Raw genomic sequence first — 72,089 nt, 5'->3', positions numbered from 1 at the left:
CGAATATGCATGAAACCGTAATGAATACATTGAGGGGGGAAATATTGAATAAACCTTTCTTTGATGGAGATACATTAATGATAATTTTAATCCTATAATGACTTGTTTACAAACATTATAATCCTATAATGACTTGTTGACAAACATTTTTCAGTTAAAGAAGTCGTATAACCAGTGTGTAAATCTCTAAATGGTAGAATGATTCGTATCTTATAAAATTAAATGGCTGATAAATCCAACTGCAGACAGAAGAATTTAAACAGTTATGGTCGACAAAACTCATTTGCATGAGTGAAATCTTCAAGTCTGTAATTTTCAAGCAAATAATAAAAAAAAAATACAAATAAAGAACATAAAATTACCTTCCCTGAAAACCTATTATGCAGCGTCATTGATTTTGTGCAGGTGATGTATATTGCAGGTCAAAGGCAGAGGCCATGTCATTAATACAACGCAGATTGCTTAAAGCAAGGAGAGCAATCGTTAACATGGTTTAATAATACAATTTAAGAACTGTATTTGTAATGAAATCAAGATACCAATCAGTTATAATATGCTCATAAACAATACAAAATCTGAGCAAAGCAAGCCTGATTATCTGGAAACAGGGGGTGGGATCAGCTGCCATGGAGGAGTTAGTCACCCCCACCGTATGTCCATTGTCATGGTCGCGTAAACAGAAAAACGTTTGGAGTGTTCAGGGTGATCCTACACTATTCAGTCAATTATATAGTAATGTAAGGTCATCAGTCACTTCTCAGTAGACTTTCAGTTAACTGAGTAGAGGAGTTTCATCCAGGGGATTTAAAGTTTCTGCACAACTGTTCTGTCGTAAGCTACATGTCTTTGACGAATATGCATGTAATTTATTTTTTTTTTTAGAACACTTTCATTTAAGAAGAAAATCTGTATAAGGATTTATCGCAAAGGATTGTACCTCGTATGCTCAGTAGTGGGATTGATAGACCAGTAATCAACATTAGGCAGTTAGTTATGTTTTTGTGTGGAATATCTGAATTTTGGGATAGAGCAGATAAAAACTGCAGAATTATAGTGTTTTAGTTTCATATAGTACTTTGGTTTCATATAGTACTCTGGTTTCATATAGTACTCTTTGAACTGTAGCTTTGGGGTACTTTACATGTTAATTATTTTGGTCAAAGACTAATATATAAAAATTAAGACTACAGTTTTGCAGCTTTCTAAGTAAAGGATGGCTGTCGATTAACTAAATATTCGCAGTCAATACATGTACATCCTTTATAAATTACCGACGCTTTCAAAATTTTAATTACATGCTTAATGCCCATTTCTCCTACTCAGTTTAAAGCGTGTTTATTAAAATAATGAAAATATTTTTAACAAAAGAGAAAGAATCCACTCAGCTCTGTTGGTTTGTTATAACTACCACTTATTGCGTAAACTTGAAAGGAAACTAACAAAAGTCTATTGCCATTTACAACCTTAATCCCAAATAACAATGCTTTGAAATTAAATGTGACCTACTGCGTGTTTTTTTAATCTAAATCAATTTGAACATTTTTTCTCCTTTCTGATAATAAGAAAAATATTCTCACGACCAAACACGTAGCAATCAATATCGTCTCTCAAAGCAATAGAAATATTTATTAATCAAAAGTATATTCACACATATCCACGTATTCCCTGGACAGTCTTAACTGACTAAAAATAGAATCCACCCTAAATTAATTAAATATTTCTATTTTCAATATTTGTCTGCGTTCCAGATTTTGAAAATGTTGAAAAAATTCATTGTTCTTCAGTGTGGTCTGTAGGCTCTCGATAGGCCGTAGGTGGCGAAATACTGAGTGCCAGGGACAATATTGAGATTAGGGCTTAAAGAAAAAAACCTTTCAATATGGCTACATACCACCCAATGTTGACCTGAATAGTGGCATTAAAGGTCGTCCCAAAGGACACAACATCGAGTTCAGTGGGTCAGTATAAAGAATACTTACATGTGCTGCATCATTTTTCCTCAGATTTATATTTGTTATTTTAATCACACACACAAAATCTCTCAAACTGTAAAATGCCCTCGTTTAAACTTTCTTCAATTTACGTGAATTGTAGAAAGTTGGTTCAGTTAAGTGCTACCTGTACATATAATGTTACATATTTTGTCGAACAGATTCTGCATAAAGCGGATACTGACCTCTAGAAGTGCGAATGAATAATTAATTTTTAAACCAGATGCTATAATGTACCATATACACTCTCATGTCAAAGCGTAAGTAATAGTATACTTAGAGTGTACAATTATCTGATCAATGCAGGCAATCAACCGGTCTTAAACATGAATTATGAAACACTTAAAATGATACATAATTACAAATCACTTTTTACAATTAAGTTTTTGTCACTTCTACATATGCATATCACAGGCACTTGTTTCTTTAATATACGGTACACCCCTACTTATTTTTATCACAAGGTACCTAACTCAATTTCAGGCACCCTCGCTTCAAGCTCGTATTTAGTTAATTAATCAATATATAACATCGAATGTGCAATACCTTAAAATGATGTTGCATTTTATCTGTTATTCGAGATCCAGAAGGAAAAAAAATACTTCAATGTGTTCTTCCAACTATCCTCAACCTGGCGAGCGTCATGGCCCTGTTACTCTTGTTTGCTGAATAACTGTACAAGAAATGAATATTATATACCACGCAGTTCTTTTATCTGAAGTATCAAGGTGCAAAGATCAGTTTTAATTTATTCAGGGGAAAAAATATCGAATATGAAATTGACCTTTCGATTTCAGTCTGTTTGGGAATTAAATCGCACTTCTATGGAATATTTAACCTATTTATAGCAGTCATTGATAAATTTCCCTTATTTACGAGACAGAAGTTAGGACCGTGTATGCCTAGTCTTCTCTACTAAGCCCCATTATGATAATCTTAATGGAATACGTACATATCCATTGATAATCGACCTCTCAAAGAATTCTTATAAACGCCAAATAAAGCTTCTCAGATATGGGTATATTCAACATTTATAATTATACCTATCGATAAAATTCCTCGGGTATCAATACAAAGTGCCGTATAATTAGTCGGTAGTTTGGGATAAAGAATTCCAATTTCTCCAGGAGTCTACTCATACCAGCTATTGCTTAAAATACCAACCTTTTTTTTATTTTGTATTTTAATTTTTCACAGAGGTCGCCATATTAGATCTGTGGTCTAATAGGGGTCGCCACATTCTCTGTGGTCTAACAGGGGTCGCCACATTCTCTGTGGTCTCACAGGGGTCGCCACATTCTCTTTGGTCTCACAGGGGTCGCCACATTCTCTGTGGTCTCACAGGGGTCGCCACATTCTGTCCTTGATCTCACAAGGGTCACCACATTCTCTGTGATATCATAGGGGTCGCCACATTCTCTATGGTCTCTTCAAAATGTTTGCTTTAATCAAATCAATCACTCAAAGCAAAAGAGAACACCGAGATAGACTAGTTTTACATCGTCCTCAGGCATCTCCGTGTAGGAAAACTATGATGCATTGGCACTTTTGTACAAGAAAACAAAGAACAAAATTATTTGTAAATACTGTTGTCTCTACTTATAAATTCTTTGATAGTTTTAACCTAAAATGCTGTAAATAGAAATAAAAGGTAACGTATGCCAATAATATTGTTCTAGCACCATGTAGTGATTCAGAAGTTATATCCACGGTTAAAGTCTTTCAAAAGTAGGTAAAACTTAAAGGTTAATGCCATGAAGTCGACATCACAAACAGTTATGGTCAAAGTTAATTTTGGTAATATTTTGCAAAAGTGGTTCCAAGGATAATGTCAAATTTGTTGGGATCCCCAAAAAGTTAAGGAGAGGACGAAAGTTTTCGCGAACAAAAAACAAAACAGACAGACGTTATACCGACGAGAGTTACAGTCAGCCAGGTAGAATCTTATATTAATCTAAATCTTTGAATTAAAGGGGCTTGGTTGTGGCAATTTTTAGACTATTTTGGTCTCCTTTAAAAGAAAAGCTCCATATAAAAGTATACTAAAATGATCAAATTTTAAAACTAAAATTTATGAAATTTTTCTTTGCCAAATGATAGATTACATGCAGCTTAAGATATCATATTAAAAAAAATTAGTTATATCTGGTTGTTAATTTGCTGACCCCTAGCCTCCGTACAAATTATTTAACCTCATTTTTAAAATACAACAATGTATCTGATGTTCTGAAGTTACCGCTTTTTTTAACAAGTTAAAACTTTTTTCTCTTAAGATTGCTTCTTTTCACTGAATTGATTCCGTACATCTACCCCAAGAGTCCATCGTACCTGTCTTTAGTCCTGCTGTTCTTATTGGTCAAATAAATCTTGGTGCTTCTCTATCTACTTGGCGAAATCTGTTGATATTTTTTTAGTCTCTAAACAAGCAATGTGTATAGAAAATGTTTGTTTTCTATTGTAAACGTATCAACTACCTGATAAATTCTTAAGAAAAATCTATCAACCAAATAAAAATAGGCTGTTGACAAGAAAAACAAATTTTTAATTGAAACCGATCTCCGACTTATCATTTTATAAGGAACCGCGCGTCATTCACCGACCAAATCTGGTTTGATTCTTTTAGAACCTGCGTCAAAGGAATTTCGGACAAGCTCCCAATAGCTCTAATTAAATTGAAGAGGACAAATATTGACACCGGGCAACAGTTCCCAGTGTTTGATCAACGAACTTCATTTTTAAACTCCAGTACTTTGGTTCATGGTGGGCTCAGTGTTTGAGTTTTTAAAAATAGTATCCATTTGAAGAACTGTAGTAAATTCACGGAAAACCTTACACTCAGGTTTTAGTATAGCCAATCTTATCTGATCACATTTTTACTTTTTTTAATTGCACTTAAGTCGGTGGCTTGTCTACTGTTTTTCAAAACTTTAGTATAGATTGTAATTTGATTGAAAGAATGTTTCAGATTGTCAAAATTGCGGCGTGTTACCCGAACACTCACAGTAAAAACATGTAGAATTTCACAGCTTGTAAACAAGAGATTACCCCACAATAACGGTAATTAAAGCATTGTTACGCTGTCTTGTGGCAGACAAAACAAACCCTGGTTAAGGTCGCCTCTGTCCTACCCGTATTGTAACTCAGGTGAGTCCCGTGAAAAACGCTGACAGTGATAGGTGTGCCATTACAACATCAGTATTGTTTACACTGAAAATCTACAACGACCGAAAAAGCAATTCCTTTGGCCGGTTCTTTCAAAAAGTAACATAAACGTAAGTACGCTATCTCAATATTTATTCAATCTGAAACTTACTAGCAATTACGATTCTTTTTTGGCATCGGTTATTTAAAGATTGCTACCCAAAGCATTAAAATAATAACTAGAATATGCATTGGGATATTTTGTCTGTAGTTTTTCTTGTGGGACAAAATATCAGATCACAATTTTAATGGGAGACAACATCCTATAGAATTTATGATAAGAATTTTCCAGTAGGAATATGGTGGGATATCAATTAGGGAAATATCATATGTCTTGTTTTCAGGTGTAATAACTCCTACAATATATAGGCTACAGGTGTCCTAGGAATTTCATGAGAAATCCCTCCATGTATTAATAGCATTGTACGTTTTATTACATCTGGAAAAAACATGTTGGCAAAAGTCCGGACTAATGTCTTGTCCAGAGTTTATCGTTGCACCGTCACAAGTTCTTACTGTGAAGATAACGAACAAAATAACGAGGAATATAGAACATCCCTTTTCAGTAAATTATGCATTGATTCTAATGAGTGTCAAACGAATTAATTACAATTGTAACAAAAATGTAAGTTTTATGAGTTTATGTTTCACAGACACTTATCAGTTCAGAATGTACCAGACTCTAGTGAAAATAAGAGGAAACATACCGCGAGTCAGAACCTACGAAAATCTATAAAACGTCGATCATTTTTACTCGTTTTATCCCCTCGCAAGGGAGTTGAAGGGAATTTTGTAAAGCGCTTTATGCATGTGTTATTAATGCACCCCATGTACCCTATTTCGGTTTGGGTGAATAAAGTGAACTTGTAAGTAGTGTGTGTGTGTGTGTGTTAGTTCGTCAGTCCTTGTGCGAAACGGAATTAAGTTCAAGATCTAGTAAATAACTTGAGAGTAATTTTTTGGTGCTAGATCCATTATGACGTCATAATCAATTTCAACTTTCTTTTTCCCGTACCTTACGGCTTTTTCAGAATTATGTAGAAAATGGGGTACTTTCATGTCATTCAACTTGAAATCATATGAAAAGTAAACCGGATACCTATATTTAATTTGATATTGATTTAAAGAAAAGGCCATGAACATACTAATTACCGTTTTCTGAGAGACTGTAGGCAATCTGGATACATTTCCTTTGCCGAATACGAAAACAACTCCCATATTCAATCATGACTGATTTTCTTAATTTTTCATTGAAAATGACAGTTTAAAATAAAGTTTTTCATCTTATTTACCTACAAATTATGCCCCGAAACACCTTATTTCACCAAGCTAAAGTTATAAAGCATCAATAAAGGAATTTATTTCTCAAGTTTTATAAATCTGTAGGCACCTTTCATTTACTAGATCTTGACCTTAAGTGAGGTAATTAGCATCGTATTGATATCGAATATTGTCTTGATTTATGAAATCAGTATGCTCTTTGCGAGGAGATACTTCGCTTTAACATGCCCATCATCTTTGTTTGTCAGTTTCCTTTGTTATAAAAAGGTTTATTATTATTTTGAATATTCAATCCTATCAAATGAATATTGAAATATATGTTGCCGAAAGGTCAGAGTAATTCACGAGGTGTGTAAACTTATTTTAGATATGGTGATATCCCACGATGGTTAAAATAATACCCCAACAGTCTTACTCTTAGTGGTGACGTTTTTGCTGACATCGTAACAAAAGTAAAATAATAATGGTTAACTTATATTGTCTTTATAGGAAAGATTGAAAACTCAACCAGTCAGAAGATGTTACGGTTTTATTTTGTATTTTCTTTAATTTGATGTTCATTGACCAGAAAGAGCATTTGGATTACTTGAAATAACAGTCAAACCACGACAATCGTCTTACGCGCCACCCATTATATCGGCGATAAATTTCTAACCCTTTTTCATGTTATCCTAATACACTGAATGGAAATCAAGTCTAAATCACGCATCGAAAAATCGTAATATAATAGTTCCAATGAACCATTCAAGTATTTTATCGCTAGTCAACATAACACAGATTATTAAAACCGTTCCCATCTTGGTCATTTCTTATAAAGGTAGTTCTGTAATGTAAGGATAAAAAAAATCCTGCTTTGATGGAAAATATAAGAAGAAAAAAATGCGTCATCCCGCGAGTAAAAGACGTCATTTTAAAACAAATCACAGTCGTAAATTAATAAAAGTTTTAATAAAAATGTATACTTACTGGTACTTACCTTGTCCTTTTGGCGCATGGGTCGTCTGTCTGAGGGATGCATCTGAAGAGCATCCCCTCCGCCTCTCAGCTGACATATGCCCGCGCTTTACCGTGCCCCAGCTGGCCCATTCCCTGACTTTCATTCCTCTTTTGATAGCTAGATCGCAACCATATCTCATTTGGTGGCCCCCTATTCCGATTTTCCATTTTAAGTCTTGGCTATCAATACCCAGCATTTTTATTTTTTCTGTTCAGATATGGCAGCTGTTAATGTTCTGTTCATGCAACTCAATATTCTTTGAAAAAATAAGTTGAGCATTCCAAGGAGGCATCTTGTTTGGTAGTTGTCTAGTTTTGCGTGATTTTGATTATTCAAAATTATGATAGTTTTTTAAGGCGAATTCTGAAGTTTAATATGCATTTACCATCGTTTATGGTATTTTTAAAATGATATTTTAGTGTAAGAATTTCTTTGTCGAAATAAAATACAGCTTTCAATCCAGTTTATGTCGACCATAATTTACATTCATTCATGGGTTTTGGTTTTAGCTAGTAGATAAATTTGATTGAGAAGATATATTCATGAGGGTACTGGATTTTTGGCAAACCTACATTTACGTATCTCACCCAGGGAGGTGACAGAAAATCAATACCCAAGTGACCTAATTCAGGATAAAACCATCCCAATGCAAATCAATATTTTACAATATACTAATTAAATGAAATAATTTTATTTTTTTTTTTAAATTTCGATGTCTTTAAATTAATGTTTATATATTTGAAATATTGCGACAAAATATTGTCAAAGTTTTTTTTTATGTGATCGTGATCAGGTGATATAGGTGATTTCATTTTCATGTGATTATGAAATATTTTTTTCTAATTTGAAACCATGTAGTCAATAAAACTGAGGTATTTGAGTTTTTTCGCACAGACTGTTATCAAGTTCCTATTGTAGAAATGCATCTGATAGGAACCCGGCTCATTGTTGATCTAAGTGAAAGGAATGCGCATCGATTATTTGTGTGTTTTTCTCTTTCAGGGATTGTGTGCAGAAAATTTCACCTGAATTCCGCGTATTCGCTACCTGTGCAAGTGATCAGTAAGGAGCGACAGGTAGCCCCGCCCCCAACTCATCGGACTGGAAAAAGTTTATTCACAAGAAATGACTGATATAGTATTTGTAAAGACCGATTTACGAGTCTTGGAACAATATCAAATCGCGCAAGTGTATAGGTAACTTAATTGTAAAAACGTTTTGATCGAAGCGCCAGTTTACTATTCGACGAACACAGAGCAGGTGTGAAGCAAAACACGTGCGGATTTAAGTGACTTAATTTCTCGTGCAACTTTAAAAATTTCTTTCTCCATGCAAAAATATATCTGAAATAGCTTAAAATATTGGATTCCATAAGAGATTTTGTGATTAACTGTTTTCTATCAAATTATCAATCATGTCTCGATTCTTTGGAGGAAAGGGAAAGGAAAAGGACAAGAGCCAGAAGTTTTATGTGGAGTTCTTGGGATGGATTGAGAGCAGGGGACTGATGGGGGAGAAATATACACGGCCGGTAGTGGACGATCTCCGAAGGAAACACCAGAAGTGGAGGAACGCTCCAAAGCTCACCGTGCAGGTCAGTAAAAGCGAACTCAAAGTTTCCCAGGATGTTCCTGATAAGAACAAAAAGAAACCCAAAACAACTAAATTCCCCGTCATTCCCGTTGAAGATGTGACATACGTCTCACAAGCCAGACACCCGGTCACAGGCCAACCAGACGATACTGTCGCCTGCATCTATCTTGGCTATATTCCAAGAACTAAACGCAGCGTTCACGTGCACGTCTACAGATTTGATTCAGCACAAACGGCTTCCAAGTATGTCCGGATACTGCAAGGTGTTATTGGAATGAGTGAAGACCGCCTAAAGCAGATAGAATTTACCTTAATCGCCCGTGGAGAGCTCGAGGCACCTATCAATACTACATATGTTTATCGACCACGACCAAGTCCCAGGGATGCTGGAATCGGATCATCCGACGGAATGAGTGAACCAAGAACGGATTCCGCTCCAGATTCCGCTGCTGCTAGCACATGCAGCACAAACTCTTTTCCCTCAGACGAAATCGAGCCTGATTTGGTTAGTCTTCATGAACAGATGCCATTTGAATCTGTTACAGATGAACTCAAACTAAAACTAAATGTGTCAATAAAGGAAGGAAAACCTTTGTTGTTACCTCCAAAAGACTATGATACTATCCGACGAAAACAAGGAAACTTGGAAAATGTGGAAAACAGGAGATGCTTAAACGCTAGTATTGTCGGTAACATGCCTTGGTCGTCTCCTCGAAGTCGAAATGTCTCGGACGAGAGTGGAATTGGACTGGAATCTCCATCACCTTCAGAGGAGCAGAAGAAGTTCCCGGACTCTGATTTTGATGAGGATCGAGAAAACTCTCCTCCATCAAGTGCAAGAAGCTTCAGAGAGGAATTCGTTTATCCTCCGCAATCAGCCAGGAGCCCAAAAATTACGACTGATCGGCAAGCGTTACTTCGTCAGCCATCTTTCTCTTCCGCCTACAGCAGCCAGAGTTATAGAAGCGGATCTTCCTCCTCCTCTTTTATTGAAAAAGACAATAGCACAGTGTACACAGGCAAACGGGCGGAATTCGATATTCCGCCAGCGGACTATGATGCAGATGACGTTGCAGTTATGAGAGAAAAGATGACGCGGAGAGCCCCGGATATGACATCAAGCATGCCGGTAAGCATGTTCCCAAGAGACATGCCGGAATATGCCATCATTGACAAGAAAAGAACAACTTCTACGAACACACCGCCGCAGTTTTCTGAAATCTACTCACCTCGCGGAGTTGAACATCGGGTTCGGCGGGTGAATTCAATGTATAAGTGACAAAATTATACTTTGACTTATATTCTCATCATAATTGCTGGGATTTATCAGCTTTGACAAACTCTCTCATGAGTTCAAACAGGATGGCGTGATATCCGTGTCTGACCATGGACCGTGTCGTAGCCGGAGCCCAGACTCACTAAGCTGAGTCAGTAAGATGAGTCTACGATGAGTTTGTGAGGACGTTTTGTAATGTGGCAGGTTTGATGAGATTGTTTGATGTCTTGATGACTTGTTAGTTGTTACAAAGTGTAATTGTTCAATTTCCTAAGGCCAGTTTGTCACATAGCACATCTTTGCTATCAACTCTGTGAAATCGATAAGACACCCAAATTATAAAGTAAGATTATATAAATTGATTTGTTTTTTCCTTATCCTTTTTCAATATTGTGCTACGAAATGGCCCAGAGGACATTTTGAAAATACTTTTTTAAGCTGTTGAATGACGCGATGTTACGTGTCAGAAAGGTGCAATGTTTGTAAATAATTTGTTTATCTGATTCTGTTATACTATGTACATGTATGTAAGCAACGGTTTTCACTGCATATGAATACTCTTAACTTCTTTGGTCCTTTTTTAAAAGGTACTCTTTTTCTAATCTGTTATTATACTGTGGCATTCGGATCTCTAAGTAATCCTCTTAATTAGGCGATTTTGTGGCTCAACCAAATTCCGTAACTAATCTTTGTTATCAACACTCCAACTGTAATACCACTGACAAATGTTCCATTGAAGAAAAACTAAACTGGGCCTAGTTCTTAGTATTCTGTACCCCGTCCTTTTTACCTACCGATCCTTGCACTTGTCTGTCATTTAAACAAATAAGAACAAATATTATAGAATACAAAAGTAATAATTGACATATTTCAGTTTTATTCTTTAACTTGGCAAAGAGTTTGGGGAGATAATTAAAGTCGTATCGTTATAACCTGAAAACAATAGACAGGTGTTTGTGATAGGTAATCGACACGATAGCCAGCCATCCGTGACTGGTCAGGTAGTCGTGCTTAAAGAACTCTCAAAAGTGTTTAAAGCTCATGTTCTAGATTTAAAAAGATTGCATTTTTCTATCTGTTTAGAATTATGAAATATATCTGTTTGGTCTATATCCACTGGAATGCTTTAGGAGTAAAGGAAACATTGTCCTAAGCTGGAAACTCTCCAGGCCATTCCCATGGAAGCCTTCGATCGAGGATTACACTTACAACCAAACGTAACCACGGCTTTACAATTCCAGCCTAGAATAGAATATTAGTTTCAGAAATTTTTGATGCGATATTTTTACCATATGATATTAAGAACTGTTTTTTTTTGTTATACTTCTCTGTTAATTCTTATTCTAAAATTATGGTAATTTTGTGATTGACGTACGGATTGATTTGCTTCTGCCCTTTGAAAATAATCTCGAGGACCTTGGTTTTTAATTAAGATTATTTCATTTCTTTCCCAGCAGATCGTTCTTGTACACAAATAAACGACACAGGTGTAATTTATGACCTTTGATTGGTTTTGTTTATCGTTGTGATAAGTGGCCCGCTATTTTCTGCTGGTTCTTGACTGTCAGATTTTGCGCTCGGTCTGGCGCCGTAAAATGGACAGTTTTTGATAATTAAATCAATAAGCAAACAGGTGCTTGATCATTAATTGTTTCTGTTTATGTATTAATTGTGATCAGTATGTATTTTGTTATGTATATAACAGGGCACATTGTACAATATTCTGTAAAACCTGGGCCGAAATAGCCCTTTTATTTATAAATATACGCAGCTTGTAGATTTGACATCTTCATTTTAATACGGGTAAACCGAATTCCTTCTCCTCTCTGTGTATGCTGAAAAATGGCTCTGAGTATGCAATCAAAAATTGTCCATGTGTGCACTGTTGTTCTTGCCATATCTGTTGTTTTCTAACAATCCGGAAACGCTCCGTCAAGGAGTCGAATATTGTGCACTAGACTGGACATCCTGGGGAATCCCGGGTAACTTACATGTTACACAAAACTAACACGACTAATTGTTATTTGTTAATGGTAATTTAGAGAAACGACAGCGTACGAAGTACGACACCTCAATGTTCAATGTCAAAACTAACACATAAACTGCCATATGATTACTCGGCATTACTGACAGTTTTTGCGAAATGCATACTCATGTAAAATTAATCTGTAAGAAGTTTTCTGTAATTGAATGCAATATTTGCAAAATCTGAATCGTATGTACTGTTCTTACTGAAATGTATTTGTTCAATGTTAAAGATACTTGAGGAAAATGTAAACTATTCATATAATTACCTTGCTATTTGTTCAATTAAATGTTTTTATTTTGTGTACAAAATAAAATTTATTTATATTGTCATCATAATTTTCTTATTTTTAACATTATATGCAGACCTAAAGTCATCTTTAAACATGTTTAGATGCCTTTTTCCGACCGACTGTTTAAAAAGTCTCAAATGTGCTTCAAAAATAATTTGAAAACTAATGTTGGCAAAATCAAAAATGTAGGTCACTGTGACCTATTTTTTAAGGCTATAATCAGAAAGCTTTTAAACATACAGGAAACTTTTTAATGCATTCCAGAAAACTGATTTTGAAAATTGAATTGAAGCTAATTTTAGGAACCAGTAGAGAATATGCATTTAAGAAAAGTGGCTTTACGACAAATCCGATAGGAAGTGTTTTCCCTTCCAAGTAATAAGCTATACAATTCTGTATTCAGGTCATTCATGAAAATGTATATTGCATGAATTTGAATCAAAATATAGTTCAACGTTTTCGACGTTAATGAATTCTACCTTGTTTTTTTTTTCCTAAGCTCTCACGAATTCTTCAAATATTTGAAATATATAATGCAAGGATTGCAATTAAAAAAATACAGGAACAGAGAAGACCCAAGGGGCGCAAACAGATAAACAAATTAAAACAGAATAAGCACATACATGCATTGAAATAAATCCAAATTGGCATGCATCGTTCCTCTTAAGCTGAAAGGTACGTCAAGTGCCAAGAAAGACCAACTTTTATTATTGTAAAAGCATTTTAGAATTCTTGGACGTTAAACAGTTAAGAGATCATGTACTGCAATTTAAAGTATCAAACAACTGATTGCAGTTTAAATATAATGCATGCGGTTGAGCTTGTCGATTTTTGGGATTAGCAGGTTCATTACCATTCACAGACCTCTAGTGGTTTACCTATTTGCTCTCCTGCGGTTTTTTCCTTGGAAACTTGACAACCAGCCGTGAGAGCTCCATGTGCCCCCTTAACATGCAACATGTAAAGGTCTGGTTTCCATATCTCCATATATAAAAACGTAATCGTCATAAGGATTTTTTATTATTGAAATTATATGCATGCATCACAAAATATTCAACAGACAAGTGTGTTACTCACATGCGATTTACGACATAGCCTTTTTTTTTATTGTTTGTCATTTGTTTATTTATTTACAAGAACTAGATTCTAACTTTTAAAAGGTGGTTTCATTAAAAAATATATATACCCATACAATATTTTGATATACACATACAATGCAGCTGAATGTTACATGCCTTTTCAAGGAAATATCTCAGTCACTAATCCTAATGCAATTGTTTTTCTATGTTGCCCCCTTAAGCAATCGAAATAGAAATTTCGGTGTTATGCTATGTATATATTTTTGGCCCTGTCCGTACGTCCGTTTGTGTGTCTGTTAGTCTGTTTGTCCACAAAAACTTTGGCTTTATTTCACATGCGTACTCCTAAATGTGACAAGACCTTTCTTTTTGTATGAATAAATTATTTTGACTGATTTGACCCACTTGCAAAAAATTGTCAATTTTTCATCCTGGTCTTAACTTTTGTACAGCTGATGTTACGGCTTTCATACTTAATAAAAAGGTATATACCTTGTAAAAAGTCATTTCCCTGAGATTCATTGTTTTTGGCCCCTTGAACTTGGATTTTGATTGGTTTGAACATACATGTACATGTGTATTTCTTCTCAATTTCATACTATACAAAGAGATTGCTAACACATTTTAGGAAGGGTTGGGTCTTTTGTTTTCATATTCTACAGATAAAGTCATTAATACAAGTCCTTTTAAGAAACATTTTCGATCTCTTGACTTTGGTGTTAATCTTGCATTTTTAGAAACTTTACCGTTCGTTATAGGCTGTCATTTGGGGTATCAATTTTTCACTATATTTTTTGATATTTTATTTTAAGTGTATCCTTCAACTACTTAAAGACCTAAATTAACAGCTGGCATTGCATGCTTCATTTTGTTTATAGAGATCAATACAAGCACTATTTAATCTGTGATTGAGTGGTGACCTTTTTCAAATTATAGCCACGAGCAACTGAATCACGTTTATTTATTGTCCCCCGCTTTTGCGAAAGCGAGGGAACATTAAATCTCATTCGTCTGTCAGTCCGTCCGTCTGTCAATCCGTCACAAAAACTTTAACCTTGCCCATAACTTTTGATTTAGTGGATCCATGACTTTCAAATTTCATATGTGTATTCCTTGTGACAAGACTTTTCTTTGTGTACCACCAAATTTGACCTTTTGACGTTGACCTTGGAGTTTGACCCAATTTTACACAAAAATTCCAAATTTTTACTTTGGCCGTAACTTTTGAATGGTCGATACTAGGACTTTCATATTTTACATATGTGTATAACAAGTCCTTTCATTAGATACCAACAACTTTGACCTTTTTGCCTTGACCTTGGAGATTTCCATACTTATTAAAAAAAAACTTTAATTTTGAACATAACTTTCGAACAATAAGAGATAGGGCTTTCATACTTCAAACATTTAATTCTTGTGAGAAGATCTTTCATTGGATACCAAGAGCTTTGACCTTTTGACCTTGACCTTGAAGTTTTAATTACTTTTTAAAAATTATAACCTTGGTCACAACCTCTGAACGGTAGATACTAAGACTTTCATATTTCAAATATTTATTTTTTTGTGGCACGACCTTTCATTGGATACCAACAACTTTGACCTTTTGACCATGACCTTGGAGATTTACGTACTTATGGAAAAACTTTAACCTTGACCATAACTTTTGAACGGTAAGGGCTAGGGCTTTTGTACTTCACATATGTAATTCTTGTGAAAAGACCTTTCATTGAATACCAAGAACTTTGACCCGTTGACCTTGACCTTGGAGTTTTAACTACTTTTTAAAAAACTTTGACCTTGGTCACAACTTTTGAACAGTAGGTACTAGGACTTTCATATTTCACATATGTATTCTTTGTTGCAAGTCCTTTCTTTGGATACCAACAACTTTGACCTTTTTACCTTGACCTTGGAGATTTACGTACTTATAAAAAAAATTGTCTTTGACCATAACTTTTTAACGGTAAGGGCCAGGGCTTTCGTACTTAACATATGTAATCCTTGTGAGAAGACCTTTCTTAAGAAACCAACTACTTAGACCCTTTCACCTTGGAGTTTGTCATACCTTTCAAACATTTATCCTCAACTTTAACTTTTGAATAGGTGGTGCTACGGATTTTGTATTTCACAATTATTGTATTTCTTGTGAGAAAACCCCTTTTTTGGGTAATAATATATTTAATTTGCATTTTAAAAAAGTTTAATCTTCAATACGTTGCCATACGGGGTCATCAGTGTTTTGCATTAAGGGATCTTTGTTTTCACTGCACGTGCCGCGTTTCTGATTGTCTGACCATACAGGGCCACTAACTTGATAAGTTGTAAGATTCTATTAAAATTGAATTGCAATATCAAAATTCTAGCATACAAAACAGTTGCTGTACGAAAATTCTCTAAAAGAAGAAATAATGAAGTCCACATTACGTGTTCTATATTCTACTGTTCGTGTATTTGTTTGGGGATTACTATTTCCGAAAGATTCAAAGTTTGCAAAAGTGTTTGAGAATTGAGCTGCACTGTTTTGCCCATTGTTCATGCCTATGATATACTTAATGATATACCTTGTAGAAGGAGGGCTAAAATAGGCTTTGCTTGCTGCCCAATCCCATTGAGTTTCTTTTTTGAAATTAAAAATTTTGTATACATTAAATTAGTGATATAAAAAAATTAAGAATTAATTTGAATTGAAAGAAAACTTGGCCAATATTAGGGTTTCATCAATACTGAATACAAAATAAAAATTTAAGGTGTTCCACGAAGAAACATTAGCACATGAAGCTGCGTCATCATAGATTGTCAAAATTATCGAAGTTGGTGGATATATCAAAGTAAAATAACAAAGAATTCTATTGTATGATAAAATCAGAGATTTGTAGTCATACTGATCTACAAACAGCAAAATGAAGGACAAGGATGTACCGTCTTGTGTAATAATCCATCATTACATACTTTATCTGGAAATTTAGAATGATTTAAACTTTTAATGATATCAATTAATTCCCAGTCGAAGAAATTTAGCCTTAAAAATTAAAACGCCAAAGCTTATTATCAGATTTGAAATATTCTTGGTACCGTTTCACACAAAGATCTTGGCTGGAGATAAGGCTAATTTCAGACTGTATGTGGAATACTGAGGAATGGTTACTGCAAAGATAAGGTACTGGACGACAGAAACTATTTAGACCACGACATATATAGACAAAAAAGGGCAATCTTTTGCAGAATATTAAAAATGTCCTATTAACAGTAGAAGAGATGAAATTTTTTTTAGGTCTTTTTACATCATGTATAATATTCAATATTCAAATATCAGAAAATGATTTTAGTACCTAAACTTTTGTGTTTTTAATCCATCTAGTTCAAATAGCCTGCGCTTAACATTGTAAACCATTTAGAGATGTACCTTCATTTTTTTCAATTTCAACTTTTAAATCGTGTCGGAAATGTATTTAACATTTTGACTTAAAAGAAAAAAAAAGAAAAGCTGTTAAACAACCAGAACACTTTTTCTCTTTAAAGTTTTTGAATTTTACTTGAAATATCCAAAATACTAAATTCCATGCGCAATATAAGCTTTGAAACATGGTCAAACATGCCAATTTGTTTTCTTCAGATTTTAACGAAGTATGACACTTTCACACTTTTTATATGTTCAGCAGGTTATTGATAACATGAGTTCCTTCAGAATTACAAATAATTCATATAAGAATAAATGCGAATGCGTCTGTCCCAATCACATTTTTCTCAGGTCTGTTGTAATCAGAAAATTTAAATATATGTATGAAATTATCCCTGGACAATGGAGTTAGAGGGGATATACCGCGGTAGTAAAGCGCTTGTGAGGGTGTTTGTGTTAATTTTTGTGTGTGTTAGTTTTTGTGTGTGTCAGTTTTTGTGTATGTTAATTTTTGTGTGTGTTAGTTTCTCCTCGTGCGGAACGGAAGTGACGTAATTAACATAGGGATCGATGGCAAATGCTTCTTTTACTGATTATTACTTGATCTTCGCGAGGGGATGCTCTGCTTTTCGGTGCTCTTGTTATATAAGTACATGTGTAACAAGGTGGCATTCAAACTTAAGAGTTTATTACGATCAGACAAGATGAAAAAATGGGATCTATCTTATCAAGAATTTACCAGTACTAAATGAATGTGAGGACAGAAAAGTGACACCTCATCCTTGACACACATTAGTCATAATGCATTAAAAAAAGAGATCACACGTATTATTAAAAAAAATCTTAACCTGATTTATTTTTTGAGGATAAGTAGATACTGGCTGCTAACGCTACTACAAGGTCTCGTTAAGGGGGATTAGCCTAAATGAGTGGGGGATCAGCTAGCCTAAGAAACCTTAGTCCTAATTCTGGGACAATGGAGCGTATTGTCCTTACATAACATCGTACAGAGAGGGCCTTCTAACAGGACCAAGCCCAACTTATCCTCAAAAAGTCAAAAGATTTCCACAATCGCCTTTTCTGTAAGCTATAATTCGCAGTCTAGTGCCAAATACCGAGCCTAAGGAATGAATGCATGTAGTATATTAAATTCCAAAACACTGGACACTAGATCCTATAATAATATGCAGCCTACAAATACATAGAATAGTAGATTTCTAGATCAAACTTTTTAGCATTCAGAAAATCGGTTATGTTTATACTGAGATAATGAATTTTACATGTCACTTGTATCCCTACATGGTGTTAATCAAAACTCCAAGAGGAAAAGCCCACGACTCGAGGCGAAGTGGTTAGAATCCACTGTGCAACGTGGAGTGCGCTCGTATGATTGAGACTGTATAAACCCCACTGCTTAATGGCCCTCATTGTCCAGAACAGATCTAAATTTACATGTCTCTACTGGCAAATCAAAATTTTATCATTAGTCGCGGGATCTGAAATTTTTGGGGATGGGAATTAGTGGTCAATTACTACTTCTGTGAAAAAATGGTACAATCTATAGTTTCCGAGATACACCCTCGATCGAGTTTCAAGATCGAACTTCAGACCCTTTGTGCCGGGGTCTGATAGTTCAGGGAAGGGTGCTAGAGTGGTAAGTAACAACTCCTTTGAAAAAATGTTAATGGTATACCGTCTCTAGTTTCCGAGGTACAAACTTCTATAGTTTTTATGCCCCCGTAATCAAAGATTCGAGGGTAAATATTTTTGGTCGTGTCCGTCCGTCTATCTTTCTGTTTGTTCGCAAAAAACTTTAACCTTGCCAATTATTATAAGTTTTGATTCAGTAGAGCTATGGCTTTCATATTTCACATGTGTAATCTTTCTTTGTGTACCACCATATTTGACTTTTTGACCTTGACCTTAGAGTTTAACTCACTTTTAAACAAAAATTCCAAACTTTTACTTTGGCCACAACTTTTAGACGGTTAGGGTTATAGGGTTTTCAAACTTCACAAATGTTATCTTTGTGACAAGCCATTTCTTTAAAATCCAACAACCTTGACACTTTGACCTTGACCTGGAGTTTGACCAACGACTATCATACTTCACATATGTATCTCTTCTGACAAGACTTTCAATCGGATTCCAACAACTTTGACCCTTTGACCTTGACGTTTGACCTACTTATCACTTTAACCTTAGCCATGACTTTTGAACGGTTAAGGCGAGAGATTTCATACTTCATATATAAAATCCCTGTGAAAAGAACTTTAATTGGAAACTAAAAACTTTGACCCTTTGACTTTGACCTCGGAGTTTGACCTACTTTTTAAAACAAACCTTGACCACAATTCTTGAAGGGTTAGGGTGCAGGATTTCATATTTCACATATCAAATCCGTATGACAAGACCCTTCATTTGATTCCAACAACTTTGACCCTTTAAACCTTGACCTAGGAGTTTGACCTACTTTATAAAAACTTTAACTTTGGTCTAGCTGCAGAACTGTAGCTCTCTGCATGAGAAAATTCGGAGAGATAAAGCAGAGAGCTACAGATCCAAGCGTTGTAAAAACCTTCTGCAGCTAACTTTACGAGGGGTTATCAAAAAGTTCGTGGACTGAGGCTATAAAATTAGTACTATGTAGTCTGCGCTTTCAAAATTGATATGGAACATAAAGCAACACAAACTAAAGAAATGGTCAATCAATGCCTACCTGTTTCACATAATTACGTGTTACGCAATAATTCGTATCACCTACCAATCACTAGAACAGTTGCATACTACAATAGTTTTTTACCATCTACAATTAAATTATGGAATGATTTGCCAGATAGCTTAAAAGCTGTAACAAGTGTAGCAAAGTTTAAACAGTGTATGCAAAATAAAAATCTTGAATACAAAACAAAATCCAAATTATACAATTATGGACAAAGAAAATTAAATATACTCCACTGTCAGTTGAGAAACTTCTCTAGTAATCTTAATGCTGACTTGTTTAATCATAATTTAGTTGATTCACCTAAATGCTTAAAATGTGGATATTGTTTTGAAGACTCTGTTCATTTTTTCTTTCAATGCCTGTTATGATTTTGCCAGGAACATTTTAATTACATACATGAGTGACCATGACATACCAAGAGATGTCAATATTGTATTATCAGGTTATGATTGCCTATCTCTTAGAGAAAATATGTTATTCTTTGACCAAGTTCATAATTTTATAAAAAACACTAAAAGATTTTAGTCTGAGCCTTCCTCTCCATATTCTTATTACTTCATTTTTTGTTTGTTTGTTTTTTTCCATCATTTTTTTTTCCTTTTTCTTTTCTTTTAAATTTATGTTATTGTTTTCTTTATGCATTTTTTCTCCTCAATTTTTCTTCAACCATGTATTCTTTATAATTCTCTAATATTACTTTATAATACATGTTTTGTTGAACTTAAAATATGTACAGTAATTTAATTATACCATGTGTACCTTGATCTCAAATGGAGAGAACTAATATAGGCCCTTGGCCTGCTGTTCAATCCATATTCATATTGTACTCTTTGTATATTATGAATAAAATACTTCTTAAACTAAAGAAATGTTGAAAATTTTAGCCTGATATGTTCATTATTTGCCAAATTATTATAAAATGAAAACAACATTATATGATCACCCGGCGCTGTCGTCGTTTATTTTCATGACGTCCGATAACGTCATTGTTTTTTCAATGTCCCCTTCTTATACCTCATACACTTTTTTGATGAAATTTCCTGGAGCTGAGCAAGGACTTAATCCCGCCTTGTTTATATGACTTTACAATGTCATGAACAGTGGCCTTCTATGAATATAATATTCCAAATGGATTAATACATTGGGAGAGATGCGCGCTTGATTGTGCCGGAATATTTTGCTTTTAGGAGTTCAATATCTACAACACATGGTCAACGTCATTTTTGACGGGATTGATTTTTCCCACCTTGACTGCAAATCGACATTAACTGTGTATCCCTTTTTTCTCTGAGTCTATTTTGACATTAAAAGACAAGTACTCTGGATGAATTTTATTTCTCTGTAGCCAGTTTCAACATATTTTAGGTCTATACTATTTTTTCAGGGGCAAAACTTTATAGAATGTTGGAAACGGACACCCCTCCCTCTTTTGACGTCATTTTCAAGGCCTCATTTGTTTGAACATTCCGTGTAAAATTTACGATAAAATTTCATAGAACTTCCAGAATGAAGTGAAAATTTCATATTTTATAGAACAATTGTGTCCTGAATTAACGGAATTATTGGATGTCAAATAATCATGTCAAATGTGTTTTTCTCAGTTACACATAGGTCGAAAAAACGTCGTTTTCGAGGTTGCGCCGCCTGGACATACCATTGCTTACAAAAACCTCACAAATTTATCAAAAAATAAAATTCATGATTTGTGGTTAATTCTTTTGATAGAAAAGATGATGCTTACTAGATATTTCAAAATTCATAGATGTACCTTAAGCGGTTTTAATTTTATGGCGCTAGTCCACGAACTTTTTGATAACCCCTCGTAGTCATAACTTTTGAACGGCTAGGGCTATGACTTTCATACTTCACGTATGAAATCCTTGTAACAAGACATTTCTTTGAAATCAACATCTTTTGGCCATAACATTTCAACAATTGGTGCTAGGGCTTTCATATTTCACAACTGTATTTATTGTGAGAAGACCTTACTTTGGGTACCAACATTTTTAATTTGCATTCAAGAAAAGTTAAATCTTCGCTATGTTGTCAGTGTTCCATAAACACATCTTGTAATACCTTTTTTTAATCAATCGGCACATCTTTGCTGATTTTGTCCTCAACATAAATTTGAAAATATAAAAATTTAGTAGAGGACAAAACCTACAAAAGCAATAGAATTATCCGAAGTTTGCCGAATAGTATACTAAATGAATAAACACTGCACTCGTGGACACCGAAGTCCTTGTTCCGGGGTCTGAAATTTTGAAATTTGAGGGAGGTTGTGAACTCAAAACCTGTGGTTTGCGACGATGGGTATGGTACCAATTAATGGTCAGTTACCACTTATATATGAAGAAATGGCGATGACATTGACAATGGTTTCTTAGAAACAACTCTGAAATCTTCTATGCCTACTATATAATATAATCTAGGTGAAAAACATCGGACTCGGGGAGAATAAAGCCCCCCTCCCCGTCCCGGGGTTTGAAATTTTGAGGTAGGTGCTAGTGTTAAGTTACCATTCTTTAAAAAAGAAGTGTGTTGGTACCGTATACTTCTTTAGAGCTGAACCTCAGCTTTGCCTTTGGGATTGAAATCTAATTCATTGCTCAATCATTCAACCTTTTAGAAAATTTTAATTTATTCGTGTTTCCAGGCAACATTTTAATCAATGAATACATTTTTCTGAAGACATATTTTTAAATCAATTTGGCTGTGGTTGCCGCAGGACAAGCAGAGCTAACACATGAATAATTTATTTTTATTCCACATCTGCCCCTATTATCATTAGAAATCCTTGAGAGATGTTTGCGACAACAAACTTGGATGAACATTTCTAATTATTAGGAAAAAATGAAAATTAGAATTGTTTCAGTCTATCTAATATCGACGTTTCACCACAGGAGCGTCTACTGAACACCTACACGTATACTATATGAGGACTGCAGGGGACAGTTGTAGATTGACTTATCAGTGGCTGTTTAAGTGTACTCTACAAAAATTAAAGTTTTTGAATTATTTATTTTTCATTATTTTTCAAATGCAATTCGATAGATGACATAATTATAATACTTTGATGAAAATATGTTGCCATGTCTTTTATTGCTGATGAATGAATTCGGAGTTCTTAATGTGACACAAATTGACATTTGACAAGAATTTCAAAAGCATGTTACTGTAGTAAATTATTCTTTAAAAAAAAAACTTCTGATGCTTTAATCTTCAGTCAACCATATAATATGTAGCCTCACAGATACTTATTAAACAGCGAGGCCAGCATTCTTCAATGAGATAACACATTTCTTTTCTACCATTTTGTGCCATGGCATGCAAATTCATACACAAGAAAAAATTTAAATAAGTGTTATATAGAGGTTACATAGTTTACTTAAGGGTTTGATTGCATGTTTTCGGTTCCTGTGGGTGTGTACTGCAGTTTGCAGTCTTGTTGAAAAGAAATTGGTTATTATAAGGCTCCCCGTGTCAAATCCACTGCAAAAGGAGTCGTTTTCACACAGTATTATATGCAAATATTTTCACTTGCCAAAATCAACAACGTTTAATCGCAAGGTAAAGCAAATCTAGAAACGTTGAGACATTCCATCAGGTCAACTATTAAAGCGTGAAATGGTGCAAACTTGGCAGTTCATCAAATTTTATATCTTCTTCTTCGCTCCTCGTTGTCAATTTGCAATTAGGTACACCTGCTTTTTCAAACTGCATATGACTAATATGTAATCAATATTTAGATCTCAATTATTTATTTCAGCATTGTGTTTAATGCAAATTAATTATATGTGTTAAATTTTATAGGAGTAGCTACTCGGAGTGCCTGTACGTTGTGTGTTTGTCTGTTAGTTCTGTAGCTGTACCAAACTCATTGATGTACACTGTAGATCAGACCACAATTAAGACAAGACTTAATTGTTTGTCATACATACATACTTAAAAGGCATAAGAATTATATACTTAACCAAGCATTTACTTTACTGTCATATAAAAGCATTACGGCAGACAAGGCCCTGCATGATTTGAATTAGACCATCATTTGCAAACTAATTTCCAATCCGTTATAAGATTTTAAATATTGCTGTGTTAAACTATTACGTTTGAATGTAAATAAGGAAGCTACACGGGCAATTAGCTCCAACATTGTAGTTAATTGTGGTGATAGTTTATTACCCACGTAAAGATTGTAACCCAGACATTTGGATAGAACCCTGAAAGACTTGGGTTCTCCCGTCAGAATGGTGAGCTGGCGACACAAGACTCCTGAGAGATGGCGGCGACAAATTGTGTTAGTCTTGACTTTCAAATTCTCCATTCATGTTTTTTACCAAAGCCTTGCTGTTTACTTACGATCGGAGAGAATCAAAAGAGTTAATCGTCCTTAATTCTCCATCAATAATTTATAAGAAAACATTTATCTTTTGACTGATTTTATCAATCAGTGTTCTACTTGAATAAACCCACAATGACCTCAGTTCTACATAGAAATGAATACACGAACTTTTTATCGTTTTATCAATGTAGTTTATGAAAGTTTTCGTATCTCATTGAATCATATAATTCATTAAAATAGTGATACTGATGGCGATGCTAGGGTGGTCCTAATGTAGGCAAAATGTTTTCTTGATTCTGCGGAATAAAGTCAGAACTGTGGGCTACAGGATGATATAATCTCATTATTAATGAAGTGCTAAAAGAAAATAATCGTAAATCTTCCGTTTCCATAACTTTCTAAATTTTTTATTATCTCAGCAAACCATTGGCTTTAGATCTGCTTCCTTATATTTTTATAAGAATTATAATAGCAAATAGGAAGGCTCTTTGATGGCTGCTGTTTTAAGAAAAGACCTAGGTATGGGACAGAGCATTGCGCAATTTTCAAATCTCCCATTCAATTCAGTTTTCGCAATTTTGTCTCGTATTTAATCCTTTAAGGCATTGTCCTTTTTACTTATTTCTTAATGGAGAGAGATGTTGTGTATTGGGAGAAGTTGTGGTTTACACAAATATTCTAGCCTGCTGTGAGCGAGTCAATATTGACCGTGCCCTAAATGTTGGTGTACTTTAAATAACTCCGATCTGCCATTCATAAAATGTACAATTACCAATCCCTAAGTGGAGATTTAAAATCCTAACACTTGTTGTCCCTGGATTCTTAGCTACCATTCATAAACTGGGTTTTGGTAAGGAGCTCAAAATCTTAACAGAGATAAAGTAGACTAATGAGAGAGAGAGAGAGAGAGAGAGAGAGAGAGAGAGAGAGAGAGAGAGAGAGAGAGAGAGAGAGCATAAACATGCAAATTAAATTACTGAAGGAAATACTGAAAATCAAAATTTTAAAAGTGATTGTATTTTTTAAGGGTTTTTTTTTTCTTTTGTGAAAGAACTTCTTTGAAAAAGTTTTTCTGGCATGATTTGGTCAAATATTACTGCGGTTTTGTGTGCTTTGAAGTAATCGTTGGTCAAATTTTTATTAAATATTCTTACTCTCTTCTAAAATATGCTATATGTATTGAAATGAATTTAAAAATGATTATACACTGTTTACAACTAAAAAAAAAAAACACACACACGCCGAATCGATCATTGAGTTGTCTCGCTTTGGATGTGATTATTTTTGTTTTATCTGGATTGTCGTTCTTTTTACAGGGGTTACAGTATGCGAAGAGAGGTTAAAATGCAGCGGGGTTTTTCTGTTCCCTTTTTATGAGTAATTGTGCATTTAAGATATTTTTTTTACATTCTACTTTGGATACATTTAATGTTTACTTTTATATCATTGTGTAAATAATTGGATCATCTTTTTTACCTGCTCATATAATTGTAAAATTACATCGTACAAATTTATTTTTTAATTCTTGGAGTATTGTATTAAACAGAAACTACAATCTCAAAATTGATCCAATAAAAAAAATCTATCAAGAAAAGAATTTATCTAACTCGTCTGAAGGACGACATTTTCATCTATCACAAAATGGAAATTACTGTTGATTACGTGTTTGCCTCCAGGTTTCATTATTTTTGTCATAAAATCCAGATTTGAGCACTGGGCAATCAGGTCTTTTTGATATGGAACCAATTCAAAGAGAGAATTTTACTGCATTTTTCTTAACAGAAATAGATTGAATTACTTCAAACCATTCACTTGTTTACAACAATTTCGCGCCATAACGGTGTGAAAAACGCCATCAAACAGAGAAGCTACTATTCTGATAACAATGGAGAACAATTATAAATCTCCGCGGACAGAAAATTCCTGTTCGATCCTCATTATTGACGCATTTATTTCAGCAAACAATTTTAGCTGCTGTACAAGACATCAAGGGTGGTGAAAGACTAAAGCTTAAGGTAAGACCAAATTATCTCAAAAACTAGCATTTCATAACGTGCTGATTCATAGCATTTATATTTGTCAATCCGACATTTTTTATTCTTTTTGAAAAAAATATGTAAATGAATGTATAATATACGCGCATACGTATGCATGGAATTCTTTATTCTGATTCCAGCCAGTTAATTTTCAAACAGTTTGTGGAAAAAATTAACAGAGGATTTTTTCCCAGAAAAATGGTATGTTTATTATATTTTTCGAGGACAAAAATTAATAATTAATAATTAAAAATAATTTAAAAATAATTTGAGGCCATTACTCTCAATAAAACTGTATTTTTATACAATTTTATCAGTCATGTTTTTTGTTATTGTCGCTGAATCTCTTCAACTGAATGAATCTGTGAAGCTATTTGATGGCATCTGCCTTTGTTATGATAGACCGGAGCCACGGATATTTCGTTTTTTCGTTTCCTTTATGTTGTAAAAAATTCGGCCCCTTTCTCTGACTCCATTTGATGTTAATTTTACATTTATGTAAATATACACACACATTGATGAGCTTATAAAATAAAGAGTAGCCATAAAAAAAACATTAGTCCTTTATATGTTTACATCACTTTTCTTATCTCTACTACTATATGTTTCATCGACTTACTATCTATTGTGTTTAGAAAAAAAGGAGTGATATTTCAGGATGTAAATCAAACACCTAGTATTTATTTGAATTTTTAATTTTCAAATTTAACTTTTTTTCAGAATTCGAAAATGCATAAATACTAGCTATCAACATGTATAAAGGAATAGGCAATTATACATTTATTATACATACATGTATGATACTGTTCAAAGTAATGTCTACTCTCAACTGTATACATATAGAAGTAAGAAAAAATAAGGTTGTAACAGGGTTGATTGATTTGGACAGAAAGGCAATAATATCGATCACTGATACAACTATTGACTGGGTATGAGGGAAATATATGATTTGTTGGACCTGGAGGTGAAAGTGCGGCCTGCGCAGAACAAAGCCAACATCTTCACCTTCAGGATCAACGAATCAAATGTTGCTGGAATCTCGGTCTATGTCTGTTTTTGCTAAACCCTTTTAATCTGTATTTCTTCCCCCCGAGCGAGCCTTCTTTACCCAAATCCTATCTTCTTTTACTTAACAAGGCGAATATACAGAAGAATCAACTATTGAACTCTAGTATCTTATCATAAATATCATATATAGAAATAGGATTTTGTACATCTATTTTTTATTTGAATAAAAACATTTAAGAATATTTTGTGGAAGGCAAGCCATTAACTTCACGGAACTGCTTAATATCCGTCTGAGTTTTATCTTTCACATTTCCGCCCAAGTGGTGTGTCATGTCTCTCACTGTCACCCCTATCAATCACTTGAACTTAATCATTATCTGACCTTATAGTCTGTAGAAATAATAGACAAACTAAAATTATTTTTATTGCTAAATAATTCTATTTTAAAATCAGAAACATGTATACCTACATATTGTGTCGCCCAATGAGCTTAGCGACACATAGGGATCACTTTACCCGGCGTCTGTCTGTCCGTCTGTCTGTTACGCTTTGGGGTATACCCATCTCTTATCCACCACTGAATGTGAATGAAATTTGCTAAGGCTTTTAAAGAATCTGTATTATATATTGCCATTGTGCACCTGAGTCCTATTTTACTTTTTGATCCGACACCTCTAGTTATATTTTGGCTTGAAATGCTATATAGCAACATATATAAGACATGATATTTTATTGAAAATTATAAAAGATATATACTATATAGTATTAACTTCAGTTAAGTCAGTGTCGAGATCCCTTTAAAGGCCTTGATAAAATTAAATATCTATATTTCTATTTATTTCCCCTGAGAATCTTTATAAATGAATAGAAATACATTTATTTTCATTAGCTTTAATTGCAGCTACTGTTCTGGGAGAGGACAAGTTTACAGCTTCTTGCACACTAATGCATTTTGTACTTAACTTAAACGATTTCCACAGATTTGCTGATAATGTAAGTAAACAGTATTTTAACTGTTAGAATGAAGTGTAACTTTGCCTTCAAAACAATTTATGGAATTTTAAAAAACCAATATTCAATTTTGAAGATGGCGATGCGGTCCTTTCTCGTGCACGTTCGCCATTTTTAGCAGACGATTGTCTTTGACCAAGAGGAAGGAAGCTTTTGACGTACGATGCATAATTAAAATTAATTAGTAATTAATATTCCTAACACGTCAAATGCATTTTATGCATGCTGCACATGTGAAACTGTGAATAATCTTCTGAGTAATATTTTTGAAAAAGACAAATTAAGCAAACAAGTCAACTCTGTCGCCGTTTACATAGGCTTGGGGTAAAAAGCTGAGTGGAGTGGAGTGGAGTGGAGTCGTGGAGTCATGGAGTGGAGTCGTGGAGTGGAGTCTGTATTATAACAATACAGGAAGTTTGAGAACAAAACAATTTTTTTGCATACAATATCTCCCCTTCATTGTCGTTTTGGATTTGTGTACACTGTACCAAGAATGAAACAAGGAACAAAAGAAGTCCATGCAATCAAAAACTAACGGCCTTTAAATGTCAAACAGAGAATCACCTAGAAATGCTTTATATAAACACTATCTAAACTTAGCAACTGCCAAGACTGTTTGACCTTATTCGCCTATCCCAAAACAGGCAAACCTAGCAAGAGGTGTTGACAGCTTTAATATCAAACAGAGAAAAAGCACTGCACTGCAGAACTGATGACAGCAATTTAATGAGAAAGGCACATTTTTATTTTACTATTAAAGTGCAAGACAGCCCATTTGTTGGAAATTGAAAGTCACATTTTTTTCTGTATCTCTATCTTCTTAACAGTATCTTCTTTTTCTGGTTAAAGTAGAGGACATGCTACAGAATAGAGTGTTAAGACTCGACTAATAAATACATATCAGCCATTGGATCTGTTGAAGTTTAATAATTGACCAGGATTAATTACTAGACTTAAAATAAATATAATTTATTGAAATGAGCTAAACAACTTGTGTTTTTTTTTTTTTTTTTTTTTTTCATTTTAAAGTACACATTGTGCATTTTAAACGATGACACACAATTAACTTTAAATAAAATTATTTTACCCTTGTTTTGTGAAAAGGGAGCTGTTTTATACCTATAATTAGTTTCACCAATATTTGATCAAGCTTGTTTTATAAATGTGACTCATAACAAAATTAATAATTCAATTTATTCTCTCAAAACCATGTAAATGGTACATGAGGTACAAAACATATAAAACATATATACATATAATACAGTGGGTCAAGCAGAAGGTGATAATTAAGGAGAACAGACAATACTATTAATTTTAGAAATAAATGTACATAATTGTTTCAAAGAATCAACATCATTTTGGCACATGATTTCACAAAACTTGATGATATTTGGATAAGAACAGAATTTTTGGTTCAAATAAACATAAGAAGAAATAAGATCATTAAATTCCGTATACTGAAGTCTTCTATTTACACCACAAACATTTAATGATAAAAACTTTATTTCATTATTTTCTGTCTGGCCTCCGGCGTTGTCCTAGTATGTGGAAGAAACTGGACCATTATAACGGAATTTTTTGTGTACCGGTGATCTAGTGTCTGTATCACTGTCACTGTTTGCACGGTTAGTACCTGTGGGTACATATGATAAGTAATGTCCTCACCCTAAAACAAGTGCTTTCCTTTTGTTTTGCTGATCAATGTATAACATGCAGTCTATCAACCAGTTTATGTATCATTGAAGCAATTATTTATTATTGATGAAAATATTTTGACAGAATTCATTGGGACTTTAAAAGAATGTTTATCCCTATAGCGATGTGTTGAAATGTATTTGGTTACTTCTGATCATAAAGATGTGTTGTAAACTAAGTTATTTATATCTTATTGATTAATTATTATATATACTGTAGTTGGAGGGGCAGATATAGTAACACATTTGTTTGTTTTAGTTTGTGTAAGTTAACAGGTGACATCATTTAGATTTTTTTGCTGACAAAAGCAATATACCACTTAATTCAGTTCTTTTTCAAGCAAATTTTTATTTACAATCAACAACTGAGTAAGCATTTCAAGCGCAGTAATTAAATCTGTCAACACTTCTCGCCTGTTGGGATGGGAGTGCATATGGGTCACTTGGTCTCTGTTACTCAAAACAAAAAGTTATTCCCATTGATTTGTTGACATTTGAAGGTTATATCCCCCGCCCATTTTCTCATTCATCTACAATATATATGAACTATTATTGTAACAGTCTCTCAATGATCACAGACAGCTATAGCTTGGGCATATAGAGTTGTAAAGGAAAGGAGGGATTGTGTTCGATTACCTGAGTAATTTTTTGAATTCCATAGCTCTACATCTACTATATACCGTTGTAACGTTCTAGAGTGTTTCCTACAATTTACCAATACCTGCTAACCTCTACGCCCAAAAGCAGAGATGTAAATATTTACACAAAATGGGAAATAACAAACAATTAAATAAGATAGTTTTACTTTTAAAAAATAATTTAGATAGAGATTGAAAGCTACCGCATTATATAATACAAGTAAAATAAAATAAAATTGATTTGAATGTAATGATTTTTTGACAAATCATTGAATATTTTGTACATTGTAGCAAACCATAAAATTTTAAGAACAACATAAAGTTGACAACATCCTGCTTGAACTAGTCATCTTTTTAAAAATAAAATTGAATAACCAAATACATTTCAGCACATCGCTATTGGGATAAACTTTCTTTTAAATTCTCCATTGACTGCATGTTATATATTGACCAGCAAAATACAACGAAAGTACTATTTTTCCCCATTACTTATGATATGTATAATTTTTGTTTTGGTCACATTATAAAATAAGCTTGATCAAATATTGGTGAAACTAATTTTGTGACTAATTGTATGTTGTTTTACATCCTTCTCAAGAATTTAAATTCATATTTAGACCCCATCACCTGCGGATGGAGATTGAGCTGTAATTTTTGTCCTATACTCGCACTATACTTGATCATTGAGCAGTGAAGGGTATTTTTCGTGCTAGTAACTACTGCGACACAGTACAATGGACATTGATGTTTGCGTTCTCATCTGAAAGACCGGTCTTTATTTAGTCCCACAGTGGAATTCAAACCCATAATGTAAAGATCAGCTCCTTACTGCGCTACTCAGAGCAGACACTCCAATCACTGTGCCATGCGGGTGACAAAACTAATTATAAGAATAAAGTATCACAAGTTCCTCTTCAAGAAACAAAGGTTAAAAATTAGAAAAATAAGTAATGCATCATCGTTTAAAATGTGTTTCAAAAATCAGACATAGCAACACCAGTTTCTCAGCAAACATTTCAAAAAATATTATCCATTTTATGTTTCACAGCTGTATGATATGTATTTGTCAGTCGAGTCTATTAACACCTATATTCTGAAGCATATCTCCTAAAAGGGATATATGCGTGTAAATATTTAGATATATATGTTTATATACAAAGATAGAGATACAGAAAAAGAAATTGTGACCTTCAAATTCCAACAAAGAGGATATCTTTAATAGTGAAACCTATTTTTTAAAAATATGTGCCTTTATAATTATGTAGTTGTCATCAGTTCTGCAGTGCTCTTTCTCTGTTTGATATTAAAGCCGTCAACATCTCTTGCAAGGTTGGCCTGTTTGGGATTGGCGAATAAGGCGAAAAAGTCTTGCTAAGTTTAGATAGTGTTTATATATTACGTAGTAAAGCATTTCTAGGTGATTCTCTGTTTGACATTTAAAGGTCGTTAGTTTTTGATTGCATGGACTTCTTTTGTTTCTTGTTTCATTCTTGGTACAGTGTACACAAATCCAAAACGACAATGAAGGGGAGATATTGTATGCAAAAAAATTGTTTTGTTCTCAAACTTCCTGTATTGTTATAATACAGACTCCACTCCACGACTCCACTCCATGACTCCACGACTCCACTCCACTCCACTCCACTCAGCTTTTTACCCCAAGCCGTTTACATAATAAAGAATTTAAAAGAAACCTAAATGACAAATATAACATTTGTAATATATCAGGTTACTTGTTACACACAATTTACTGTGATTAAATGCATATGTGTATACTCCATAGCTAATAACTCATCTTAAATAATCTTTAAAAATATGTGGTATTTGGTATTTAACACTAAGAGAAAAAAAATCTTTGAATTATGTCAGTAATTTAAATCTGTATAGTCATACGAAAGTAAGCGATTTATTTGATGATAATAATGACATTGGAATGCATTCTTCGTTATAGTTCTTTATTCCCTGCTTGATTTGATTAGACGCAATCTTTGTAAGTATTTTAATTAATAGCGTTTAAATTTGTGCCTTACACAAATTGTACTGCTACACCATAATGAATGTCTGAAGAGGTCGGTGTCAGTTTTGATTGAGTAGATAACACTTATAATACATGTATACTACGGAATAGTGCTTCAACACTCGACACATATCATGACAGCATGCCTATATGTGAAAAGAATTTAAAAATAGGGAGATATAAAATTGAAAATAAACTAATGTCCTTAACCCTATTAATTTGTTGAAAGGTCTTCGAACATAACCAAAAGTAACAGAAAATAGGATGTGTTTTTAAATCACTGATATCTCCATGTGACAGTTTATGGCAAAGGTTAAGGTTTGTCAAAGCAAGTCAAACTCAAAGGTCAAAAGATAAAAAATGTGTGAACCCAAAGGGAGGACTTGTGTCAATGAATATACGTGGTAATTATGAAAGCCCAAGCATCAACCATTCCAAAGATATGGTCAAGGCTAATGTATAATAAAATCGAGTCAAACTCCACGGTCAAGGTCAAAATCCATACTACGCAGAGGACAACATTGTCAAAAGAATTATACAGTCATGCAAAGTATAAAAGCCGTATCACAAACTGTTCAAAGGTTATTACCAAGGTTAAAGTTTTTCAAAAGAGGGTACACTTTAAGGTTAAAATAAAAATTGTTGGTGTTCAATGGAAGTTCTTGTCACAAGGAATATACTTATAAAATTTGAAAGCCCTAGTACTAACTGTTAAAAGTTGTATCTAAGGTTAAAGTTTTTGAAAATTGGGTCAAAGTCTAAGATAAAGGTCAAATGGTCAAAACATTTATATCCATTGAAAGGTCTTGTCAGGATAAATACACATCTGAAATGCGAAAGCCCTTAGGCTGTTCAAAAGTTATGATCAAGGTTAAAGGCTAATTTTATTTGCAAAAGTGGGTCAAGGTCAAGAGGTCAAATATGGTGGTACCCAAAAGGAAGGTCTTTTCACAAGGAATAAATATGTGAAATCAAAAAGCTATTGTTCTAACCAATCAAAAGTTATGGGCAAGTTTAAACTTGGACAGACAGACGCATAAACAGGGCAAAAAATATGTCACCGAATCTTTGATAACGGCGACATCAAAGACTTTAAACATCATTAGTTATAGTTAACATCATCCGGCTTCAGGAGTAAAAAAAATCATATCAGATTTATATATTGATATATATATTAAACCGTAGATGTGAAAAATTACATCATAAGCTACACATGATTCGCCACGAAGTTAATGTTTTTGTGCCAAATAGATTAACCAGGTATAATGTGTGTAATACTAGAGATACTGTTGAGCAATGAGCTCACTAAATGATACCCCCACCTCCTATTTGGTTATAATGTCAAAGTCCATGTTTTGCTCTGGGAAACCCGAAATAAAAGTCAGATCAAAAGTAAAATCATCGTCGCAAACCACAGCCAAAATGTACGCTCCTCTCCCATCTGGAGGAGAGAGCTATATATGCGGACTCCTGACCGTGGCTTGAGACGATGACGTAAAATAGGAGGTGCAAAATGACATTATGTACTTAAGTCTGTGAAAGTATCATTAAATTTTATTCAGTGGAATTGCATGAATTGCAGACAAGAGAGGGGTACCCTTCATTATTATAGATTTAATGGCCGTATCCAAGTTTTGCTCTGGGAATCCAAAATATGTATCCGATCAAAAAGTAAATACATGTAGGAGGTCACAATGGCAATGTGTAACAGAAATTCTATGAAAGCCTCATTAAATTTCATTCAGTTACCCCAAAGCGTAAGAGATGGACGGATGTACAGAGCGACGAACATCCTGATCACTTTATACCCTCCCACTTTTCAAGTGGATGTAAAAAGGGTGTTAAAGGTCATACGTAACGTAGTTTGAACTTGATTGGGTTCTTCCCTGGAGTTGAAGAGTTCCACTATATGAAGGACCTGTGTGAAATATTTTTATTTTCTATATATGGATTTTACACCTCTTCTAAAACAATTTTTGATGAAAAAAAAATCTGGAATTTATGTTTTGTAATATTTGTACATTTTTCTTTAAATAATGCCAAAATTTTCAAAATGTGATATCTTTTCAAAACCCCTGCATGGTAATGCATGGTGATTTTTTGTCTGTACGCACATGTAATGGTATTATAAGTTTAATATCTCCTTACAGCTTTACATTTGTAGCCCCATTGTTAAAGCTAGAAATATCTTGTGGTTTTCTGAACTGTGGATCCTATATTATAGTCTCGGGGCTGGAGTGGAACTGGAAGTCTTATTACATGTACCACATAATATTGAAAGAAAGGCCGTTCAACTTCCAGCAGGACACGACGTTTGTATATGGTCATTGCCATCAATCTTAAGAACTGTAAACAATAACTAAAGATGTTTTCAATATAGGATTTTAAGGCGATTTTATCAAATTTAAATCATTTTTTGTACTTATAATCTAACAGACCGGAAACCATGTTTACGCATGTGTGTGTACAAAGAAGACAATTCACTCCGTGTTCGACCTTTATGTAGACATTGCACTCGGATATTTTCTTCTTTTTCCGCATTGAATTGTCAACCTATTCCTTAGTTTCAGAAAATATACGATTGCAATGTCTACATAAAAAGATAAAGGTCGAACGCGGAGTGAATTTCAAGTCCAACTAAATATAACGTCACTGACGTTTTAGGCATTATTACTTTCATAAGTGTCTGCATGCATGCTTTGATACAAGTAAAAGAATATATAGGATCAGTGACTGGTCACTGTTGATCTAATGTACATGACTCCTGTAATGCTTGACCAATACAAAACTGTTATTTTTATAACTAGGGCGTCGCGACATATCGAACTATTTTCAACAATTCAAAGGAATTCACTCATTTCTCCAAATCCTTTCAATTTTAATTAGTTACAGTCGTTGCTTAGTGTTATCAGATAACCTTGTGTTTAAAATAAATAAATTACTGAAGCGAATCATAGATTACATGTGAATTAAAAACATTGTAGAACTTTTTTGTGTAATCGGGTAGCTTTAATCACCTTTTCCAATCTGCCGATTTTCCTAAACACTAATCAGCTGATCCACGCTTTAACATTCTTCACGCTTCGTTTGGTATTCAAAGGTAAACATTTAAATGGCGGTTTTGGTCATGTTTCAGGCTTCGTGACATGTGAAGTCTGTATGGTTGACGAGGAAAAGAGCATTTTTTGGTAAGTAACTTTTACAAAAATTAAAACGTCTCTTCTTACATAATAACAAAATTCAAAGTTCATTTCTGCATTATGGTCTATTAAAAAATGGATATTTTTCAAAAATGTTTTTTTCCTTCCGATTTTGTCTGTGGAATCTTTCAAGGAAATATCATTATAATATTTATGTACTTCCAAGTTATTACCGTCAAATCGTCAAGCAATAATCCGATTTAGCGGTATGTTCCGCAGATAATATACGACGTCCCTTTATATTAATTGTACATGAACATATAGATTCTTTGTCAGTATATATTACCTCTGATGAACATCCTTACATGTAATTCTTTTTCCAAAGATAGGGCATAAATTATTTCGCATTCTGTTTTAGACAAACGTTTCAAGGCTTAAGTTGACATATGACTTATGCCATTACTTACATAATACCGACATGAATAAGTACACTTGTAATGAGAATCATCGTACGTACAGTTTGTAGAGAAACAGATGAATTATCACATAAAAGATTTCAGACTATTTTTTGCAGCCTGCAGTTTGCGGACTTTTTCTTACCGGGCTACTTCATTTTAAGAAATTTCATTTAAGATATGCATCTGAGGTTGAAAATAAAATTATGTATATTACACATATATTATAATGCACGTCATGATGATAGAAGTTTATTTAGAACTTTCTTGTACTTATTTACTTTCCCCTAAATTATATTTTATTACTCACTAACATTGAATATTGTACTGTTTAGTAGGCTTTGAATATTTGAGATATGCATAATTGATAACATTTTGTTAATTTTGAGGTTTTTAATTACTAGTATATCTACAGTTATACTAGTAATTAAAAAAAAAAATAAAAATCATCTACAATTGCAATTTTTTGGTTTTTCAAAATATTTTATTTTTGACCATTCAAGTGTTTATTTTTAATATTCTATGACCATGCAAAAGAAATCTAAGCAGTTCATTTAAAAATACCTATTAAAAAGAAACGATTCCTATAGCCGCATGAAGCTGGCCCTGTTCCAAAAACTTGGCTTGATTAATATTTTTGTAAGCTTCTTCGAGTTGATCGACTTCGTGGCGAGCCTGAAATTATATACTTCACTAAGATGATCTTTATAAAATAGAAATTAATTATCCCTTAAATAAAATAAACTTTAGTCTTTTATTCCAGAAGTTATGTACCACAGCTGTTGCACATTCTGTATCATGAAAAGTCGGAAAGGGAGGGGGAGGGGCAATATACTACAAGGCAACGAATTAATGTCTTTTTACAAAAATTATGAAGCTAAAATTTTAATCTTAAACACTTTATACAGGTATTCAATTTAAAAATGTTAATACTACAATTTTGGATGACTATCAAACTCTTCCTTTACAATGTTTTGTAAGTAAAATTATTACACAGACATACATGTTCTGAAAACAGATCTAGATTGTACATTATTTTCTGTATAATGCCTTGTTTAAATAAGACAAAATAAACTGCATATCAACAGAACCAGACCCCATGAAATAGCTTCTGAATGTTTTGAACCTATGGCCCTTTGGTTCAGTAATCCTGTTACACTTGAGACTAATTGGATCCTTTCTGTTTACGATAGGATGGGCCCCTAAAATATCCCGGGTCTTAATACAGCTTTTTTTATCAGAAATTTTGAATTGCTTTTTTAAAAATCCCTTCGTTTACGACTATTCTTGATGATAAATGTATATATTTTTCATATTTGTATCTTAATTTACTTTGAACATCCATGTAATAAATCTCTTGCTGAAAAGAGAATGCTAAATAAGAGCTTTGAAGTTCCTTTAACCAAATAAAATATATAAAAGAAGGGGAGAAGAGACGTGTTAAAGCTCAGTATATCAAGTTTCAATTTGAACGGACAATGGCCAAGGCGTTTCTGTGAGTTCGGTCGTAAATTTTAAGTCTTACTTTGACGTTGAAAAGTAATTATAAAGATTAAATCAGTTTGCAGATAATAAAATACTTTATGTGACCTTCCCCTAGATTAATTGATTAGATAAACGAATCAATTCTTGTCAATTTAGAAAACGTATTTATTCTGTTTCGTTCTACTCAGGAGTCATATCACCTAATAAAGAAGGCTCATTGTTACTGTCATTTAAGGTTCATGATTTATTTATTAAGTAAGTTGCATTTTTCTTTACTATTTGCCCCTCTCCTCTGTTAATCCACATTTTTCATTAATTAGCTGACACGCATGTGTTAAATGTACTTTAAGACCACCTAAACAATCACATAATATCGGGTCTTTCCGTCGGTTGTTTTCCGCTAGTCGGAAAGGCCCGAGAAGTTGGGATTGACCACCCAACAAATCCACCACGTTTCATAATGAACAAGAAACTAGAGTTGGCTATGAAACGTATTCAGCGTACATCACATTATCAGAAGAGTAGTGTACGATCTATCAATATCTGATTTTTACGTCAAATTTCATGGGGACTTCTCATCCCAAACCACACATAACGTCAGTGTTTCATTCCTCAGTGGTAACATGTTACAACAATGTCATTCAATAAAAACACGCGAACCAACAAAATATATCCAAAAATACACCCATCTTGTATACAGGACTATTTGAAATTTTAACCCCTCCAAAAAAACTTTGGAAGAATAACACTTTTAAGTTAATGTAATGCATCTTTATAAATAGGATATTTGATTGTCAAAACAAAATCTTGTTTATTTTGGGAGAGTTAAAATTACTTTACTACCTCCGTGTATATGCTTACAAAACCTCAGTGAAATTATGTATTAAACTTAATTCATCGTTGACACAAGTTTAAAATACTTAAGTTTGCGTTTGATGCGATTCAAGAAAAGTGTTGAATGGAGCGAGAAATCTGCGCCCACATAAATTCTTTCTGTATAAGAACTGGTTTGAAACCCAAGTGTTTTCTACGTCAGACAGGGTGCACATACCCATGAAAGAGATTCCATCTATGAGTCTAGAATTAACTCATTAAAGCTAGGCGAGCTTTTACAAAATTTCAACACAATGTCAACTATCTTAAGAATGATGCATTCTTGTATTTTATAATCCTGTCTGCATATAATCGCTACGGTCCTGACATATACTGAAAGCAAAATATGTATATATCCACTTAAGCTTGTTTAGACTCAACAAAATAGCTTGTAAAGAACAAGGTATGGTAACCGCTTAATCTGGCCCCTTATTTGATGTAAAAATCAGAAATAGTTAAAACTGTGATAGTTTGTAGTTAGGAGCTTAAATTTATGCAAGTATAAAACCAGCACTAATTTTGATTCAAAGCATACATGGTTGCTACAAGAGGGTACCGAAATACGACGTTTTCCCAATTCTGGTGTAATTTCGTCAAATTTGAGACAATTTTCACATCGGAAAACATAGAGCATAAGCTTGCCTATCTTAGATTTTTACACACAGGATGCATCTGATACAATATATATGATATATAAATTTTGTAGATAGGCAAGCTTGTGCTCTAAGTTTTCTGAAAGAAAATGAGCTGTAAAATTGATTTAAATGCATAAAAATGAGGAAATTTGGAACTGACTTATTTTCTGACCTTTCTGTGACCCATATGTATCCTAAAACTTAGAACCAATACTCATTTTGTGGCAGGGGTGATAAGTGATTTTCAATCAATAAACTGTTGCATCATTCTAAAAGACAATTCAAACCAGGGGCCAAAAAGGAGTCTTACCCTACCTTGTTCTTTTGCAATAAAACTATATATTTTGTTAAACATTTTCCTGTTAAATAAGAAGAGGGGGGATATCAAATGATTATACTTGCCAGTTGGTCTGCATGGCAATAAGTCTAACCCCTTTTCCCAGCTTTAATAGAGACAAATCATTCTAACTTATCATTACATATGGCGACATGGAAGGATGTATTCAATAGAGACATCACCACTAATTATATATGTTTTAACACCCCGAATCTCCGATCTACAGAAAAGAGATATCACAAACAACAATACATAAAGACATTTGCAGCATGATTATAGCTTGTAAATATTGGGTAAGCTTTCCATATTTAAAGAAAAATCAATGGAGATATTTTTTTTTTCAAAAAATACATTTATTTAGTAAACAGACAAGATTTGTCTGAAATGAAAAAGACGTGACATTGAAAGCCAGTGACCCATTAATGTTTTCACACTGATTAAATGGCCCAGTTCGATACAATCTGAGAATAATGAGCGATTCTACTAGCTTTCTTCTCTAGATCTTGATATGTGAAGTGGTTTTATTTCTAAGTGCCCGGTTCGTATTTATCCCAGGGTGTTCCAATGCGAACACAATGCGTGACAGACAGATGGCAAGAACAACCCAAATCTCGATATGTGTATTCAGAATATCGACAAATTTGAAGAAAAACCTGATTTTGTCACGATAGTCTGGCGTAGATTGACTTATCGCTGGAATCACGTAAACAATTCAGCACGGAATTTAGAAACATTTCCTTATCAGGCTGTATTAGACTGTTTACTACTGAATTCTTAGACCGTATTTAAACAAAAGTTCTCTGCTTTTTGTGAACCTGTAAATCCCACACCAAAATCCTTTAGATGACATTACACATCTTTAAGTTATTATTGTTGTGAAATAAATCAGAGATGGCGCGGAAAAAGAAACCGGTTAGACCAGTACTGCGATGTACCGACTGTCTCGACATTTCCGAGAAATCGAAACTGAAACTTAGACAGGTGAGGAATGATTATTCAGCTTGCACACTAGCCACTGATTTCCTCATAACTGACATGTTCAGTATAAAAACAGTAATTTATAAAATCTCCCTTATATGGCTATATTCTCTGATGTGCTTTTTTGGAATAGCATTCTGGAATCAAAGGGATTCTACCGTGGCAAATTTCTTAGATGCAAACCAAAGTGCATCCTTTTGAACCATGCAAAGATCAAGCCAAAAAAAATACGAATTTTGAAGTTCCTTTTCAGAATATTAAATCAAAATGAGTTGATTGAAGCACTGTTCAGTGGCGAGTATCGAGCTCGATTTTGAGTTCAAAGGGTTCCTTTTGGTTTATATGCAAGACATTTGCCACGACAGACCGTGTACCATGAGTGTCTGTATAACCGTTCTCCTTCTCATGCCCTCAATAAATACATAACATAAGAAAGTTCTCAATGGCTCTGCTAAGACCCAGTTCTAAATGTTACAGCATTGAATTCGAATGTTAAGGTAGGACTGCGTTCTTGTTTGCCACCTATTCTGGCCTAGTTTTTGGAATGCAAAATAATCAAGTGCAAGCATGGACCGACAACAAGTTGAAAGGAATTCAATATTTTAAAACGCTCTGGACTTCTGGTCACTGTTTGTCAGGTGAATTCCTTACACACCTGTCCGGAGAATACGCTCAGTTTAATTGTATATTATTGTACAAAGTACATAAACTTTTCTTTACCAAAGCACGGAAGACCTTACTGTTTTTCTTATGTTTCCTATTATTATTATTTTTCCCTTTTCATAGTACACGTGATTTCTCCGAAACTACTGAACCGATTTCAAAGATTTTTTCAGGAATGATGCATTGTTGTAATATCTCCAGACCTTTTTTTCATTTTTTTGAAAATCACTTCCGGTCGCATTTTTTGTCCGATTTTCTTTTTTTAAGTTGTCATTTTGTCCAAGCATCTTCTTGTAAACCACTCAAGATTGAATCATGATATTTTCAGGGATTATAAAACATCTTATTGAGTTATGCATGACGTCTTTTAATTTCGCATCCGTCACTTCCGGTCGACACAGGAAGGGATGTTTAATTTTAAGATTTTTTGAAAAATTTAACGGGATTGATTAAAGGCAAATAGAACATATATTTTTATTCACAATCCTCAACAAAAAGCATCCATCAGAAGTACTTCCGGTAAAAACCGGAAGTAGTCGAAAATTCAAAGTTTTTCCTTTGAATCAAAATAAATCAAATAAAACGATTGAATTTGAGTTTTTCAATTTTTTTCTGACTTGCTGACTGTGATGTCAGCCGGAAATAATGCCGGAATTGTCAAAAGTCGTCAAATGACGTCACTTCCGGTCAAAACGCGTAATTACTTTTGCACCGAGAATAGTTTGGCAAGAAATATACAACAAAAGTTGTGCGTAATTAAGAGAGCTTTCATATAAGATTAAGGAAAAGGGGCTTGCCCCTATAATTAGGCAAGGGGTAAATAGATCATAAACGGTTTTTTTTTTTTTCTGAGAGCTAAAAATATTAATTTTTTAATGGTAACAGTTATACTATGAAAAATTTTATCTGAAATCATTTCGAATTTATGAAAAACCCTGTCATTTGGTATAAAGATAAACAAACTCCAAACTAATATTTGTTTTTTATAAAACAAATATGTGGGAAACCTTACATGGACAAGTTGTCTAGCTACTGTAGCCAGCCAAGCCTTTACTGTGCCACTAACGCACAGTTTTAGCAGGGACCTATATACTAACATAGGTCCCTGGTTTTAGTTGATGCATCAGTAAGATATAGTGTTGATTCGGTGTTTCTCTGTTTTCTTTTTATGCAAGTAATTTAAAATGTGATGTATGTACACAACAAAAGGTGAAATCAAAATGGGTTTTTTCTGCATTTGTATAGGTGTAAACAACGCGCGGCATTGTGGGAAACGGGAAGGTACTAAAGACTTGATATGCTAAAATCCTGATTTGACCTGATTAAAAATTGTCAGTAATATTCCAAACAAATGAATTCTTGTATAACATAATGCATCATAGTCAAAGGTCTTTAAAATAAGACATTTTAAGTACTCAATATTATCATTTAATTTAAAATAAAAACATCGGGTAATTTCAGGTCTTTAGTACATCCGGGTTTCAGTGTGTCCCATCGAAATCGGCAAATCGGACACATGTTGATCATGTTTACAAAGTGAAGTTGAGGATTTTCTCACCATACAAGCCGTATGTAAACATGCACGGACATTTTATCTGCAGCTCAAAGTACTTTATCAATCCTCTGGAGCATTATTCTAAGCAAAATTATCCGATTTATATATTCTTGTGTGAATTGTTTACGAGGAAATTCCGACTGTCACAGTAATAAACAAGGATGAACACTCTTGACTCTGTTTCGGATTCCCCAGTGATAATTGTATCGAATGATTAAAGAGCTGACGGTTACATTTTAATTTATGATTGGCGTGGACCATGGGAATGAATTCGAAGGTAAGATTTTTGTTTACCTAAAATTTACATTATATTACTATGGCAGCTTAGAGCATTTATCAGCTGTCGATATTTTTAGAAATACACAGACACAGCGATATATTAACTGTTTTACAGTTCAGACGCTCTCAGTTAGCCTTTTAAAATCCCCACAGCTTTAAATTTTATTTAAATATGTGTGAGCATGTAATTTCAACAAGACTTGCTTTCAACATGTTCAAAACAAAATGTTTTTCAACTAATAATATGTTGACGGGTGTGATGTTAGGGTACGATAAGCATGGTAAGGGCAGATACTTATTCACTTTTAATTTAGATCAGGCTTGTCAAACCGCACTAGACATTTGGTGCATCGATGCATGTTCACATGGACTGAGTTCAATTCAAATTATTTTAATTCGAATTAATTTACTGCGCATTAAATTACTTTGCATTAGCTCCTTGTGAACACTAACATGACTAAGGTAAGCTAATTCCAATTAAATTTTGAGGCATGTGAAATGGCAAAATTAAGTCAAATGCTACATGTTGGTGGTCAGCTTTAAGTACTTGTGCTATTTTTGAGTGAAAAACTAAGGAAAATATAGTGTTAATCACTAAAATGTGAAAACAGACACTGTGACATTATGTCAAATACATCTGTTTATGCCTAAGGTGACATGATTTGTAAATGATGTCATAAAAGCCTAACTGAAGCCTGCATGACTGTCAAAGTAAAATTTTTATTCGATTTGGTTACTTTGCATTATAATTAGCTGTCATGTGAACACAGTTTGATTCGCATTAGTTTGATTTGCATTTAATTTAGTTTACTTCGCAATAATTTACTGCGAATTAAACTCTCCGTCTGAACAGGGCACTAGACTCTAAAGTCACATGACGTCGTAGTGTAAGTTTGGCCTACAATACCACTTTAAAGCTTGAATGTAGCTCAAAGAAGCAAAGCACTGTGGGTCCAAAGTTACTGCAGAAAAAAATTTAGTATAATTTATTGACAAAAAAATTGCACACAATATAATATTGCTCAGTTAATTAAATCAATATTTTATTATGTCATATGTATGTTTCTTAGTTAAATTGCAAAAGAAATTTGTAAAAAAAAAAAAAAAAATGTAATAGTAGAGTTTGCTTTTTTTGTGATAAGGCTGCAGAAATGGTTTGTTTGTTAATTAGTCTATTGAAAATTTTTCAGTCATTTTATGATGCCACCACTTGGGATAGTAAGCTGCAAATATAGACTTGTACTCAGCACTTATTGCCTTTGAGAAGTAAGGGATCCTTTTCGTGCCAACACCCACACCTACTGTGACACAGAATCTCGGTTTATACAGTCTCTTTGGAGTAACCTGTCTCTAGCATTTAGCAGTAAGTATCAGCTTCTTATTGATACTTTGATTGATAATGTTATCATGAGAATCTCACTCATTCACTCATTTAATATATACTGGTGAATAGCTTCAATATGGACCTTTACTTGGAACTCAGGGTCATTATCCTAACATCTACTGTGAGGTTTTTAGGGTCTAATTCACTACAAATGTTGGGTGCATGGTTAGGGAACATAACTGCGTACATGTTTTTGTCTTAGGTTTGATGCAGTGAATTAAAATCAAGCCCAGCTTCATGATTATACATAGCGATTGCCCTACCACTAGGCTACCATAACAGACAATGATGTATTTGGGTTATATAGTAAAAAACGCTTAGGCAAACACTTATAATGAAAAGAAGCTTATCGAAAATTGAATTTTATTCCCAGTCTTTTTAAAATATATATGGAAAACTAAATGGTGTCCTGATAAGGCAATTTGTTAAAGTGTGTGTTAGGAACAATGTGCTAACACAGTGTTCTCAACACTGTTAGGCTAAGGCAACTTAGAACAACATGCAGTTGTGCTGATGCTCAACATGCTGCCATGCTAAGGCCATTCCAAGTTTTTTCTATGTTTAGCGTCCGTGTGCGCCTTGGTTTTTGACACCCCATGTTAGAAAAAACACACAACATCAGGAGTCCTGAAATTGATTAATTTAGGCAAAATTGTTGAATTTGTCAATTTCTCCAAATAATTCTGTACAGTAAGTTATATTTGGTGTATTGTAAGCATTTATTCCCTTGTTTTTGCTTAAGAATAGACATTTCTTCTATTAAAGTAGTTTAGTTAGATCAAATCATTGAAAATCATTTTAATCCTGTGTTTTATGTTTTGGCTTCTGTGTTGTTGTTTTTTTTGCGAATAGATTGGTAGGTTTTTGAAAGATGGGTGGACGCTAAACAGAGAAAAAACTTGGAATGGCCTAATACAACTTTACACAATCTATTAGGCCAAAATAAAAAATACTCCTGTTTCCTGTCACCCGACCTACCCTACATTTTACCCTCCGACCCTAAAAGTTTTTATTACATTTTCATTTTTTGGATAACTATTTTTCTAAAATACTGAAGTTGACCAATGATATTTACAGAATTAATACATCACAAGTGTACAGGTTACCTTTACTTTATAAATCTTGATTAACAAACTTGCTTTGAAACTGTTAACATATCATTTTCTTGTTATTACAGTTATTACATGCTATATGTTCTGCATTCATTAAATTTTGAAAATAAAATTTTTTCTCAAAATAAAATTTTTTCCCTACCTACCGACCCTAATTTTTTTGGTCAGGGGACAGGAAACAAGAGTATATTTTATTTTGGCCTTATGTGTAAGCTTGACGGCGTAGTGTAAACAGCCTGCTGAAACTTTGTTACAAACGCACTAAGTACATTGTCACCGTGTTGTCATAAGCACACTAGCCCATTCTCATAAGCGTGATAGCACATTTTTACTTCACGCTAGCATGTAAGTGTCTTAAACAATTAGCATGCTGTCATAAACTTAGTAGCATGGTGTTTTAAATGAGCTAGAGCAGCATTGTTACTTTGCGCTAGCTCATTGTTTCTTATGCGATGCTGTTTTGTCACTTCATTAGTGCATTGTTCCTAATGTGCTGTAACACCTTTATGAATGGCCTTATCCTGACACATAAAAAATCATAACCAGATACCATCTTTCTGACTGATTAGTCGGTTAACAACTGTTAACCATTACCATTCCTAATAAATTTTGACATGAACAAGTTATGTACATACCCTTTATTTGAAATCATGAAAAACTAATATGTTATTTATTACATCCTCAAATGACTGCCTGTAAACCTAAATTTATAAATGATTATAGAGTAGTTTTACAAATAATACACATGCAGAAACGTGACAGTATACATTTATTGACTGAGTTCGAGGGCAACATGCGTTTTGTCGGAAACCCGTTCATTTAAATCACACTGAACCAAACTGTCTGCCCGAGGCCGTTAGGCCGAAGGCAGACAGTTTGGATTATAGAGTAGTTTTACAAATAATACACATGCAGAAACGTGACAGTATACATTTATTGACTGAGTTCGTGAGGGTCCGACAAAACGCATTTTGCCCGAGAACTCTGTCAATAAATGTTTTGTTATACCTTTCATTTTATTATATATTTTTTGACATACATGTATTTTGTACTATATTCCGTAATGTAACATTAGATCTGTCATTGTTTAAAACCAAAGAATGAAAATGAGATTAAGCTCCGCCCATTCTGTGACGTAAGCAGTCCAACATCTCTCCGAGCGGTCCAACATCGATTTTTTTATGCCCGCTCAGCAAAACATTAAAAATGTTAGACTTTTTTCTGTATAGATTTGTATAGGAACAATTTTTTAAAGGTATAACAATATCTTATAACTAAGTTTGATGGTTTATCTTATCTGATAAGTTGTACTTTTAAAAAAATCAATTTCTTTTGATAGGTGTGACTGTCATCTGAGTACTGAAATTTGATGCCAAGCATGATCATGATTTGCCAGAAGAGCCTCTTTTGGGAGATGACAAAGAATAAACAGCAGAATGAAATTGAAACAATCAACTGAATCAAGTCTCAGTTTAAGAAGATGATTTTAAATATATCATATTTAAATTTTGATTTGAGAAACAGACATAAATCCAAAAATATGATTATATCAATTGCTTTCAGTTTTTCAAGATAAATAGATTTTGTTGCAAAATCTAATATGTTTAATTTGGAATAAATGTTCTTTTAAATATTTGTCAGATCTTGCATGTTTACATCTGTATTGAGGTCTTCCGCTTCCAAGGGAAGACATACCAATTCTAATGGTAAAGATGATAGAGGTCTGTCTTCAGTGGCAATATATAAGATCTAATATGTGTATTTTTACAGTATAATTGAAGGAACATTGCTATCTTGGCATAAACAACTAAAGCATTAACAAATGTGCATGATTCAGAACAAAGGACATGTTATTTCAAACACAAGATCAAAGAGATGTCCAGTCACATTTCAAAGTCAACAAAGCACAAAATCTGTTTACAGTTTAGCTCATATGAGCTAAAGCTGTAGTAAAATTTTGAAAATTCACCCATTATCATCTTTATCTTAAATTCTTCAGAATTTCATTTCCTTCTCAGAACAACTGGACAAAGTTAAGTTAAACTTGGCACAGAGCATTCTTTAGTGTAGATTTCTGTGATTTAGTGATTTTCATAGGGTCACATTGACCAGCATTTTTCTCAAAATTGCTTTTAGACAGAAACATAATATTTTCAGTGATGATAGAGCTACATGTGCTGATGTGACACATACCTCTCTCTTTCTCCGGAAGTGCAGCACGTCGGCGCTCGCTATGGCTTGTAAAAAATCCCATCGGGGATTTAGAAAATGTTCACACCTTTTCTGCAATATCTTTTTACATGTTAATATTTTGTAAAGACATTAAGAACAAAAGTTGTGAAGAATATCACGATCTTTCAAAGGATATCAACTATAAAGGGCTTGCCCCTATAATTAAGGACTTAGAGGAACCAAAATTTTTTCCTTAATATCTGGAAAAAAAAAATTTGAATTTGTAATACGTCAAAGAAGCAAAGTTGTTCAAAATGTCAAGCTTAATCTATTGAATTCGTCAAAATGCGTCTGGTGACGTCGCTTCCGGTCAAACCGAAAGTCATCAGAAAGTGCATATTTTTGTCATTCTTGACAAGGTTTTGGGTAACATATATCACTGAAGGCATTAAACTTAATTTTTTGTCAATTCACATCACTTTTGGTCAAACCAGAAGTATCCAAAAAAGCTTATTTTGAAGGTTTTGACTCAAAATTGAAATTATAAAGTCACTGGAGACAACTTAGCTCATTGCTTTCTTTTTGTTGACGTCACTTCCGGTCAAAACAGGACGGAAGACCTACTCGTTGCTTTGCAACGAGCTTTGCTCTAGTTATGTCGCCCCGAACGAAGTCGGGGACGACATATTGATATTGTACGCATGTTTTTTTTATCCAGGCTGTTTCTCGGAGATGGCTGGGACAATCTTCCTGAAACTTTCCTCAAAGGACGATCACTGGTTGTAGTTGTGCAGTGAGGTTGTTCAGTTCCAATATGTCTACCGTTGCCATGGAAACCTGTAAAAAGCGACAAATTTTGTCCGAGAGTGTTCTCTCTGGTCCCTTAAACGTTCGTCATGAAACTTTTCTTATTTTAATGATTAGTATCTGTAGTTATGCAACTCGCATTTAAAATTTTCAAATAATCGATTATTACCATGGAAACCAGGTGAAAGTTAAAATTCTTTAATTTCGATTTTCTCAATAACTACGCAGGCAATCGTTTTGAAACTTTCAGTGTTTATTCCTTGCAATGTGTCAAAGTGATTTCTCCTTTTAAAAAAAATGTAATGAGTCGCTCACAGTTGCCATAGAAACGAAACAGAAAAAAAGATTCAGATGTACACATGTGTTCTCCAAGGTCTAGGTCAAAGGGTCAAAGTTCTTGGTGTCCAATAAAAGTTCTTTTCACAAGGATTACATATTTGAAATACGAAAGCCCTAGCCATTACCGTTCAAACGTAAGATACTATGTTCAAGACACCCCCCCCCCCCCCTTGAAGCGCACTGCCAGGTAGAATACACAGATACTACATATACAATTTACAGGTAACGTTTTAAAAGTTTCATTCATAAAATTCAGTTCTCCTGATGTGATTTGATAGTTTGCCAACAGTCATTCTTCTTTTGTCTTGTCTCTAGATTTTATAATTATTTTGTTTTTTCTATATAAAAAATAACGATCGTCAACTTCATTTATTAGCATTTCGCGTTTTTTGGTATATCTATTACTTGTATATTACTAATTTCATTAAATAGTGCAAGAATAAATTAGAAAATTGGTACGTTATTTCCATAGTTTTTATTCATTCATAAATCTTTGGATCCGCTCCTATACAGGTGCGCTAAGCCTTGATCACTACTGTAAACAAAACATTCATCTCGCCGAAAATGTTCATGATTCCGCTAAACTGAGAAAGTTTACACATGATTTATCATCCCATAAGAAACATCAGACCTGTACAGTGCAGAAATGCTCGAATTGAAGGTGGCATGTCAGATTCGTTTTCCGGCAGAACCTCTACAAATTAAAGTGAAAGTAGGGAATTTTCTGAATTCTCACTGGCGTTTTAATACACAAAATAATTCGGCTGATCTTCTTAATAAATAATATTTGCCAAGCTTTTTTGGTAGGAAAGATACTGCCAATTAACAAGTATGAGGCTCAGTGCAGTACATCTGCCCAATTTCTTGTATGCAAGTCTGCAATTTTGGACTTGTAATTCTTTTCCTGCACTACTTTCTTCTCCTACAGATTCTAAAAATAATGAGTGGGATGTACCCAATTAAGGTCTTCCGTTTCTAACGGAAAGAACTGATCATACGACTGGATGGTTGTCAAAGCTTAGCTAATGGACCATTGTTTTAGTGATTATAAAAATGAAAGTCTTGTCCAATACGGGGCGACATATGCTATTGCTTGCAATAGCAGACTTTCTAGTTATTATTATTTTTCTTCTTCTTCTTCTTCTTCTTCTTCCTGGGTACTTTTTTGTCCGGGAGTGATCTTGTAAACTGTTCGTCCGATGTAGGTAAAACCTTTTTAGGGTCAGTAGACATGTTATGTAGATTTGCGGAATCAAGGTCATTTTGCGCGCACGTGCTTGCAAGAGCGTGCACGTGCAACACGTGAAATGACTAATATAATGGATATTGCCGTAACTTTTCTATTTTTTGATGAAATTTTTTGAAACTCATAATGTAAGGATACATTAGAAGTATAGACAAGATAGCATGGTCAAAATAGCAAGATCTCACGCGCATGCACGTGCGCTTCGCTCTGATTGGCTGAAACTAAAGTCTCAATATCTTTCTTGTTTCTTGTCATAATCCTTTGAAATTTTGAGCATAGTGCTACATTATGAAGATCTACAGCATGATATAAAAGAATTTTCATAAAAGCATGCGCATGTGCGCGTGCTGCAATCTGATTGGCTGAAACTTTAAATGGCTATATATCCTTTGTTTTTTGACAAAATTCTTTGAAATTTAAAATATAGTCATGCATTAGGATAACCTACAATATCGTAGAGAAAAAAATCATGAAATCACGCACATGCATGTGTGCTGCAATCTGATTGGCTGAAACTTGAAATGGCTATAACTCCCTTGTTTTTCTACCGAACCGGATGGGATTTAGAACATAGATCGATGTAAGGGACTCCTACAAGAAGGTATGGTCATCATGCACGTGCACGCACGTGTGTGCATTTAGAACGAGTAGAATTAAAAATACACTTGAATGAGTGATTTTTATTACTTTTGGATGGAATGCTTTAATATATAGTATATTAAAATATATAGATAGTGTAGACAAGATGATATGGTCATAACTCACATGCATTCACATGCGCTGGGGTGCAATGCAAAAATTTAAATATAATTGGTATCCTTTTGGGAAAACGTTGTTAAAAGCAAAAATGCACAGAGTTTGTCTTATTTAATGAAGCTTACAGGGAATATGGCACCAAAAGGGAGTTGGGAAGCGTTTGGGGAACATCTGTAACGGTTCCCGTTACAACTAGCACTAGTTTTATCAGTCATTGATTTCAATGAATGGGTTGCCTTGGTTAATAAAAATAGAAATTTCTGTGAAATATTATTGAAATCACGTTTAGATTATATGCCTACACTCACTGTAGTTGTAATTTCTGCGATGGCTTCAAGATTGGACCCTATTTTGCCTATGTTAATTTGACGATATGAAGAATGACTATTGTTGCTAATTAGTTTGTGGTTTCTGTATACATATATGAAAGTTGTTTACATATATTCATTGTGAAAACGTCCAAACAATCTCGCTTACATATAGTAAGAGAAAGTGCAATTGACTTTTCTAGGTGAAAATGGATATACGTTAGCCGAGATTTTCTCTCTTTGTTCGTGCATTAAAGTTCTAATTTTGGAAAACTAAACAAATATTTATTTTGTAGATTCAATACTAGAAATAACATTTTTTGGCCTCAACAAAATAAATATAAGACTGGAGCAATATCTCGATTTTTATTTCAATATCTACCATTACATCCTGATTTTTTTGGGGTGTTTGTAATAAAGGGTTAAATCTACAGTCAGGGGCGTAGCAACCGGGGGGGCCTGGGGGGGCCTGGACCCCCCACTTTTTTCCCAACCTTACCTATACTATAGCAAATGTTAATTGAAAACCTGGTTGCCCCCCCCCCCCAGTTTTAGTGATGTACCGAAAATGAAGTATTAGAATTGGTACTGAAAGTAGTTGACACTGAAAAAAAGTAAGCCTCCCCCCCCCCCCCCCCCCCACGAAATAGGATTTTCGACTTTGGGCAATTTTCAACTTTCCCCCCCCCCCCCTTTTTTTTTTTTTTGCTTGTCAACTTTTTCAGGTAAGTAAAAATAAATTTTCTCCGGCTGGCCCCCCCACTTTCAAAAAAGATGCTACGCCACTGACAGTAATCAAATATCAGCTGACAATCTTAAAAATAAAGTTGGTCGAGAAATACCATGGTTTTAAAAAATCGACAGAATTATTAATCCTTAATTCTTTGTGTATTTCAGAAATGTTTATAATGGAATTTACCAAATGCCCTTTACATAGGTGACTATTGACAATTTCTAAATCGTAGCGAACAGGTATTTTAATAAGAACCCACGTTGAAGCTTTGTCCAATGAAGCGCGTCCTCGCCGAAGATGACAGAAAGTAAAGGTTAAATGTTAATTTTATTTCTAGCATAAATTGACGAACAGAAGTGATTTTCTTGCTTCACCTGACATGTGATATAGTTTAAAATAAAACTGCAGTCTTGATCAATAAAAATGCACGGCCTGTTGTGAGCGTCACTAGCGATACCTGCGGCACTGAACAGTTCAAGGTGTATTCTGCTGTTTGTTTGTTTTTATTTCATTTAGTGGAAGTTAAACAATACTTCAGAAATACTTTACGGAAATATTTGAATTTTGTTTTACGGAAATTCACATTCGTGGCCCCGAGTGAACCCCTGACGCTGTGTTTTAAGGGTAGCCCACTTTCCCTGTCAATCAAAACAGTCTTATCCGAAATTAATTCAAAACCGGTTTTGGCGAATTTCTAAACTGCTATATTTATTTCTGCTGGATCATTGAAGGTTGCGATGATAAGATGTCTTTGTCAAAAGACGAGAATAAATATGATAAATTTATCTTCTAAATATCTTTCCAGAGACTGCATCTAAGAAGAAGTGACATTTTGGAGAGCGGTGTTCCTTGAAAAGAGATCCTGGATTGTCGTTAGTGGCTGTGTGCTAACAGAAATATTAAACGACTGACACGACTTCACATCTGTGATAAACGTGAAACAAATAACTATGGATAAAGAGTATTTAAAGAAAAAGGCCTGGTACCTGGGGGAATGGCGTCAAAGTGTTTTAGCGGATACCGTGATCAACCAAATCCAACAGCTGGTTAAGGGAAAGAAAGGCAAAAATGTCAAACTGTGCATGGCCAGGGATGGAATCCGTGTTTTTGTGTCAAACCTACTACAGGGTAAGATTCTGTACGATCATGTACCATTTACTGACCTGTACTTCATGACTGTTAATCAGCACAATCCCAGTTGTCTATTGGTGATCGCAAAAGACCCGAGACACAAGTACCGAATTCTGGCGTACCGCTGTGAGAATTCGTTGGATGCTGGGCTTTTTATACAGTATTATAGAGACGTGCGCAAGTCTATGACATCAGTGGAAGGGTATAACATTGAATTAAGAAGGTCAGACGAAGGAAACTGGACATTGAGATCTAAACAACACGAGGATAACAAGCGACAATTAAAGACTATAGTTAACATGCAGACGGGAACTGCACAACCAAATGGAGGTATTCAAAACTCACATACAAAGGTAGCGATCGTTAATGGACAGTCGAAACCTGACGAAAACAGAAACACAAAAATGGTGATTCAAACTCGCGCAGAAAAGTCGCCACCCTCATCTCCAAGAGAGAAAGTTATCCTGGAAAAAGTTTACAGAAAAGGTAAAAGTCAGAACAATATCGGAATCCAGGCATCCGGTCCAGGAACAGAGAGATATTCTGACAATGTGTCCGAGACCTCGGATTCCAACCAATCATTCCAGAACGAACTTAACTATCTATCTAACGAACTGCGAGAAATAAAATTCATGCTAGAGAAATCCACAGGAATAAGTGCTGAAGTTTTCCATGACAAGAGTGGTAAGGAAATTCAGACTGAGTCATTTCGGACAGAACCTGATACCGAGTTGACGGTGAACAAGGCACTGGAGCCAATCGATGCCGTTGTCAGAGATGAGGAAGAAGAAGAGGTTAAACTGAGGGAAGTCCAGAACGACGACGGCCCAAAGGTCCGCGTGTCTGTACCCGACTATCGAAGTTTAGGAGTCCAAGCGTCATCGAAAACTCTCCCTCCACCCCCGGAAAAGCGCGCTGCGACACTGCCAGCTACTTTCCGACAGACACAGCCGGACGGCCCGGAATTACTGCGGGCGAGCACAACAAATTACCAGTCTTGGAAGGATGACGTTATGCTACGTGGTCGAGTGGGTCGTTCAACTAGACCAAGAACAGCTTTATACAGTACCAGCAGCTATACAAGCACTGACGGAAGTATAAAGGGAAGTTTACGAGGGGCTCCGAATGGAGTTCATGTTCATTTTGACAGTGCAGTCCCTAAAGGATCCGTTGTTTACAGGAAAAAAGCAATATCCACCAACGTCCAGAAGCCTATCGAGAGGGTGTACCAGCGCCCTCACTCGGTCCATTCTACAGGTCGACCCTATGTTGTTCACCATCACCACCACCACAGGGGACCAGTTTATCAGGCCGCGGTACCAGCCACACTGGACCTGAATCAAAATAAGGTGAACGAAGCGGTCATAACTAATGGCCATTCTCCCTCTTCACCAAGATCTTCCAATGGAGCGGGATTCTTTATCCGAACGTGATTCCAACAAGGTGCTTGTACAAAATATTGTTCATAATACGTGTATGGACATTTCAATTCCGTGAACCGTGTATGGATGCGAACGGTTATTTCAGGACTGTTTCTTGTAAATCTATTAAATCAGGATGCATTTACTTATCTAGTGAAGTGAACGTACACACGTTACGTTGGACGGGATTTTTATTAGGTTGAAATCTGAATTTTGGATTTTTACTTTGCAGAAACATTGCCAGAACTTGTCAAGGCCAGTTGCGTGTTTTTGTTTGCAATTTAAAAACTGATATTAAAATCAAATCGGGCATTCAACCTTTGACTGGGGATATTTTGATTATCTGTTTATGATGGTTGTACTGCAGACAGACGTTGTTTAGTGCGTAGCCCTAATATCGGGTATCAAAGATTTTACGGCTCTCCCGCGAAAAGTACACTTATCATTGTATTTAAAAAATGGGGTATAGATTGTTTAGTTTCTTTTTGGGGACCGTGAACGATTACCTATACAATTCTCTACATACCTTAGTGGTCTTCAAAGGCCTTCACTAAGTTCTTCAAACTTTAATGGTCAACTGATAAATTAAATATAGGAAAATACTAGCATCACATTGCTCACATTTAGAACATTATTTTCATTGTAGATGGAAAAAATATAAGAAATTTTTAAGTTATAATGTTTAGTGAAATTTTTATGTTTGTGGTTTTTGTATTTCTAACCAGCACTTATTAAATCTGAGAATAAGATTTAGTTCTTTGGAAGAATTAAAATCCGACCACAGAAATATTTTGCCTATTCCTAAGTCCTTAGCCTGAATGGCTTATTTTTTTCTAATACACAATCTATCAACAGTTTATCGTATTATCAGCTGTGTTGACACTTCATACAATTTAATCAATCTAATTCTTAATTGTAGGTTTATATATTATCTGCTGAATTTATTATGAAGAAATGCATTGTATTATTACAAATTGCTTTGCTTTGTGTAATTATATTACATACATGTATTGTGTAATCAAATATATGGTTTTCAAATGTTCAGAGGATTTACATTAAATTGTATACAATGGATTATTTTAATCTTGCTTTCAGTGCAATGTAAATTATTTTGACGTGTTATCGTACTTTCACGTGATCATTAGTCATTACTGCCCAGGTAAATGAATAATAATTTTCACAGCTGTTGTGCACTATGGATGAAAAGTTCATTTTTGAAGTTTATATCAGTATTTTTTTCTAAGATGACGATTCGACAAAAGCATGATACAGAGACAGAGTCAATAAATGCATATATTTATTTTGTGTGTTCTTGATCGTAGATGGAACCAGAAGCATTTGGTTAAGTTATTGGTCTAAATTTGTGGAAAGCCTAGAAGCCCTGTATGATTGATTGTCAATCTTTATCGGAGATATTCTTCAAGAGCTTATACACTGTACATAAAGACTTCACCAATATACCATAAACAGAGATCTGTGATCTAAGAATACCCTCCTCGGTCTCTTAATAAATATAGTGAGAGGGTACATTGAAATGGAGAAGTAGACCTGTTCTATGACACAAGCCCATTACTCGATCCCCGCACGGTGGGTACTGTGGCCTGTAGAGAGTAACAATGGAGGACCGGTTCTGTCGCCCTGTGGATCATTTAACCCCTCCTCTGACTCATCCTAGACAAGATCTCGGTCCATTAGAGGCCCGCTTTATACACTGACCCTCGGTAACCGCCATCAGGGGGCACACTAATGACCGCCGGTCTTGGCAGATGAACGGAGATAATCCTATATGATCTAGCACAATACGATCACATAAACACACATGGGACAATTTTAAAAGCAAACGTATTAAGTTTTACAGTCCTAAATTTTTTTACTCTTTATAGGCAATTGGATTTCATAAACATTTTAAAATTTAGAGTTCTACCTTTATCATCAGCTTGGTGTACAGGGTGGAGTACATTTGTAAAACTTTTCAGGGAAGCGTAGACAATAATGTAAAACACCTTTGTGGTCAGAATCACCTCACATTGGAAGGCGAGACACGTCTCCACATGAACATGGAAATTAAGCTTACGGTCTGAAGCATATCCTTTTATTCTGCTGCATGGTTTCTTGAGGCAAAATGCATTTAGAATTTTTAATTTCTGATAAATACCAAAAATATTTAACACCTGCCGCCACGCCTACCGAGCTAAACCGCCAGTTCGATTGATTGACAATGCGGTCAAACCATGGCCAACTATTGTTAATTCTTTGAGTTATTGCCAGTTTAAGGATGAGGGTATTTGTTAAAGATTCATTTTAATACACCGTAATTCTTTTTAAGAACTTTTGAGACCTATATAATCTCTATAAAAACACATTTATAAAATAAAAAAGGTATATCTTCGTTAAAATTAACAAGTTTTAATTTGTATTTGAAAGACAACAATTTGGTATAAAGCATATGACAAATTCTTATTAACACCAATTACAAGAGGCCCATGGGCCACATTGCTCACCTGAGAAGCTTTGACCATTCTGTTCTTTACGAGATTTCACCCTTGTTATACATAATGCATCCCCACCCTACCCCACTGATCATAATTTAGACATTTTGAAATCTACACTACCCCATGATCCTTCCATGGGCACATATGTTTCAGCTTTTTTGGCCCAGTGGTTCCTGAGAAGAAGATTTTCAAAGATTTTTCCTATATATTTCTATGTAAAACTTTGATTCCCTATAATGGCCCCGCCCTTCCCCCGGGGGACATGATTCCTACAATTTAGAATTTACACTACCCCAGAATGCTTCCACATAAGCTTCACTTTTTCTGGCCCAGTGGTTCTTGAGAAGAAAATTTTCAAAGATTTTTCCTATATATTTCTATGTAAAACTTTGATTCCCCAATGTGGCCGTGCCCTTACCCCGGGTGTCATTATTTGAACAATTTAGAATCTACATTATACCAGGATGCTTCCACATAAGTTTCAGCTTTTCTGGCCTGGTGGTTCTTGAGAAGAAGATTTTCAAAGATTTTTCCTATATATTTCTATGTAAAACTTTGATACCCCATTGTGGCCCCGCCCTTCCTCTGGGGGTCATGATTTGAACAATTTAGAATCTACACTATACCAGGATGCTTCCACATAAGTTTCAGCTTTTCTGGCCCAGTGGTTCTTGAGAAGAAGATTTTCAAAGATTTTTCCTATATATTTCTATATAAAACTTTGATTCCCCATTGTGGCCCCGCCCTTCCCCTGGGGGTCATGATTTGAACAATTTAGAATCTACACTACCCCAGGATGCTTCCACATAAGTTTCAGCTTTACTGGCCCAGTGGTTCTTGAGAAGAAGATTTTTTAATGACCCCACCCTATTTTTGTCTTTTCTTGATTATCTCCCCTTGCGAGGGGATATGTCCCTTCATTTTAACAATTTAAATTTCCCTTCACCCAAGGATGCTTTGTACCAAGTTTGGTCAAAATTGGCCCAGTGGTTCTTGAGAAGAAGTCGAAAATGTGAAAAGTTTACAGACGGACAGACAGACGGACAGACGGACGGACCGACGGACAGACAGACGGACGGACGACGGACAAAATGTGATCAGAAAAGCTCACTTGAGCCTTCGGCTCAGGTGAGCTAAAAAACAAATGAAATGCAATATATTAAACCACTTATTCAGGGAATTCGAATAGAAGGTGCGCGGATGGACGCTGATTTAATTATAACAGACTTTATTTTTTTTTTATTAAAATATCAATAAAATTCAGCTACAAGACAAACCGTCAGCCTTTGATCAATCCAATAGTATACAGTACAAGACGTGTTTGTGAAACACTGTGATGCCCCCGTATGGCAGCTTATGGCGAAGGTTAAAGTATGTCAAATGCAGGTAAAACTCCAAGGTCAAGGTCAAAAAGTCAAAATTGTTGGTATCCAAAGATCTTGTCAGAAGGAATGCACCCGGCCCGTGAAACATGAAAACCCTAGTACTCTCTGTTCAAAAGTTATGGCCAAGGTTAAAGTTATTTAAAAGTTTATCTAAATCTGAGGTTAAGGTTAAAAGGTCAAAAATATCTATTCCCATTGAAAGGTCTCCTCAAAGTGAATACACATGCGAAGTATGAAAGTATGACAGCCTTAGCACCAACTGTTCAAAAGTTATGGCCAAGGAAAAAGTTTTTTTTATTGTCAAATTGGGTCAAACTTTCAAGGCCAAGGTCAAGAGGTCAAATTTGCTGGTACCCAAAGAAAAGTCACAAGGAATAAAGCTGTGATGAAATATGAAAGCCATAGCCCCATCCATTCAAAAGTTATGTGCAAGGTTCAGTCAAGTCTTTGCGGACAAATAAATAGACAGACAGAGAAACAGACAGACAGATAGACAAGGCAAAAAAATATATACCCCGAAATTAATGATTAATGTGCCATAATTATACGTACAATCAGATCCCTGTAGACAGAGAGCAGAATGTGTCTGTAGCAAAGGGATCTATAGACGTACATGGATCTCACTCAGAGAACCATGCGTGGATCCAGGAACTTTTCCAGGGGGGGGGGGACCCTAGTCAAAAGAAATTTCAAGCCAAGAAAATAAAAAACCCGACATAAATTCATTTCCCAAACGTAAAAAACCTATATCCTGGGGGTGGTTTGGGCCGGGGAGGGGGTTAATCTTTGACTTTCAAGATTCAGACCTATGTCTTTTCATACCAATTTCACATAGAGGGAGGGGGTTCCAATGTCACTTTTACTTGATTTAGTATATGCATACAATAATTTGCAAATTCACGGGGTGGGTGGGATCCGGACCCCCCCCCCCCTCCAATCCCCTTCTAAATCCGCGCGTGCAGAGAACATTATGAGATTGTAGCGTAGGGATAGACGTATTAGTCTAGAATCGCATTTGGAGAAGCAAGCTTAAGATTTGTTGGTAGCATAGGGGTAGAAGTATAACACTCAGAGAGAAATATGTTTCTTTAACATACTGAAAGGCATATCTTAAATCAATCACGGCGCAATATGTGTCTTTAGAATGGGGTAGACGAATCTCACTAAGAGAGAACATACTAATAAATAAAACTCACTCAGAGAGCAAGATATGTCTTAAGAATAGATTGGCGTATCTCACTCAGAGAGATAAGGTGTATGTAGCAAAGGAGCAGGTGTATCTCAATCAGAGAGATTAGGTGTGTGTAGCATAGGAGCAGGCGTATCTCACTCAGAGAGATTAGGTGTGTGTAGTATAGGAACAGCGTATCTCACTCAGAGAGATTAGGTGTGTGGAGCATAGGAGCAGGCGTATCTCACTCAGAGAGATAAGGTGTGTGTAGCAAAGGAGCAGGCGTATCTCACTCAGAGAGATTAGGTGTATGTAGCAAAGGAGCAGGCGTCTCTCACTCAGAGAGATTAGGTGTATGTAGCATAGGAGCAGGAGTATCTCACTCAGAGAGATTAGGTATGTGTAGTATAAGAGCAGGTGTATCTCAATCAGAGAGATTAGGTGTGTGTAGCATAGGAGCAGGCGTATCTCACTCAGAGAGATTAGGTGTGTGTAGTATAGGAACAGCGTATCTCACTCAGAGAGATTAGGTGTGTGGAGCATAGGAGCAGGCGTATCTCACTCAGAGAGATAAGGTGTGTGTAGCAAAGGAGCAGGCGTATCTCACTCAGAGAGATTAGGTGTATGTAGCATAGGAGCAGGCGTATCTCACTCAGAGAGATTAGGTGTGTATAGGAGCAGGCGTATCTCACTCAGAGAGATAAGGTGTGTGTAGCATAGGAGCAGGCGTATCTCACTCAGAGAGATCAGGTGTATGTAGCATAGGAGCAGGAGTATCTCACTCAGAGAGATTAGGTATGTGTAGTATAAGAGCAGGCGTATCTCACTCAGAGAGATTAGGTGTGTGTAGCAAAGGAGCACGCTATCTCACTCAGAGAGATAAGGTGTGTGTAAGAGCAGGCATATCTCACTCAGAGATTAGGTGTGTGTAGCATAGGAGCTGGAGTATCTCACCCAGAGAGATAAGTTGTGTGTGTATCAAAGGAGCAGGTGTATCTTACTCAAAGAGATTAGGTGTGTGTAGGAGCAGGCATATCTCACTCAGAGAGATTAGGTGTGTGTAGCATAAGAGCAGGCGTATCTCACTCAGAGAGATTATGTGTATGTAGCATTGGAGCAGGAGTATCTCACTCAGAGAGATTAGGTGTGTGTAGTATAGGAACAGCGTATCTCACACAGAGAGATTAGGTGTATGTAGCATATGAGCAGGAGTATCTCACTCATAGAGATTAGGTGTGTGTAGTATAAGAGCAGGCGTATCTCACTCAGAGAGATTAGGTGTGTGTAGGAGCAGGCATATCTCACTCAGAGATTAGGTGTGTTTAGCATAGGAGCAGGAGTATCTCAATCAGAGAGATTATGTGTGTGTGTAGCAAAGGAGCAGGCGTATCTTTCTCAAAGAGATTAGGTGTGTGTAGGAGCAGGCATATCTCACTCAGAGAGATTAGGTGTGTGTAGCATAGGAGCAGGCGTATCTCACTCAGAGAGATCAGGTGTATGTAGCATAGGAGCAGGAGTATCTCACTCAGAGAGATTAGGTGTGTGTAGTATAGGAACAGCGTATCTCACTCAGAGAGATTAGGTGTATGTAGCATAGGAGCAGGAGTATCTCACTCATAGAGATTAGGTGTGTGTAGTATAAGAGCAGGCGTATCTCACTCAGAGAGATTAGGTGTGTGTAGCAAAGGAGCACGCGTATCTCACTCAGAGAGATTAGGTGTGTGTAGCAAAGGAGCAGGAGTATCTCACTCAGAGAGATTAGGTATGTGTAGCAAAGGAGCAGGCGCATCTCACTCAGAGAGATTAGGTATGTATAGAAGCAGGCGTATCTCACTCAGAGATTAGGTATGTGTAGTATAGGAGCAGGCGTATCTCACTCAGAGATTAGGTATGTGTAGTATAGGAGCAGGCGTATCTCACTCAGAGAGATTAGGTGTGTGGAGCACAGGAGCAGGCGTATCTCACTCAGAGAGATTAGGTATGTGTAGCATAGGAGAGAGAGAGAGAGAAGGGTATAAGTGTAGTATTTTTTTCAGAGAGCAAGTTAATTAGCGTAGTTGTAGGCTTATCTCTTAATCAAGAGAGAAAGCTGTGTCTGAAACAAATTGTATTCGTAGCAAAAGGGTTAACTTAACTCGCTCTGAAAGCAAGATATATCTGTAGCATAGGAAGAGGCCTACATGTATCTCACTCGGCAAGTAAGATGCGTCTGTAGCATTCGTGTAGGCGCCTATCAGAAAGTTGGGTGTGTATGAGGCATATGCCTATATGGGGTAACCTTAACTCTCTCAGAGAATGAGTCGTGTCACTAGCCTATACTGGCAGATATTACACTGTGTGTAAGTAGCAGGTGAGGATTCAAAGTTATCTCACTCGGAGAGTAGACTGTGTCTAAATTAAGAAAAAGGGTATGCGTGTTACAAACGGTAAGTTGAACGGGTGCGTATCATTACCCCTACATTTTCGATCCCAAGCTGATCACACTCAGAGAGCAGGATATGTCTGAAGCAGAGGGGTATCCGTATCCAAGACAGAGAGTATGATGTATATAGTATATGGGTTGCCGTATCCAAGACAGAGAGTACGATGTATACCGGTATAGTATATGTATATTAGTTGCCGTATCCCAGGCAGAGAGGACAAAGTTTCTAGCCTGCCCCAGACATCCTGTAACCAGACATTATCAAGTGTCTGTCAATGGAAACTGAAGACTGTTTCAGCTTAATTCCGCTAACCTCCGCCCTTTCATTTTGATCTATAATACAGTACATTTAGAACACTCTCTCTCATAGATTTTAGACTTCAAGTTGGCCACTTAATTTGGTCAATTTTCTGTTTTAATACACATCTTTTGATACATTCTCGTATCTTAGCATATTTTACCTTATAGTTCTGCTCATAAACTTAAATTCCGACAAGAATTGTGCTATTTAGAATAATTAATAATAATTAAAATGTAAAAATATGTCAGAAAGGTAGTAAATACCTAATTCTTTCAAGATGAAAAACAGATTGACTGACTTTTTTCTAACTTTTGTGACCTATGTCTTGAGTTATAGGTGTGGAACAAATAAAAAATGATAGAAATATGTAAGATGGAGACTAAGTATTAAATTTGGAGTAATTCTAGGTAATTTCTGTGACTTATGTAATTTATTGGTGTTCAGAGAAGCTCTCATGTAGAAACTCATAAAACTCCATACATGATAAAGGAATCAGAAGCATTTTAGGAATTCTGGGATTTTTTTTACTACACTTGACAAGAGTATACCATCTTTGTTTGAACTGGACTCCCTATATTCTCAAGAAATCTCTTGCTTCTACTCATTACAACAAGGTACCAAAAAAAGTATCAAAAATGCTAGAATTAAGAGGGCGGGGTGGTCATGGACATTTGCATGCAGACTATATTGATCTCCTTTAGAAGAAGAGCTCGATATAAACTTCAATTATAAAGATATACAAAAATAGACAAATTTTAAAACAAAACTGTATGAAATTTTTCTTTGCCAAATGATAGTTGACAGAATAATTAAGTTATATCCTATGGTTAATTTGTTGACAGCCCCCCTCAGCCTCCTTCAGCGAAAATTTTGACGATAAAGTCGATTCGATCCATTTAAAGTTTTACTGGTGAAAAATAAAATGATATTTTCTTGATAATATATAAAACATAATATTTCCTAAAAGTGCATTTATAGATAAGATGCACTTAGATATATTTGTGAAAGGTGAGAGAATTTTATTGCTTCAATCTGGTCGAATAAGCGCTTTACTCTGTACATATGTTAAACACGTGAGAAGTATGGTTGAATACAATAAAAAAATCAGATACACATGGGAGTGGTTTATTTCGTATATTAACAATAAAAACAAGGATCGGAATCTTGCAGTATTTAGAGGAGATCGGCCTGTCAATGACACGGGGATATTTAGAAATGAAATAGAATATAAAATAAAAATTAATCGTCTATTAAAAGGTGTTTTAAACTCTTATTTATTTCACTAATGCAGCGGGTAAAGCAGAAACGAAAAAAAAAAATCAAATCAAAAACAAATTTTAAAAGACACCTGTAAAATCACTCTCTTTCTGTTAAACTGTTTATATAAACTTGGTTAGGTTATACCCGTTAAGAACCACTGGAAAAGTAAAATTGGATGAAACAGAGTTATCCCTAAATGTTAAGTGTTGTTATTATCTCTAGTACCATATTTCAGCCAAGATTTGGAATTGGCATGGTATTCATTTCAGTGTCATTATATTATTTAAAAATCAAAACTATGGAGACCGGTAGGACCTCCAGCAATGCTCGATCTTAAAATGGTTACGATTATTTATAAGTATTCATTTCATGAATAGTTTGTAGGATATTGTTGGTGACAGTCCTTTTTGGCATATTTTGTTTAATGAAATAAAATCTGCAACATGACTACTTTTTTTAAATTGAGAAAGTAAAATATGTTAGAAAGGACAATTGGATAGTGATTTCTGCTTTGTTTTCCCTTTTCTTTGGAATTGGGTTGGAGTTACAATATTTCTCCTGATAAAATAGTGGACAGGGATTATTATGGTTTAGACCTTTACATGTACATACATTTACCCCACCTCTGTCGATTTTTCCGTGAAATCCTGGCTTACGATTGGTTGAAGTCTGTCACGTGAAGGCGGTGGATTTCTTATACCCGGTCAGTTGTAAATCCATACCCGGTCAGTTGTAATCTATACCCGGTCGATGTATTACGTCACAAACACAAACGTGACGTCATAATGGGCACAGTATAAGCGCGATGAAGGATTTAGCAGAGAAAACCATTTAAAAACTACAGATAAAACGTAAATGTTACATCGGTGGGGTAAATTCGTTACATAGTCTTTTAGTGACAGGGTATGGGATGATACCTGGTTAGTAAATTTCATACCTGACTCGGCTCCGCCTCGCCAGGTATGAAATTTACTAACCAGGTATCATCCCATACCCTGTCACTAAAAGACTATGTAACTAATAATACATGTATTCATGATGTAAGAGGACTAGTAAGTCAAATTAATGTAAGATTTAGTTTTATCTGGGCTTACTACAAATATTGGAAAACAGGCAATTCTGAATGGTTATCTCTCTGAAATATTGAGCACGGGTGACGCGTTTATCTTTCACAATGAGATTCAAGGAAAGGTAAATAAATTTAAAATTTTGTATCAATTTCATGTTTTCAAAGTTAGAGTTACCTCTCTTTCGTTAGACACTGCCACAAGTTGCGTTACAACTCAACCCTTTTCGCACAGGCACCAGACGTTACTTATTTTTCTCATATAAAAGTGACCCCTACCTAATACGCTGTGGCATGGAATTGTAACGTCAGGTGACTGTGTCTTTTGCTGGAAAAAGGAGTGCTTCCCTGTATTAGACTATGTACAAAACAAGTTTTTTTTACATGTATTTAATTTTTGTTTTAAAAAATATAAAGCCCTGTAAATGCTCAGTCGGGTAGTCAGTATGAACTTAAAATTCGAACCAGAAGTACCTATTTATTCTTCCCTAATAAAATTTAAAACATAAGTACTATAAAATGAAATTTTTCAGAATAAAAACATGGGAATATGAATTTATTTGAATTTAAACATGTAGCAAATTATATTAAATCAGGGAGAAAAATCATGGAAATATGCATTTACATTTTTTGAATATTCAGTGCCCCATGAATTTTCATTTTTATGAAAATGAAAAATCATATTAATTTCCCCGCGTATGTCTCTGTTGTCTAAAATCACTACCATTTAGTGTATATACATTAACAGTGATAAAGATTTAAAAAAAAATCCTTTAGTCAATTTTGAAAACAACAGTGGAAGTACAATGCATGTGATTCAATTCAAAAAGTATTTGATAACTTAGGGGCCTTTATCTGGAAAAGAAAAAAAAAAACATTGTAAACACTGATAAATAGTCACATAAATACATGATACAAAATACTTACATCAGAAAGTGTTGCATGATACATAAACAGGGGAGATAAGCCAGATATTGTTTCATACGTACAGTGTATATGAATAAAATTCTATATGAGTATTTATTTAAAAGTGGTTTGGGGGGGATCAAGGGAGGATATCGTTATTTAATTTAAAAACAAATTATATTATGAATAATTATAATAGAACATGACACCAGGCTGTGTTGAATAAGTCCTCTCCATAGAACAAGGTCAAAGTCATACATGTACGACATACTCCTCAAGTGTGGATCGATAGCCCCCCCCCCCCCCTACTTTAAAAAAATTCCCGTCAATCACATCCATATTTTGTGTATCTTTTTATTATACCGTACAAAGTCAATCTCGAAACCGTCATAAAACGTAAAAAATTGTGTAATCTGGTTGCATGGAAAAACATAAAGATATCATAGACAGGTAAATCTCATATTTTTGAGAAATTAAATGCTCTTCAGTTATACTTATATTATTGGGGTGTGGGGTGGGGTGGGGTGATCCACACTTCAGTTGCCTTTGCATGTACAAGGAAATATTAGTTACATAACTGTAAAACATTGAAAAAATGTAATTATATACATGTGTATATTTAAAATAAATTTATATAAAAAATATTACATTGTGGACCTCTTTACAAAATACCTTAGGACTATGACAAATTCACCAATTTTCTCCAACATTAAGGTAACAATAAAAAAGGTAATAAAATCATGTTTCTATAGCAGTAGAGAAAGTACATTGTCAATAATTTTTGGGAGAAAAATAATATCTTTATAAAATACATAAACCAATATAGAATTTTCAATTTCTATTTATTTTAATAGTTATCTAATTTGTTTTTAATTCTATATTTTTGGAGGGGGTGGTGGATTAGCTGCACTATATACATCCTTTTTTCTATACATAGAAAACGCATTTACACTATTCTCTGTTTTATATAGCAGGCAATGAAATAATTTAATCCCAGGTTAATGAGTCTCGGATCGTGAATATGACATTTTTCAGAATATAATTAGATTATGACATTTACTAAAAATGATCGACGGCCGATCACTGTATTTCACCTCGAGGACTAAAAACCGCCACAAAACTGCATAAAATCGTCGGGCCAGGAAATATTTGTGTATTGTTCTTGCAATCAATCAATAACCCACGATCGACTTCGCTACTGTTTGTGTCAGAATACGGCTGTTTGTCACCAGTCTATCGGGGACTGTTGTTTGTTGGGAATTTCTAATTTTCGTAAACTTTAAAGGAGTTAAATTTCCATCCTGGAGTTAGAAATTCTCTGAAGTGTTATGCCTGGGTGATTATTGAAGTTGGTTAAAAATAGTCTGGGCTCAAAACCGGTTCTGAAAAGAGATTTGCATAGCGTGTCGTATTTACAAACGGACTGGAAGTTTAGCATAACAATAAGTGTAGAGGTGGTTCGGATTGTCCGGATCACACTACTAAATGACCCAAACTGTTGTGATTTGTCGTGTGTAAGGGTGTCAGTCGTTTGTTTACGTCGGACTAGAAATATATTCGGTGTCCAAAGACTTCCAGAAGAAATAGGAACAGAAAAGATTACCAGAATGGTTCCAGATTGGTGACCGCCGTGTACACAGGTATGGGGAATATTTTCACCTGAGTTATTTACGGTATCAGTTGGCCGTTCCCCTGCCGGGTGATGTGAATCGCACACACGATACTCTCCTCTTGTTCAAAACCATTCAGGTAGATTCACTCTATATCAAATATCGTCACGGCCTGTGAGAGAAATTTTGTTTGTTAAGAATATTTTCCGCATAACATTGTGTTTTTTCTTCCTTAGATTGACAAAATGGTGATACAACGAGAAGAACCAGTGCTTGTTCGCAAGCGGGTTCTGTACATCGGGAGTTCTGTCCCCCTGGAGACGACAGAGGGCCTGGAAGCTGTACAGCAGCCCCTCAATGACAGGTACCCCGTGGGGGACAACGCCCAGATTCAGGGGATAGACACGTGGATCAGCATCCTGCCGTCTGGAATACAGATTCAGTACGTGGGTGACACTGGTACCGTGATTCTGTTTCCGATATTTTCTCTGACATTATGCGCGGCCGTCCGACAGGTGCGCTCTGTCAATGGATCTACGGGCGAAATGACGTCAAAGTTCGTTTCGCTTACATCACAACAGGCAGGAGGTTCGAACTCCAGAAACCCTGCTGTCTTCACAGCAATCACCCGCAGGACCAAAGGCAGGAAAGTGTTAGAATGTCATGGATTTTTGTGTGCAAGTGACCAAGATGCTTTGGAGTTAGTGAAAGCAACCAAATTTGTTGATGCCAAATACAAACAGAAAGGACCAACAAGTAATCGGAACTCATTTGTGGCACAGCCCCAGACTCAAATTCCACAAAGTGCTCGAATCGAACCGGCTACCAACGGGGGTATTCCGAACGGAAATGTGCCAAACGGAAGTGTTAGAAAAAACGATTTTAGGGCATCCGGATTTAGCGAAGTGCATCTGCAAACCGGGGAAGCAGTAGAAAAAGTGAAAGATGCAGCGCCAGAATTCTATGACACAGTACCGACACAAGGATACTTCTACAGCGGCGGTCAAACAGAGGTTAAAAAATACAACATTGAAAAGATAGGCGAGAAAGCCTATTCTGATATTGGACCTTCAAGAGCACCTCGGCCAATGCCAATGCGCCCTCAGCATCCCACGATATCGGCGCGAGGTGGACCTATGCCACCACCAATGGTTATCCCTGGTCCACGTGTTATGGGTCCACCCGGAAGACCCCCCTACATGGCACCAGGCCGGCCAGTTATGGTTGGTCCAAGACCAAGATTTTTTTCGCCACCACCCATGGTCCGTCGACCGATGTATGGTCCGCCACCACCAATGGGTATGCCTCCTCCTGGAGCCATGATGTATGGTCCACCTCCACCAATTTTTGTAAAGAGGCCAAAACAACGTCAAAGGTCCGGGAGCCGATCTACGTCATCACGAGAATCCAGTCCAGATAACACGGAACCAAAGAGAATGGCAAACGGGGATTCAGACTCCGGTAGTGATATTTCAAGACACAGACCATCAACACCCAGACAACGACCCCCAACGCCACCGCGTGATTATGAAATGAATCTTGAAGACAAGAAACGAGAGCGATTGAGCAGACGTGATATGTACGAACGCAGGCGTCGGAGAAGCAGGTCTCCTGACATCCGAGGTCCTCCGAGAATGGTGTATCCCGGATACCCACCAACCCCCTTTATTCACCCGGTGTACGGCCCTATCTATCCTGCGCCTTATGGTTTTGGGAGATCAAGGTCAGTCCCGCCTCCTATGCGATATCCTACTGATGTGAAACCTAAGAAAAAGAAGGGAAAGAAAAGCAAGAAGAAGAATCGGGATAGTGATGAACCATTAGAGAACGGAATGGGAGGTTACAGCTCCGAGATCCCGTACGGCGCCTATCCGCGACCTGGAGGATTCGATTCTCAGCCCCGCAGGCCACGTGATTTCCGTCGAGAGGAAAACCAATTTTTGAATGAAAGATCATTTTCTAAGAGTATGACAGAACAGAATCGTGCATCGAAAGGAATGTCAAACGAAGAGTACTACCCTACAGCATATGAACTGAACACTGCCTTAAATGAGGACACGCGGCAACTTGAGTCGGAATTCATTTATTAGAAAAGTTTGTGTAACAGATTGGATAATAGTGACAGTGCTTATTTTATCATTTAAAAAAGACTCCTTATCTATCCAATACTTTTTACTTTGCAATTCCGTCATGGTTCAGTTATGACCTGTTAAAAATTCCTGGTTTTAAGATAAGATTTTATGATGCCTAGATCGTGTTGTTCCTCCTGTCGCCATTTCAGGCATGCAAATATCTGTAGTTAAATCGATGGGCCAGATAGAATTTCTACATTTTTAACGCTATGGGATTGTTAATTAGTTTTAAACCATTTGTCACACTTCGCCCGTCCAGGTATGAAACGTGTGTAGTTACATGCGTTTAACTTGTACAGTTCGTCACATAACTGATAAATAACTTGTACAATTGTCACATTACTGACAAATACCGTAATATACAAATCTTACGATTCACTGAAATCAAATGTTTTTATCAGTGCAGTCGTAGTTATAAACTTTTAGCTTGACATGATTTTCATGTATTCAGACGCAAATTTAATTTATGTACATACATTTGTTTTCATTATACTCTGTATATATTCTAATTAATTGCGTGGAACAGTTTTATAAATTAATGAGATATCTGTATGGTAGTTGTATATATGATAGAGAGAGGGGTGAATTCTACAGTAACCTTTGTCAAGCTGTTAAGGAAGATTCTGAAAAGAATACAATGAATATATATCAAGGAAGTTTACAATTACTGTGAAACATTTTATAGATTTAAAAATCATTTATTCTTCAGAGGAGATGCATATTGAGTACTGCTTTACAAGCCATATTTATACCAAATATTAATGTATAAAACTATTGTTATTTCAATTACATGTATCATTAAATGATATATTCGTAAAATTTTTGTTTTCTTTTAAACAGTACATGGGTTATAATTCTTGCAATCCAGTATTTTATTTGTCATTAAAGACAGATGATACAAACAAAAATATGCTTGTTTGGATTGGTAAATGTGTTGTGACCTATTTTGGTTGCAAATGATGTGTCTAGCAAATTTCTAAAATAAGAATTTGTAAACTTGCTATGATCTTTTTACCACCATCCTTATTAATCTATACAATTTTTTATTGCTAAGAATTCCATAATTTTGAAAGTTTGAACGAAAAGTTAAAATCTGTGCGATTAATTTTTGTTCTACTTTTATGAATAAAACTTGGGTTGTTTTCAGAATTTTTTATGAAAATTTGTTCGTATTATCTGTCCTTTAAATCTTATCAAAAGGATCAGAATGGAGAAATGATATCATTACTTCATGCCCATAACCCAGATTAATTGGTAAAAAGGTATCCTCCCTCCATAGTTTTGTTTATATAATAGCCATCTCAAAGGAATATCCTTGCTGAATATTGAAAGCTTGCCTTGCTAAGTTGTATATACTGATATTTATTTTGTAGTCGGCGTATTACATGTATTTCATTCTACATGTACATCAAGGATGGGCAAAATTTCTAGAATTTCACTTTCGGAGCGGCAAATTTTAGCCAAAAATCTCCACGTTATATACTAGTAATCAAGATCACCAAGAAAGAAAACAATGTACATGTATATATTTGAAATTCTACTCTGTAAATAATTTCAGTTTCACATCGTTTATTATTATGTACTATATTTTTCCATGAGGATGTTATTTTTAGATCTAGAGAGCAAGTCTGTGTAATTTCTAAAGAAAACTCGCCTGTTCTATGGAATTGTTCGGTAAACATTGCTTTGACTGAAAATCTAGTGTAAATTTACTTTAAATGGTACTTTTGAGCTTCTGGAAAAGTTCAATATAGGGTGAAAGTAAAAGAAATTAAAATGTACACTGCATTTCAAACTTGACTAACTGCAAGCTACATAACCAGGTTCGGATTATACAAACAAGTCAATGTGTTTTCATAAATAATCAAAGTACTCAGAAGTACAGAGAGCCGGGCTCATTTACAGAGTAAAATGAATTTCTTACATGAATCATACGTTTATATTGTATTAACAGATAAATAACAAGAATATCAGATTAAAAATTCTGATGAAAAAATTATTTTAAAACTAGCAATATAAATTATAAGACACTGACAGTGAGTTTTCGATCCAAATACCACGGTCCGATTTTGTCAGAATCAAAATTAATCTGGTACTACGGCTGAATGTAAACAAACAGGCCAGTCTGGTTCCCTCTCCTGTTTTTCCTCGTTAGTGTAGAGAACTACGATAACACTGATTATCAGAAATCCTTAAGCTTATTGCAGCCCGGAGGACCGGGCTGCTCTATACATATAAGTTTAAGTGTTGGTGTATGGGGATTGGGATGGGAGTAGTTATTTAGAATTGAAGGTTTTCTCAACATTTAAAAGATTGTTAATCAAAATGTTCTTTACGTTTAAAAATTACGAGATATATAATATATTTACTTCCATAAAGTGAATCTGTAAAAATATATGTTTTTCATATTTAATATATAAAGTTGCTTATCATTTACTATCGAAAAAACGACAGGTCCCTTTTTTTAGAACATCGAATTTTACTTCTCGGATAAAAACGTACTCTGCACAGTTCGTATTTTATATTCTAAAATTGAAAATTAATACATTTTTAAATATAGGTGATGCGTGTGTTTAATTCAATTTATATTTTATACAGCCAACATTTACTTGAGGAATTGATCAAGTTTAAAATGGTATCTTTTTTTTATTTACTTTTATCCGACTACAAGTTTTCAAAATATTCGCGACTATCGTCTCCATCAATTAGACGCATGCCTTTTCACACACATCAAAGCGGTTTGATGATCAAGACTCATTTTCATTTTTCCCGGGCGACAATTGATGGTAACGTCAATGTTTTCTTGTGTTCTTTGACTTAAGACTGAAGTTTTCAAAGTCATTACTAATATGTTAGACGGTGTGACCGTTAGTGAGGGCGGAGCCGTGAAGAGAAAATTTCTACATTTTATTGTTTAACAAGTTTATCTTT

The 72,089-nt window shown here is 35.0% G+C and overlaps 2 protein-coding genes and 1 long non-coding RNA gene across 5 annotated transcripts; all 3 read left to right on the top strand.

Moving 5' to 3' along the window:
- Positions 1 to 8,425: 8,425 nt before the first annotated feature.
- Positions 8,426 to 11,929, top strand: LOC134275299 (uncharacterized). Its single transcript, XM_062757574.1, has one exon. It carries the CDS (start codon positions 8,885 to 8,887, stop codon positions 10,340 to 10,342), a length of 1,458 nt encoding a protein of 485 aa, XP_062613558.1. The 5' UTR covers positions 8,426 to 8,884; the 3' UTR covers positions 10,343 to 11,929.
- A 14,477-nt stretch (positions 11,930 to 26,406) lies between these two features.
- LOC134275297 (uncharacterized) lies at positions 26,407 to 55,714 on the top strand. Of its 2 annotated transcripts, XM_062757572.1 has the most exons (3): positions 26,407 to 26,437; positions 35,741 to 35,792; positions 52,667 to 55,714. In XM_062757572.1, exon 3 carries the CDS (start codon positions 52,812 to 52,814, stop codon positions 54,423 to 54,425), a length of 1,614 nt encoding a protein of 537 aa, XP_062613556.1. In that variant the 5' UTR covers positions 26,407 to 26,437; positions 35,741 to 35,792; positions 52,667 to 52,811; the 3' UTR covers positions 54,426 to 55,714. The 2 variants fall into 2 exon arrangements, with proteins under 2 accessions (XP_062613556.1, XP_062613557.1); XM_062757573.1 differs by lacking the exons at positions 26,407 to 26,437; positions 35,741 to 35,792 and adding an exon at positions 52,224 to 52,485.
- On the top strand, positions 42,217 to 47,135 carry LOC134275296 (uncharacterized). Of its 2 annotated transcripts, XR_009993791.1 has the most exons (4): positions 42,282 to 42,296; positions 42,416 to 43,002; positions 44,195 to 44,367; positions 46,840 to 47,135. It is a non-coding gene; the product is annotated as an uncharacterized LOC134275296 (long non-coding RNA). The 2 variants fall into 2 exon arrangements; XR_009993790.1 differs by having other exon boundaries at positions 42,217 to 43,002.
- Positions 55,715 to 72,089: the final 16,375 nt, after the last annotated feature.

The sequence above is a fragment of the Saccostrea cucullata genome, unplaced genomic scaffold (genome assembly GCF_032062105.1).
Source record: "Saccostrea cucullata isolate Sc308-1 unplaced genomic scaffold, CSIRO_AGI_Scuc_v1 ctg846, whole genome shotgun sequence".
In the NCBI taxonomy this organism is placed as follows: Eukaryota; Metazoa; Mollusca; class Bivalvia; order Ostreida; family Ostreidae; genus Saccostrea; species Saccostrea cuccullata.
This window is presented reverse-complemented; position numbering and strand designations above follow the sequence as displayed.

Coding starts and splice junctions, on each gene's coding strand:
- LOC134275299 (XM_062757574.1), top strand. CDS start 8,885: ATGTCTCGATTCTTTGGAGGAAAGGGAAAGGAAAAGGACAAGAGCCAG.
- LOC134275297 (XM_062757572.1), top strand. CDS start 52,812: ATGGATAAAGAGTATTTAAAGAAAAAGGCCTGGTACCTGGGGGAATGG.